This window comes from Amblyomma maculatum, chromosome 2 (genome assembly GCF_055883805.1).
Source record: "Amblyomma maculatum isolate TAMU_Amacu chromosome 2, ASM5588380v1, whole genome shotgun sequence".
NCBI lineage: Eukaryota > Metazoa > Arthropoda > Arachnida > Ixodida > Ixodidae > Amblyomma > Amblyomma maculatum.
This window is the reverse complement of record NC_139345.1, coordinates 96,561,592-96,618,088: the sequence shown is the minus strand read 5'-3', so window position 1 is coordinate 96,618,088 and position 56,497 is coordinate 96,561,592. Positions and strand designations below refer to the sequence as shown.

The window sequence follows — 56,497 nt, the reverse complement described above, 5'->3', positions numbered from 1 at the left end:
TGGACACAGTAAACCACACCGTAAGGGAAGGGAGAAAGGTGGGAATGAAAGTGGAAAGAGAGAAAGAGGAGCCGTAGTGGAAGGTATACGGAGTAATTTCGACCACTTGGGGATATTTAACGTGCATTGACATCGCACAGCACACGGACGCCACTTCGTTTCGCCTCCATCGAAACGCAGCCGCCGGCGTTCGGGATCGAACCCGGGTACTCCGGCACAGCAGTTGGACGTCTCACCACTACACCACCGCGGCGGGGCGCACCCTTATCGTCCATATTTGTTTTGAGCAGTTTCTTCGTAATAGAAGCAATTTCAGTGCTTTTCAGCTGTCTGCACCCTTATGTCATATACTTGATTTCAGCGTGCTTTTTGCAATAAAAGCAATTTCGGTGCTTTTCAATGGCATAATTAAACTCCAATCTAAAGTGGGAGCAGAACGTTGTCCGTTCTACGGTAAAGACGCCGATATCACGCTGCAAATGTATTTGCTTCCTTGCAGGAGAATTTTCGAGATGCAACATTAATAAGCTAGAAGAGGTGCGCTTTTTCTTGTCTTAAGTAGGCACAGCTGTAATGTTGTTGGTTGGCAGTGCTTTTTTATCTGAAACCGCAGTTAATGAATTGGCCCTTTTAGAAGATTATGCAACGCCGGCGCCTATGCACGTTTTGCGGTGAACGGTAATTACCGCTATCGCGTTAACACCCGTTTCTCCCAAGGACGCCGGATCGAATCCCGGCCTCGGCGGCCGCTATTCTATGGAGGCGAAAAGCAAGGCGCCCGTGTGCTGTGCGATGTCAGTGCACGTTAAAGAACCCCAGGTGGTCGAAATTTCCGGAGTCCTCCACTACGGCGTCTCTAATAATAATAATAATAATAATAATAATAATAATAATAATAATAATAATAATAATAATAATAATAATAATAATAATAATAATAATAATAATAATAAATTGGTCGGCGGCCGCTTTTCGATGGAGACGAAAAGCAAGGTGCCCGTGTGCTGTGCGATGTCAGTGCACGTTAAAGAACCCCAGGTGGTCGAAATTTCCGGATTCCTCCACTACGGCGTCTCTCATAGCCTGAGTCGCTTTGGGACGTTAAACCCCACAAACCAACCACAAACCAACCAATAATAAATTGGTTCACAGGAAGGGAAAGGCGCAGTATCTGTCACACTTGCTATGTGGACAACCGCGCCGTAAGGGAAGGGATGAAGGTGGGAGTGAAAGTGGAAAGAGAGAAAGGGGGAGCCGTAATGGAGGGCTGCGGAATAATTACGACCACCTGGGAATCATTAACGTGCACTGACATCGCACAGCACACGGACGCCACTTCGTTTCGCCTCCATCGAAACGCAACCGCCGTGATCGGGATCGAACCCGCGGGAACTCCGGACAGTAGTCGGGCGTCCTATCACTGCACCATCCTGGCGGGGCATTTCTCTCATAGCCTGAGTCGCTTTTTGACGTTAAACTTCACAAACCAAACCAAACCAACCATTGCTTGCAGACGTCTCAGAGCGGGCCTGTACCGACGATCGACCTTCTGTTGGACTGGCGTACTGCTGCGTAGCTTGGAGCACACTGGGAAAACAATTTTACTTTGACCTACTCTTTCGCTTGTCGGGGATCAAAAAGCGCAGACGTGGCATTTGCTGGTAACTTTTAATTGTTATGTAATATTCTGGGTGGAAAACTCGTAACTTTTGTTCGTATTGAAGTGTGCTTTGTCGGCTCAAGTAATTCAATGTCGGTGCATGGTAAGGAACATGAGGATGCCCAAGTTATACAAGATCTCAATTAATGCGCCTCTAGTATGTCATTGTCAATGTGCACCTGCGTTAATTTTTGCCTCATATATATGCCTCACGTTCAAACTCGGTGCGTTACGTAGAACGTGTTCGACTGAGACTGTCTGTTGAGTGATTGGGGTTCTCTCCCCTGATGGGGTTCTCTCCCAGAGAGACGCCGTAGGGGAGGTAGTGGAGGACTCCGGAAATTTCGACCACCTGGGGTTCTTTAACGTGCACTGACATCGCGCAGCACACGGACACCACTCCGTTTCGCCTCCATCGAAACGCAGCCGCCGAGGTCGGGCTCGAACCCGGGTACTCCGTTACAGTAGTCGGGCGTCTTTTCTAGAGAGAGAGAGAGGAGATGCCGGCGCGTTGTCGGTGTGAAGCCTGGATGAGTTAAGCCTCCACCCTGCAGGAGACTGGAGTATTAGCAATATATAGCTGCCAACCACTTTTCCACCACATGCACACCGCCTAGCTGGGGACCCTAGAATAAAAGCATTATCGAGGGTAAACCAAACTGCGATCGCAGTTTTCTCGAATCAGGTTTTATTATCATGGTGTCAGATATTTTTTTTTTTTTAATTGGTTCACAGGAAGGGAAAGGCGCAGTAACTGTCACACTTGCTCTGTGGACACCCGAACCGCGCCGTAAGGGAAGGGAGGAAGGTGGGAATGAAAGTGGAAAGAGAGAAAGAGGAGCCGTAGTGGAGGGCTACGGAGTAATTTCGACCACCTGGGGATCTTTAACGTGCGCTGACATCGCACAGCACACGGACGCCACTTCGTTTCGCCTCCATCGAAACGCAGCCGCCGCGGTCGGGTTCGAACCCGGGAACTCCGGCACAGTAGTCGGGCGTCTTACCACTGCACCCTTACTGAGAAATCAATGACATGCTCTATCTCCTCGGGCGCATTTGATGTCTGTTGAAGTCAAGCCCCCGGACCAAGCAAGAAGCCTTCATAACCCGCCTTCCAATTTGCAACCCTAATCGAAAGCCGTCTCAATCCGCCGCCCTAACCCGACCACATTCACCCTCCACGTGATCCATCCCATCCCATCCACACAATCACACAGTACTACAGCATGCCCTCTTGAAACACCTTCCGCAACAAATCAAACTACGTTCACCCTCCACAAGGCCTCCACTTTCTAGTAGCCCAGGCCGTAGTGAAAAGTCGAAATAAGGCGAAATCGAATTCAAAGGCGCAGTGGAGCCATAAGCAACATCCTCCAACTACTGCTATTCACTGCGGGCCTGCCAATCTACAGCCATCCTCGAGACACATCTGCCAAACCTCGCACACGGGAAAAAATTGTCACATGTGCGAAGACTTGACTTTAATTAGGAACCAAAAAAACATAAATTTAGTCAACATTGAGTACGGATGCACCTACTTTTGCTGCATTCTCGCATCATATGTCCCGTGATCGTCCCGTATTGTTTTCATATTTAGATCCGTATAAGAGGTTGAATTACTGACAAGCTGCTTGCAGGTACTCTAATTCAACACACATTATCACTGCAATGTCCACTCAGTGTAACCTCGTACCTAGAATATGTCATACGGCAAGCAATAGTATGAGCACATTTTAATATTTACGAGCTAGAACAAAGGCCTTATTAGCTGTCGCTCAAGCGGCAAGCGGAGAGCTGAGGCGTAACTAATAATCCTGTCCTTATAGCTAACCGGGGCAGAAATTGCGCCTTTTTGCGACCGTGAAGAAGGTGCGGAACAAGTTGCGGTCGACGGGAAGACCTGGGGAAGGCCCGAGGTATAGCTTTTAATCAACGAGGCCTTCATAACGTTCGAATACATGGGAATCGACATTGCAGTCTTTTAAAAGCTGGATTATGAAAGGTTGACTCCGTTACGAATTTCAGCTACGCGATGGGCTAGTTATTTTAATTTCCGATATACATTGTGCACATGAGACATATACAACCACTTTTGAGGATTTCGAGCTATTATTTCATCGACGATATTTACAAAGAGAATGCTGTATAGTCTGCGAGGCTAACAAATTTATAGTTTAAATATATACATCAGCTGCAAACCGGCATTTACGGGTACATTTGTTTCAGTAGAAAGAGCAACACAAGACGGGGAGTAGACGGCAAAATAGCCACTAGATTGGCTCCAATGTGAACCTATAGCATAACCACATACATATCAGCCGTAAGCAGCAACGTAGCAGCTGCGGTTTTCAACAGGTACGTCGGCTCATATAGCATGAAGATTATTATCTCAGCGCGGAAAACGTCTCTTGCCACCGTCAAGGACCAACAACAGAGCCACCTGTCGCACAGAGCATGAAATCATGTACAGATTAGCCTACACATCGCCGCTATGCTTTATTTGATTGGTGGGATTTATGGATTTACGGTTATGGTACACCGCAGTGGAGAGCTCTGAATAATTTGATCACCTGCGGTTATTTGACGTTCACTGACATCGGACAAAATACACGGGCGCGTTTTGTTGCGCCTCTTTCGAAACGCGGCCGCCCCGTACGGTATCGAACCCGGGCTTTTAAGGCTCCTTAGCCGAGCGCCCTAACCAATGAGCCACCATGGCGGAGCCTATGTATCACCGTAATATTCATGTTATTATAAAAAAAATGGATAGCATCATTATGGTATGCGAATCTCGGCCAAGCACGTTTTCTTTCTTTTTTTTTTCTTTTTTTTACTTCGAGGTTTGTACGCAGCGTAATTTTTGTTCTTCTTAGCTGTCTAAAGTAGAATGCCTTAAGATTGATCATCGACAGACTTTTTTTCTTTTTTTTCATCTTGGGAATACGAAATATCAGCGATTGCTTTTGTGCGAGACATCTGTTTCTTCACGGCTCTCGTTCAAGATTTTAAAATTTACAAGGTGATGAGCACGAATACTCCAAGATATATATATATATATATATATATATATATATATATATATATATATATATATATATATAAAGAAAGACGCCATATATATATATATATATATATATATATATATATATATATATATATATATATATATATATATATATATATATATATATATATATATATATATATATATATATATATATATATATATATATATATATATGGCGTCTTTCTTTTAAAAGAATAGGTAGCCTGCAAGACCGAAGCCTTCGATCGCGGGGGATGGCGTGGTGCCTTGCCTGCGTGTGCAAGGCTCGAATTTATCACAAAGTTTTCGCTGATAGGGCCCCCTTGTCATACTAACCTCTCTATGAAAGAGCATATGTTAGTGCCTTCATCCGGGTGATTGTCTTAGTTCAGTTCTCTTATATATTTCAAACGAGTAACATATACGCGAGTGTGTTTCACTTCACTTTTGTCATTTTCATAAGGAGTGCCTTATTAGTATAGTCATTGGGCTAAACTGTTCCTCCCTTTCAACGGCATTCCAGGCCACAGATAACTGTGGCCTCTGTGACATGCGGCCACCTTATTGGCTCTTACTGGCCAACTATCTTTATGCCACCCTCTGCTGCGCGCTTGCCTTCTCTCGGAATTCATGGCATTACTGTAACGACTACCAGTTATTTTCCTTTCTCATTACGGGCCCTGTCAATGCTCATTCATTCTTTTTCATTTCAAATGGGATGTCATTACTCGCATTTGTTCCCCGACGCACTCATTTATATTGCCGTATCGTAATGTTGCACACGTCATTTTTCTTTCCGCAGCAAGCGGCACTTTTAAAGTGAAAGCTTTACTGGCCGTGCAGGAGCCAAGGTCATCGGTGGGCCAGATTTGACCTTCAAGCGGAGGAGTTGTTGTTGCGGCTGTAGGAAGAAGGAAAAGAAAATGCACGGGCCTGCTACTGGCTCTGTAGCTGAGCCACCTCCGTGAGCCATCTCCCCTCGTGAGAATGTGCCACGAGGGTGGTGCTTCAAGCACCCAGCGCAGCTCGCTTGACGATCGGTTAAGTATTGGGTTGCTGGTCCCGGTTTTGTCTTTCCCCTGTGCTTCTTTTGTTCTCTGTTGACTAAAGCACGCGGTGACATTGTCAATTTAAGGTAATGTCGACACAGTCCCCCGGCCAAGGGCGCTCCCCTTGGTCGGCTTCCCTCCTGACCGATGATCTGCCCTTGGAAGCTTTTCAGAGCTCCGGTGTCCGCAACATCCCTGTGGCACTCGTACCTAAGGATGGGGGCACCATTAAAATGAACAACCCAGGAGCTGTTTGAGCTGCCCTTCAGGAAATCACTTCCTTCTACGAAGGAATAGCCGAGGTGCGCCAATTTGGTCGCGGCGGGGTTCTTTGCCGTTCACCAGACCTGTCATGTATAAAGGACCTGCTAAAATACTCTTCTTTTGCATCTCATCAGGTAAGCAGTTTTATCCCTTCACACCTGGCCTGCACAAAAGGTCTAGTCCAAGGTGTAGATTCCTTATTAAGTCCACAAGAAACCCTTGACCTTCTTTCCGCGGCAGGCGTTGTTGCGGTCTATCGCTGTAGCCGGGAGGTCAATAATGTTCGTGTGCCGACAGAATCGGTTATTGCTACCTTTGCAGGCACAGTCTGTCCATCGGAGATTAAAGCGTGGCCTTTAATATTCAGGGTAGATCCCTTACCATCAAAGCCTCTGCAATGCAACAACTTCTGGCGTTATCGCCATACTGCAGGCGGTTGCAAATCCACTTTGTGGTGTTGCAAATGCGGTGATGCCCATAAAGCGCACTTATGCTCTGATCAAATTGTCAAATGTCTTTGCGGCGGACTTCACTCAGCAAATTCTTTGGAATGTCCTTCTAGAGCGCATGAAATGAAAATTCTGGAGATTATTGACCGCAAACGTTGCTCGAGACGTGAGGCAATTCTAGAAATTAAATACAGAGCTCATGGGTATGCAGGTGTGTCAGCCCGTTCAGGAGCATCATTAGATTCCACGATGTCTAAAACCATAATAACTGCTGTGGAAGCAACCATAACCAAAATGGTGGATAGGATTGTGACAACAGTCACAGAATGCATATCCAACGTTCTAGCAGCTCACACTTCTCAGACTGTGCAAACTGCTATGGTTTCTCCTACGGCACCTGGGCATTCACTATCAGTGCAGCACTCATTAGCTGCAATGCCTTGTTCGCAAAATGAGTCTCTTTCCGCATCACCTATGCAAAATTCCCACAAGTCAGACGAGGCTCATGATGCAGATATGGGAGAGACAAATACGCGAATTCTAAAACGCAGTGGATCCCCGTTGTCAAACCCATCATCACCTCCATACAAACAAAATCAAATAAGCAACAGCTAGGCTCTAAACCAAAGGAAAACATTTTGGCGCAGGCTGTTGCTGCTGCCCGGATTACATAACCATAGAAAAGTTAAAAGTTCTTCAGTGGAACTGTAGATCTCTTCTTTCAGCTACTACAGATTTAGTTTATCTTTCTTTAAAACATAATCCAGTAATAATCGTCTTGCAAGAAACTTGGCTTACAACTGAAAAACATTTTCACTTACAAAATTATCGATCATTCCGACAAGATCGGCAGTCAAGAGGTGGTGGGTTACTAATTCTAGTTTCTTCAAAATTTTGTCATAGGGCTAAGATTTCTTTTCAATATTCTACTTTAGATTCTGAATTATTGGCTCTAGATTTTGAAATTCCAGGGTTCAGTCCGTTTACATTAGCGAATGTTTATTTCCCTCATGGTGTTCAGGACACCAGATCTCTAGACCACCTACTAGTTAATTGTCAAAATTCGGTTATTTTGGCTGGAGATTTTAATTCGCACCATGTTTCGTGGGGTTACAAGACGGATCCCTGCGGCAAGCGTCTGTGGGATTGGCTTTCAGACAATAACCTTAACTGCATGAATTCTGGCTTACCAACTTTTGTACGTGCTCACAGTCAATCTGTGATAGATTTAACTTTTTCCAGCACTAGTGTTTCTATACTAAACTGGGCGACAATTGATGGTGGCACCTCTAGCGACCATATACCTATTGTTTTTGAGGTTAACTGCAGTTTAACTCCGCCGACATCTCAGTTGAGATCATACGTAAATTATAACCAGTTTCACTCATTTTTGATTTCGTCTCTTGAGTCAGTGGTTGAGGCTACGGAAGAGTTAAAATCGCAAACATTATGCCAGGCCTCCTGTCGTAAGAAGTGTGAATTCTTAGTACGTGCATCAAAAGGCAATACATCAACAAAATGGTGGAATGCAGATTGTTCGCGCGATTATAGAAGAAGAAAGGCTGCATGGAAGAAGCTCCTTCACAACCAGTGCCCCAAAAATTGGCATGATTATAAATTTTTTTGCAGCTACATTTAAACGCACAGTCGCACAAGCGAAAGATAATTATGATACTGAGTATTTCAATTACCTTTCACATCAAACTTGGTAAAATTAATAGAAAGGGTCGTACTCAAACGGGTTACCGAGTTTGTCGAACAAAAACAAATTCTTAGTCCCTGTCAAATCGGATTCCGAGCAAAATTTTCAATATGGAATGCACATACCGACCTTGAGAGTCGAATTCTTCTTGCGCGGCGCAAAAAAGTGCATGCTGCATTGGTGACTCTCGATATAGAGAAGGCTTATGATAGTGTAGAGCCCCGAATTTTATTGCACAGATTAGAATCTTTACGTTTTCCACAATACTTAATTGATTGGATATCTACATTCCTACAAAACAGACAATTTTACTGTTCATTGAATGGAGTGGATTCTGGCAAATATCAACAAACCAGAGGTGTCCCTCAAGGGGAAGTTCTCTCGCCCGTGCTCTTTAACATTTTAATGAGTTCAATTCCCACTCATCAGGAGGTTCGCACGTATGTCTATGCGGATGATATCGCATTCTTTACGCCTGCACCTGACATTCAATCCCTCAACAGGCGCCTGCAATCGTACCTAAGCTCCCTTAAAAATTGGTTATGTGACTTAAGATTTACATTAAACGTTAAAAAGTGCGCGTTCCTTGTTTTCCAAATTCAGGATCCGGTAAATATTTCTCTAACATTTAAGCAGGAAATGATTCCTCAAGTTAAGTCTTTGAAATATCTAGGGGTGATTTACGATGACCATCTGGCATGGAGGGATCACATTGGACATGTTGCAGCGTGCTGTGGGTATGTTGCGCAGGTTAAGCAATCCAAGGTCTGGGATGCGGCGAGACGCATTTTTAATGATTTATGTTATGTATGTCCGCCCAATTATAGAATTTGGATCTGTGTTATTTTCTGGTTCACCTGCTTACAAAATTCGTCCGCTTGTTCTTTTAGAGCGGGAAGCGCTTAGATTATGCCTTGGGCTAATCTAAGCGCTAATTTGTGGCTAATAATGTATTATACCTTGAAGCCCGAATACCACCGTTGTTAACTAGATTACAATTCTTGACTGCCCAGACGTATCTAAAAATATATGAATCACAATTCCACCGCTCCATATCAATTTTTTGTTGCGAGCCAGACTCCTTTTTTGGAGTCGGATGGCCTCGGTTTCATACCCCGCAGGTAATTCTAGTGCAAAATCTGTTACAACCTTTGCACGTAGTCCTTTCTAACATCCTTCCAACAAAAGTAAGTGCATCATCGGTTCAAATTGTCTATGATGACATTTTCCCAAATAATGCAAAACACTTATCAACTCAAATTTTAAATGGATTATTAGAAGATCATTTACAAAGTCTTCCCGTTAGCATAACGATAGCAACGGATGCTTCTCAATTTAATGAAAAAGCCGGCGTTGGAATATACTGTCCGCTTTTAGACTGGGCTTTTTCAGTCCGTCTTCCGGATTTTACTCCAATTTTCCAGGCGGAGTTGCTGGCGGTGGTGCTTGCTCTGCGCAAACTAGACCCAACATGCTCAACAGTGGCTGTAATTACAGACTCTTATTCCTTGTGCTTGTCGCTTTCTTCGAATATGGATTCGCCAATTTTAAACACCTTTATTTCATTGCTCCCCTCACATTTGAGCCTCATACATATAGTGTGGGTACCAGGACACAGCAATGTGACAGCCAATGAGGTTGCTGGCAGCTAAAGATTCTCTGAACGGCCCTGTATTGCCCATCCTCCCGGCAACAGCGTACATAACAGCAGCACGATTTCGGCGGCGTGCCTTATTAAGCACGCAGTCTGGATCTATTTTATCATCTGATGACCAACTGCATCTCAAGTATTCCTGGAATAGGAAATCATGTCAATCAAGGCAGACTGAGGTCTCTCTAACCAGGCTACGCTGTCGTATTCCGCCCCTAAATTTCTATATGCACAGGTCTGGTTTGGCGCTTTCTCCTGTCAGCGCATTCTGCGGGGAACCAGAAACAATAGATAATTTCTTGATATTTTGCCGCCGTTTTACCATGATGAGAAAGCGGTATTTAGAGAAGCCGTTACAACAGCTGGGTCTTAATTTGAGCAGCCAAATTTTATTATCGTTCGGTGCCACCATACTTGGGTACAGCCACAGGCATGTTTTTAACGCCATTCAAAACTTCTTAATAGAAACAAAACGTCTACCTTGCTAATATGCTTTGAAGTTTAAATCTGTACATATAAATCTTACTATTCTCCTACTGCGTGCGTTAGTATTTACTCTATTATATTTTGGTTTACCATATTTACATTTCCTTCTCTATTCCCTAGCATTTATTTTTTTTTTTATTTTTCTAATTTAATATCTCTGCACCCCAATTCTTGGCCGATCCCCCTGTGTGGGTATGTGCCATCACATTAGAGGAGAACAACAACAACCTCCGCTGCCTGATTTGATTTATTTATAGGAAGGGAAAGGCGCGGTAACTGTCTCACTTGTTTTCTGTGGACACCGCAACCGCGCCGTAAGGGAAGGGAGGATGGTGAGAGTGAAAGTGGAAAGAGAGAAAGAGGAGCCGTAGTGGAGGGCTACGGAGTAATTTCGACCACCTGGGGATCTTTAACGCGCGCTGACATCGCACAGCACACGGACGCCTCTTCTGGGGATTTTTAACGTGCGCTGACATCGCACAGCACACGGAAGCAACCTCCGCTGCCTCGCGCAGACAGAAGAGAATATAGAGAAGAAAGAAAAAGAAGAGGGAGAGAAAGACGCGCGCCGCAACAACAGCCGTCGTCCACCACCGAAGCGGTGGTGGGCGCAAATGTGGCAGAGGTTGCTATGCATGCGGCTCAGTGTCCGCGGAGAAAATGTGAAAGATGCTGTACCTTTCCTTTCCTGGCCAGCAATGTACCTTCAAGGAGCCAGAGGACAAAGTGTGGCTATGAGTATACTGCGCCGTCCGTTCTCTTTCAAAAAGGTGGTGTGACCTTGATTTGATTAAGTGTACGTGTCCACCATTCCGTGATGTCCACCCAACAGTATACTGCACCGCCTTCTCCCCAAACCTAACATAAAATAAAAATATGAAAACGTGACCTTGACCTGAATTAGCTCCAGATGTCCACCCAAATGTTTACTGCGTCTTCTTCTCCCTAAAGCCTAACTTACGCCCCACCGGAGTGGCGCAATGGTTAAGGTGCCCGACTACTGTGCTGTAGTACCCGGGTTTCGTACCTGACCACCGGCGGCTGCGTTTCGATGGACGCGAAACGGAGAGGCGTCCGCGCGTTGTGCGATATCAGTGTACGTTAAAGATCCCCATGGCCGAAATTACAGCCCTCCACTACATAACCTTTTTTTTCTTCCGCTTTCACTCCCACCTTCCTTTCTTCGTTCTCTTACAAAGTAGTTCAGGTGTCCACAGAAAAAGTTACAGATACGGAGCCTTTCATTGATAAACTAAAAAAGAAAAATATAGTTTGGTTTGGTTTGGTTTGGTTTGGTTTGTAAGGTTTAACGTCCCAAAGCGACTCAGGCTAAGAGAGACGCCATAGTGAAGGACTCAGGAAATTTGGAACACATGGAGTTCTTTAACGTGTACACTGACATCGCACAGCACACGGACGCCACTCCGTTTCTCCTCCATCAAAACGCCGCCCCCGGCCGTCGAGCTAAGAAAAATATATTTAAGAAAAAAAAAAAAAAACAAACTCGGATCGAGAGGCGGTCTTAAAGGCCTTACCGTGGTTACTCTAGTTGATTTCGCTCGTATATCACTAGGTTTAAGAAATGCTTAAACCCCCAGAATGTTTTTCGACTTAATTCCAGGCATTTTCGTCACATAGCTTCCACAGTTCTGCTCCATAGGTGAGTACTCGCAGAATGTATACATTGGTTGAATACTTTTTTCTTAAGGGGCACTGGTAAGATTTCTCAAAGTCAGAATGCTCGCTCAATGCAGTCTACGTCCCATTCTTATTTCATTCTCATGGTCGGGACTAGAGCACTGCACGAGCTGAATCTGAGGCCCGAGCCCGAACCAGGATCACGGCTTCAAGCCAGGGCTCGGCTCGGCCCGAAAAGCTCGGAGTGAAGCTCGGCCAGCCCGGGTCCAACCCTGTCCCGTTCTTAGAATAACGCAATGTTAAAGTGCTTACTGTGAGCAATCAGACTTCTTCTTCACAAATAATTAACTTACCGGAAAGTGTTGCACACACACTTGATAAGCTACTTTACATTCTCTCCAGATTTTTAATCAGTCACATTTTACGACCTACCATTCCTATATATTAAATCTGCCTCGCAGTCGGTGGAATTACTTCTTTTTATACACAACGAGGTCGCAGATTGAATTCATGTCGCAACAGGTCGCCTTTCAATAGAGATGAAGAGCAAATTTACTTTCAGGCCATGAAGGAGGCCGTAGTGGAGGGCTCCGAATCATTTCGACCAAAGCGCACTGGCACCACGCAATACATGGGTGCCATGCTCTCTGCCCCAATATAAACGTGGCCACTGCGGCCAAGATTAAATGCGGGTACCCAGGCACCCTGGCTCAGTACTAGATCGCCTTAACCACTGAGTCATCGTGGCATTTGGCCAACCCGGAGAGAATATATCGCCATCTACACTAGCCCATTCCGAAGTATAGATGCTGTTCCCATTCGCCGAGCAAAGATTTTCCAACTTCTGTCACCATCAAGTCTACATCATATATACTCACACTCATTCCCGAACCCTAAATGCCCTAAATGCCCTGCCAAAGGCACCGTTGAGCACCCACTCGTTCTGCATTCGACACGATCCAGAATAGAACACTTCGCGCCCTGGACGGGTACCGACCTGACTCCGTACAGGAGTGGACCGATCCGGAATTTCAACATCGAATCCACGGTCTCGCTTCGACTATTTCAAAGGAGAAGAACGACCTGATGCTTCGAACCGACCTTGGAACTATCCAGCTTCGAGGAAAGAGAAGAAAGCGGTTCTCCGCCCCCACCAAAGACAAAGCACAACATTTCTGCCGCTAGGTTACACCCATCTAATACAGAAATAAAGACGTGTTTAAAAAAGAAACAAGCCAATAAACTTATTTTTTTTTTCCCAGTGCGCCCCACGACTTCATTTCATCCATGGCATTACTGTAACGCCTCAAGTGTCCTTCCCTCTGCAATAGTCAGTTAAAAGCCGGACATCGATCCTCAGTGTATGGGCCTGGATCTTAAGCTCGAGCTTAAGATCCGGGCCTCGCTGTTGATGTATCGCGTGACAACATTAAATGATTTGCTCTTTATTGCAAACTGTGGTGTCCTTTAGAGACAGTCGAACGTTAATTGAGAATTCTTCGTAGTAATGTCTAGACTGATGCATTGTTATGCTTTGCGTGTCGAGATCCGAGATCATGTTTTGCAAATATTCGATCCCTGAGTTACTTAGCAGGGTAGTACCACCAGCAAATCCGGCACTGCTAAAGCCTTATCTGTTTACCTTTATCCTCAACTCTTCCCAATCCAGTTATCTGACTACGACTTCTGTATTATACACGCTTGAATATTCTGGAGAGACCGTGTTGGCCTGCCTGACACCCTCCCTGATTGTTATAGCTTATCAATTTCGCAAAGAGTAGATACACAGCGCAATATGAACAGGAAGAAACAAGTAAACGAACTCGGACAAGGCACTTCCATTTGCGCCGTGTGTCTACTCTTATCATGTACCAGCTAGGCCAACAGTCGATTAATCTGCACTTCCACAAAGCCTTTGTCCCCCGAGAAAATTCCATAAAAAGAGCATTTGGTCCAATATTACAGACAATTCTGGGAAGCGGGACCACTTTCATATCAATGGAAATATACCCAAGATAACCTTTACCGAAACCCGGAATATGTTTCTCATTGGATAGCTTCTGATCACCATCACTTAACTAGCTTGAGTGGATAACCTCTTTGAAACCCTCATCCTCGGTCGCCTTAAATAACACTTCGAATCTGATTTTTTTTTTTTCTCAAACAGACAAATAAGGTTTCGTCCACATTTTTCAGCTCAAGACATCTTTTTGGAGCTCTTCTGAAAAACACGCATCTCAAACACTCGCACCACACTTCACTGAACTTGTATATTCAAAAAGCCTTTGATAACACCAGCCAACACCACATACGGTGGTCACTCCGATAAAGCATGGATATTTTTATGAGGTAAATAAGGAAACAATAAAATTGTACATGTATGATATGTAACACTTTTCCATATAACCATTTGACATTCAATTCACGAATTCAGCCTCTTCGGGAGAGCATGAATGATGCGTGGGAAAAATTGGTTTGGTTGCTTATTGCAGTTATTTGTGGCCCAGACTGAAGTATTTTTCACTGTTCAAGGCTAAGGTACTAACTAGCCAAGTCATAATTCACTGACCTGAGAAATTAAGTATGAATTGACAAGTTGTAGATGTTCATGAAAACCAGCTGGATTTAGGAGATCAGATGACTAGTTGCAGGCGCTTATCAATGCCCCCGCAAAGAACATGTGGATCGAACGCACGAGAGAAGAGCGAATTTTCTCCTTGGAGACGCGTCTTGGAACGGTGAAAAAGAACCACTGTCACATGGAACTTTTAATTGCCGAAAGAAAGCTGCTTTACGTGAGCTCGCTGCAAACTCTTCTGCAAGCCATTTTTTTAAGACAACTTACAACTTCTAAATTTATACTTGCCCATCTGAAGCCAATACTAGAATGTTAACTAATAAGTCATTACTAATTATTAATAAGCTTTTGATAGCAAATAATCAGGCCACGAGAGTCTTAACAGCGTTCAGTTGATTTCACTGGTCTAGGACACGCAGTCTTTTTTAGCTTACATTTTTCTAGGTCACCCAGTATCATCATAATCATCATCATCATCATCAGCCTGACTATACCCACTGCAGGGCGAAGACCTCTCCCATACTTCTCCAATTAACCCGGTTCTGTGCTAGCTGCATCCACTTGACCCCTGCGAACTTCTTAACCTCATCCGCCTACCTAACTTTCTGCCGCCCCCTGCTACGCTTTCCTTCCCTTGGAATCCAGTTTGTTACCCTAAGCGACCATCGGTTATCCTCTCTTTGCACTACATGTCCTGCCCATGCCCATTTCTTCTTCTTAATTTCCACTAGAATGTCAGTAACTTGAGTTATTTCTTTGACACTCTGCACGCTTCCTATCTCTTAATGTTACCCATCTTTCGTTCCATAGCCCTCTGAGTTCTCCTCAACTTAAGTAGAACCCTCTTGGTTAGCCTCCACGTTTCAGCCCCATAGGTGAATACAGGTAAGATGCAACTGTTGTATACTGTCCTCTTGAGCGATATCGGTAAGCTGCTTGTCATAATCTGTGAGTGCTTGCCAAATGCGCTCCATCCCAATCTTATTCTTCTTGTTATTTCCTTTTCATGATCCGGATCTGCGGTTACTACCTGTCCTAAGTAGACATATAGGTAGACATATATAGACATATAGACACACAGGTCACCCGGTATAGGAGTTGCTTATATTCCGAGAATTTGTCATCTGACGGATGATGTAATATCATTCTTTCACCGCCTTTCTTAAAGCCAGCCTCGTCCTCTGGTTGACCGAAGTCTGTTCTCCATTTTTACGCCCGTATTAGCGATTGGCCTAAATATACAATCGACCGTAAATTGATCTGGGCCCGCATTCCGAGTTTGCGTCGTTATCGAAACTGTCGCTATCTCACGTGACCTCGAGTCATCTGATTGGTGGAAACGCCGGAACATGATGTTGCCACCTCTTCCGGTTCTGTAGTGGAAACACCCGGTTCCGGCGTTTAGGCCACTCAGATGACTCGGGGTCACGCGAGATAGCGACACTTCGATAACGAAGCAAACTAGGAAAATGGGCACAGTTCTGCATTTTTGAAATTGTTGATGACTACCTTTTATTGAATTAGGATGATGTTAGCGTTATTTCAAGATTACAGTGTGCTCGAGGTCGTTGCTCGCCTGCCTATTTAACCTATATGCAGAGTGCATCATGAGGAAGGCCGGTCTGGACGAGTCTTCAGCTGGAGTGAAGATTGCTGGAAAACGTATCAACAACCTTAGATATGCGGATGATACCACTTTGATGGCAGAAAGTGAAGTGGAACTCAAGAGACTTCTGATGCGCGTACAAGAAGAGAGTGAGAAGTTTGGGCTTAAACTGAACATTAAAAAGACAAAGATCATGGCGTCTTGCCCTATCAAGTCCTGGAGCATCAATGGACAAGAAGTGGAAGCTGTGACAGATTTTCTGTTCTTGGGCTCCAAGATTACCTCGGAAGGAGACTGCAGCCATGAAATTAGGAGACGCCTGCTTCTGGGAAAGAGAGCAATGGTTAGCCTTGACCGCCTAGTACAGAGCAGAGACATTATAGTCTGCCAACCAAGATCAGTATGACTCGTGCTATGGTCTTTCCAGTTGTGATGTATGGATGCGAGAGTTGGACTGTGAAAAAGGCTAACCGCCGAAGAATTGACGCGTTTGAATTGTGGTGCTGGCGAAGACTCTTGAGAGTTCCTTGGACTACCAGAAGATCAAATCAGTCGATATTGTCGACCATAAACCCTGACTGCTCATTGGAGGGTCAAATTCTAAAGTTAAAGCTCAGCTACTTTGGTCATCTGATGAGAAGGGAGGAGTCGCTGGAGAAAGATTTGATGTTGGGAAAGGTTGAGGGTCGCCGGAGAAGGGGTAGGCATCGAACGCGATGGTTAGATGGCATCCTCGAGGCACTGCAGATGAAGTTATGTGATGTTAGGAAGATAGTGAGAGACCGGAAAGCGTGGCGTGACATGGTCCATAGGGTCACGAAGAGTCGGACACGACTGAACGACTGAACTGACGAGGTCGTTGGCCTGAGGCGTTGCGTATATAGGTCGTAAAGTTTTTCTAGAACAATATCTGTCCATATTGCAACCGATATGCAGTTACTTGATCCTAATCAGTCAGTTGCCCCTTCGATATGGCTTGAAATGCTTTCATCTTCTCTCGTTACCAGCGAAATTTTCATTTCCTTCAAAGCACTGCCTCCGACATTAACATTCTGGTTATTTCGGCCATTGTATAGATCTGTGCAGAGCTCCTCGGATACATTAACTGATGAACCCATAATGGTAATGGCATTGCGCTTCTTATTCAATTATTCAGGCTTCGATCTATGCCAAGGATCCTGCGGAAGCGGAATCACTGGCAATAGCCGTCACCATAAAAACACAAGACCACCAAAAGAAGTCATCACACGTAGTGACGGACTCCCAACCAGCCTGCAAGGTCTAACTGCCCGGAAAACCTCACAGAAGAGCGTGTGCAATATTACGTTCCATCTCCCCGACGCACACAATTACATGGACACCTGGACACGAATGCCTAGAAGGAAATGAGGTAGCGAATGATCTAGCCCGAGCTCTCACAAACCGGGCGGATCCCCATCCCTACCCCACCCCTCTCCTAGGACCCTACGGCGACAGGCTGGAACACCTACGGTTAGAATAGAATAATTTTCTCACCACCACACAAATAACTTCCTTCCTCGGACGCTATAGACTGGAGAAAAATACAAACAAACACATTCCCTAATCTTCATATTTTAAATAAGATAAGCCCAACAAAATACACGAGTTACTGTCCTTGGTGCGGTGCAAGCCCCACACTCTGTCACATCTCTTGGGAATGCCAGGATAAACCTGACCCAACGTTACTAGTGCCATGCCCGACACACGAGCAGTGGGAGGCGGCCCTGACCAGCGACAACCTGGACCAGCAAGCCTAGATTATCCAGCTAGTCCGCAAGTCAGCTGCTGCCAGCGGAGCCCTGGACTAGGGGCACCGACCACCCAGCTCCTGCGAATTCTTACTGATTATTATGCTCATTAAAAGTTTTCTCTCTCTCCCTCCTTATGACCGTCTGTCTTTCGGCTGTCGCTAGTTTTCTCTAGACCGCTTTTATGCACCGGAGTCCTTTGAAGTGCGCTCATTTCACCCTATATTATACTTCATTAGCTTACGCTCATGTATTAACCTTGACAGTTCTGGCCTAATGGACAGAGGCGGGATAGTTGGTGACTAGTATTGAATGCACCTTGAAACCGGGACCTGTCTGTCCTGTTGGTTTGTTCCTCGTTCCTTGTCTTTTTTCAAGATGCATTTAATACAGTTCTGGCAAGGGCTTAGTGCTTTCATGCTTTGGCATTCCTTAATGACATCTTTCGTCTCCCGAGAGAGCTTGCCATTTTCATGTCTGGCTATCCTACTCCACGCCTTTGTTACGCACTTTATAATGTTATTTTAAAAACTGTCCGTCATCGCTTGAGGAACACAAAAGAGCGTCGTCCTCCATTAATACGGAATTAGTTCTGCAGCGATATTCAGAATTCTTCAACTTTCCCTCTTAGTAATAAACAGTTTATTCGTTCTGATTTCCTCCGTTCTCTGTTCTAACATAGGCTCCTTCGAGACATTGGCGCACTTTGATCACTATATCCATCTCACCTTGCCGTGCATCGCGATATCCAGCGATGCCAAAATGTAAATTAAATGCAATAAGTAAGTACGACAAACACTATAGCCCAGTGTTACCAGTACGGGTCGAAACCCGGATGCTTAGGAAAAATCGCATTGAACAATTCAAAGAAAAATGATAAAGCGCAACGGTTAAGAGGAAGGAAGAGAGCAGAGTGGATCAGGGAACAAACGTGAATTAATGATATCCTGGTCAAAATCGAAAATTGACCATGGGTAGGGAGTGTTGGGCAAAGACTACATTATCGATGGCCGCTTTGGACAAGGAGGTGGATTCCAAGAGAAAACACGGTGTAGCAGGTGTCAGTGGAGTGTCAGGTTAGCGAACGATATTGGGAACGATATTGGGAACGATATTGGGAACGATACTGGGAAAGGAGCTTGTATAGCCGCGGTTAATTTGCAGTGGTATCGGAAGGGCCTTTTTTTTCTGCAGTGAACGTAGTTAGGGTGGTGACGACGAACTACTGGATACGCTCTACTGTGGTTTCTCAGTGGTTACGGCACTGAACTATACTGAACCCGAGGAGGCGGGATCAAATCCTGGCCGCGGCGGCCGCTTTCCCAGATGAAGAACAAAAAGTCCGTGCGATGTTAGGGCATGTAAGAGAACCCCAGCGGGTCTAAATTTTCGGAGATCTCTAATACGGCGTTTCTCATATAGCGTGAGTCACTCTGGGACGTAAAGGCCTGTAACCCGAAATATGGGTATAACAAATTATTGTTTCCTTATTAAAGTCGGTGATAGTCACACAACGGCGCTGGTAAACTTTGGCCACCTTGTAAAAAACTAAAGCAAGCACCTTTCTGTGGGATCAACTTTCTCTTTGCATTTTTGCCCAGTATTTCAAGCTTCATGGAATGTTCAGGCACTAGCGTAGTTTCGCAAGCCCTTAGGCACATGGGGTCACTTCTGGATAGTAAGGGAGACAAAGTTCGTCTTGCTATGACGGCTTGCGGACACTAATGATCGCACTATATAGGACTGCTTTGGGGGCAGTGCCCGACTTCATCGTGTATTCGCTCTAGGTTCGTCCCGTTGCCACCAGTAGCGGTGAAAATTTTAGGTCTCACGGGCTATGGATGGCATCACATTTTTGCTCATCTCCAAGCGCATTCAACAATCTCGCAAAACAAGACGTAAAAGTTAAGGGTATTAAGCAAAAACGCCATTTCGGAACTATATCTTTAGAGCACTTATATGACAAGTTACAAAACAGTGCCGAAATTCTAACTTTTGTTTTTGAACTTTATTATTTATATATTCCGAAACTCGAATGAACACTGTATGCTAGTAGAGCCCTTTCACGGTTATGTCTGGGATGTCATAGCTTTAAATTCCTGTAACGCAATTTTTTTTCTCCTGCCCCATTTTTTCCACGCCACACGTCTCCATGGCGAAAATAATGTACGAATGTACATTAACAGTGTTGAGACGTAGTTTGGTGAGCGCTCTAGCTGTGCAGATCATCCTGCAGTTATTCAGGAATGCGACCCGTATGAATGGCGCGTATAGCCTGTATTGAATCAGTGTATATGGTATATCCTTGAGGGGGTACTTACGCGAGGTCTTGAATACTAGCGACTATTGGCAGGGTATCGATAGTCGCTGTAGGAGGAGGATCTATGTAAGGACCAAGGGTATGTGTCACTACATAGCTACAGCTCTCAATTGTGTAAGCAGCCGCTCCGACGTTAGTTCGGGATGCATCTGTGTCCCACTGTCACTGTCACACTGAGGTGGATTCCTGGTCACGCTGGAATCCCAGGCAATGAGGTAGTGCATCGCCTCACCCGCGAACTTCAACACCTGACGCCTGGGATTTCCTGGCCTTATCCACCCACGTGGGACCCACTACTCTTCACTACAAAAATGAAAATAACATTCACTATGACAACATTAGAGAAACTCTTCGTACACTTCCTCTTCCTGATAAATCACTCACTACCACGCAAATACGCATTCTTGGACGCATACTACTCCTGCCAGATCGTTGCTATACCGATTCAGACATTCCTCCGCATGCCCAAATTGTTCCAAACACTATGCAAACTTAGAACATTGCATGTTTTCATGCCCTGTCGCAATTCATTCACCCCCCTTTCCACACCCTCCTCCCCCAAGGTGGCGGGCTTGGTTAGCATCTGACCAGCTGAATGATCAGTTGGCCTTGGTGACCCTGGCCCAGGACATCCTTGACGCTTAGTAATGCGTTGAATAAAGTTGTTTCCTCCTCCTCCTGTGCATTAACTAATTTGAAATTTCGGACAAATTTCGCTCCAGCTCTGGTCCTCCTAACGGTTCGTACGTCCGAGATGAGGCTTCGAAGAGGAGGGGAGCGCGCGCATCCCTGCCCTTCCCCAAGCGGCAGCCCGCGTGACGCGAACCAATGCACAAAGCAAAAAGGAGGGGACCTGGTCGGACGAGTTCTGGCCGCCGCGCCTCCCAGTTGGGCAACTCCGCGTGGGTACGATGGGTGTGTGGCGAGTGGGCTTCCGGTAACCGAGACCGTGCTCGTGCGTGCTGTTGTAGTGGCTGCGACAGGTGATTCGAAGAGGATGCCGCCGCCATGCTACGAAACGTGAGTGTCTGCGAGAACAACTGTTACAGCGTTTAGTTCTATTCGTGCTTTCCGACAACGCTGTCACCGTGAGAAACGCTTTGCCTTGGTGATCACGGACTCGGCAAGGTTGCCCCTGTGTCCACCGTTTACCTGTCGCCATACTCCCGTCGGTACCTATACACCACGAGATGGCGTCCGCCTCAGCAAGGAATTCGACTTGAACCCTTTAATGTCCTATCACTACCGTTAGCTCCAAACTGCAACGTACATGTGTTTACTTGCTTGAATCATGCAGTGCGCATTGGACGAACGCGGATGACGTCACTGCAACAGCGGTGCCACGATGAATATCTCGTCGCGGTTTTTGGATCAGGTCTGGTCGGTCCTTGACTTATGCATGCATCACGAAATAGCAACTTCGGGGACATACGTGATGCCTTGCAGGAAAACGGTTCGTATCGCTATTTGGGCCGATGAAACGAATGCTGTTCCAGAGTTTTATCTCGGGCTACGCTTGCTGCGTGTCTTTTTAAGCCCCGAAGCGAGAACCCCAGTCTTGCACGCAACGAATAAGCTTGAAAACATGTGCCCTTGTTTTCTAACCTTATAAGAGGCAGTGCTTAAAGTCTGGCTCTATCGGAGAGGGGTCTCTATTGGTTCGAGCACAGGTGGAAAGGAAAATAACGGTGGAGAGAGAAAGCGGCTGGTGGCCTGCCTCCCATATCGTTTTATACAAACATAAGGGGAGAAATCATTTTCTTCCTTCTCCGGTTTTAGAAATTAAGTTAATGTCTTTTAAAACTTGCTGAGGAAATGCCGAAACAACAGAGAAGGAATTAAATTCTCTGACAACCACTGACAAGAAAAAAAAGATGACAGCCTGCTTTGTATACATGCAGTCCTTATGGAATATATCGGAGCGGAGGGGTCTCATACCCCTTTTATATGCTGGCGGGGGGGGGGGGGGGGGGGGGTCTCAGACCCCCCTGGCTTTAAGCCCTGATAAGAGGATTATTAGGCAGCCCTACGCAGCCGCAAGGTTTCTTACTTTTCATTTCAACAGTCTGCTGCGTAGTGGCGTTGCATCGTCTGTGTTTCCTTTGGTTATCTGTGCACTTACCTCTGCCACCTGGAGCTGTATTTTGAGCTTATTCTTTTGCTTAATTCTCATTGTTGTCATCCGCCCCGTTTCGCTTCACCAGGAAGACGCTGCCAAGGAAAAAGAAAATTTAATGTTACAGAAAGCCTCTGGTTCGAAACGGCTTCAGCTGCTCGGTATGTCACAAGAGAGAGAAACAGTAAACGGAGACAGTGTATCGCGTTTTAAATAATGCTGCTAGGTCTTCCTCCTAACGCAAGCGACAAGAGGCACGTAGGGGCACAATCATCACTTATAGCGCGCATAACCCTGGTTGGTCCTGGTCGCTCTTGCCTTCGCAGTGCTTCAAATATAGCTTCTGAGACAAAGTGCAGTAGATGTTCATGGTCTCACATTCTGTGCTGGCATATTATTATCTTTTTTTTTTTTTTTTTGCGCCTCGTCACTTTATTTGTCTGCGCTTCTCACAGCACCCCAGGGTAAGAAACAAGTCTTCCGACTGCGAATCAGAAGCAGCTGCACCGACATCCCAGTTCATGTAAAGAGGAAGTTCTGAAGTACGAATAATCGCGCTTTTCCCGAGTAAAAGTAACGCTATACCATTTCTTTGTGAGTGGATGCAAAGTTTAGGCACGTTTTATTGTGTCAACTGACAGTAACGTCACAAAAGAAAGAAAAATTCCTCTTTCTTTTTTTATTATTTTTTTTTACGAGTATGGTCTAAAGTAAGAGGCTCATGTTTGACACGTGAGGCATACGTCCCTGTTATGGTTCGCGTCGAAGGTACTCTCCCTTTGAGTGCAATAAACGTGATAAAGCCATTGTATCTGGTACTGAAAGAAGTTCAGCCAAACCTTATTCCACGGATAAATACATCTGCTATTTCAGCGTGGACGTTTTCTTTTAACAAACTGGAAATGATTTATCATACCGCAATGAACCAGGTTGCCGCAATAACTCGAAACAGACCTCGTCGTTGGTAAGCGCCGAAATTGAGACCATTCGACTACAAGACTGGTGTGATGCATGTACACCTATGGGCCCCTTTTCTTTCCGCGCACCATTTATTAGTGCGACGAAGAAGAATGTGTAAGTGCGGCACAGAACAACAAGGATTCTGCCTAAGGGGTGAGGAGAGATGGTGGACGGCTTGCTTGGTATACATGTGCAGCAACATAGAAAAACGATCGACATAGCGTACAAGATAAAAAAACGTGCAAAGAGTGTGCAGCGAGATGGTACCTCAGAAGTCTTCACGTTGGATTCACTCATTTTTTTTTTTTTTTAACGCGACAGCGTTAAAAGATCCCTTCTCCAGAAATCGCCAAGACTCTTATTTGAGCTACAGGACTAGCGTGTGTCCCGTCCACCTTCTGTGTGCACCCCTTCCTTGTGTTCTATAATAGCCACCATGATTCTTCAGGAAATCCGCCGTCGGCGTTATGAGCGAAACATTAGGACCATGCCTCTGGTGACATGGTCGGTCACTGATTGGCCGGCGGGTTGTGTGACGTCACGAGACCACGTGACATGACCAGCTTGGGCAGCCCCTTTGAGGTAGGAGGGTTAAATGGGGCTTTCTATCTGTGCCGAGTGGCCTTGTACATAATTTGGTAACATACGGCTATACTATATACTAAAGTGCATGTATGAGGTAACGAGGCAAAAATTAACGGATCAGGGATTAAGCGATTAGCGAAGCGCGTGTTCGCGAATGAAGATCCGCAAGAAAAGCCGCATACTATTACCACTGTCTATAGTTACACCTTTAAAGGTGGAGCTTGCCCCGCAATTTATTTTCCGTTTTTCCTGATTTACTCACTTTTACGCGAAGTGCTCGTTCGGTCGAAAATCCGTCGCGGTAACCCAAGTTGGGAAAGACGATGTCAGAGAAAATACGACCATGATTTCGTGTCCAAATGGTGACGCAAACATTCTTGTGCAGCCTTCAGGGTGATGCCGTATACAATTTCACTTCACATTTAGCCTCCATCTTCTATAGCCAAGTTGAATGTACTAGTTTGCGATAAGCATTCGAACCGATGGCATACGCACCTGAGGTGAGTGTGCACTGAGACGTGAGGACAGATACTGCGCTTTCTTCCAAAACCAACTTAAACGAAACACATATAAATGTATTCGTGGAACGAAAAAGCAGTGTTAAGTGTGGATATAAGGCGCCTCGCGTCTACTCTTGTGGAGAAGCTTGAGCGTCCTGGAGGCTGGGACGTTATTTAGTTTTGCACTACGACGGGCTACCCGTCGTGAACTGCTAAATCAATACTATTCTAGAGTCTAGTTGCCCCATAATTCAGAAAAAAAAATTAATGAATGCGCTCAAGCGACGACAGCAGAGGCGAAGAAACAACAGACAAGTTGCAGATTTAAAAAGCTCGAACGGCAGGGACAAGGAAAGGCATGGCATGCGCTGTGCATACAGACATTTCTATAGCATTAGTGACTTAATTCCTTGGCTCCCATTATTCGCAATGTTTAAATCTGCAATACATCGACTCGCCCAGATATATCTCTCCATCCACAAACGAAAAGGTAGGGTGTAACTTCCAACTTTAACATCGTAAAGGAAGCCTGCGCAGTGAGGAAATGATGGCCGTATGACAAAACCTTCTATGATTCTGCCACACATCCCCTGCGAATCCGATGCGTATATGTCTGGCATGAAAGTTTTTTCTTTTTTTATTAAAGAAGAAAGTTTCCTCACTGTCCTATCGCTTGTAATCACCTCTGTCGTTGTCACTTAAGAGCAAATCTACGAATGAAATAACACCTGAATGAATGAAATACGAATGAGTACGAATGAAATAACACCTGTGTGGCTGCAGAAGTACGCCCGTATCACCGAGAAAAGAAATATAAAAATTACAACAAAACGTTAAAATATGGGGAAAGCAGGTAAAGAAAAGGAAACTGCATGCGCCGAAAAAGATGAAACAGGATTATTGCAGTCAGTGCAGTGAAATTTGTTTTCCCGGATGGAAACCCTTACGTCGGGGTCTCGCTACATGCGTCCGAGACTGCTTCCGCATACGCGCTTCTTGATATGATCTCGCCTGTAGCGGTGCGTTTCCGCAGTGTACTTATCGCTTTCTGAATTCCGTCTCTGATCCCTTCAGCTATAGCTGGACTAAGTAGTTTTTGTTCGTTCTTTTTTGTCCTTTGTTTGCTTGTTTCCTTGTTTTGTTTGATTGTTTGTTTATGAGTTCTCCCTCTGCAACTTTTTTAAGCAAAGCGCATTTTTTAACTGTAGGTGCTTAGCTCCTGACAGCCAGCAGTCATTGTAGTCAAGCGGTCGAGGACAAATTAAGCAGCCCCTCTGGCTGCTAATAAAACGCGTGCACTTCTATCTGTTGTGTTTCTATGGAAGCGTACAATGATTGATTGCAGTGAATCAACGATTGCACTTTAAGAAAATAATTCACTAGATTTGTGCAGCATCCAAGAGTTCCCGCTCACGGACAAGATCGAACTCAAATGGAGACATTTTTTTACTTTCGAAACAGTATTGTCAATGCGAGACGAAACCGCCCCAACTGTAGACTGCTAAACCGAACTCAGTGAGCCTAACGGTGCGTCTATCCTCTATAACCAGAAAAATCACTTCAGTGTCAATCTAAGGAGACAGAACTTTCCTCCGCTAGAAGAAAAACCGGCGAGCAATGCGCAGTTCTAGTAGCATCGAATGGAGAGAAAGATAGCAGAAAGTACTCGCAATAATGTCTACGGGCACTCGCCTCCCTGTCGGTCCACGCCAAAGGGAAGAGAGCAGGGACAGTATAAATGGCGGCTGGGCTTAGAACGGCTGGCAACGTTAAGTTTGTGAACCGTAGTAGAAGGAATGTTAAGGTTAAAACGTAGGGTGACTGACCAGTGCTGACCTCGCGCGTCAGCTTGGTCGCACAACGAGTAACCAACGCTCCCTTATGCGCCCGCTTTTCGACCTATTAACAATGAAGAATTCAGTTAGGTGCCTCGACCTACTTGCGTTCCCCGCGGCCTCCTCAGTAAAAGCGCGACCGTCACAAAAGCAAAGCGCTCGTCTAATGTAGTCCACGCTATGTGGTCAGGTGGCAGGGGAGGTGTGTCATTAGGTGCAACGTGCTTTTCTCACCTGATGACAGCAGTGACGGCCCACTTCAAAGCGCCGTTGATGACTAGTACCCCTCCTCAATTCACCGCGCTGTTTTCTTTTGTTGCTGTTGTTTTCACGAGTTTGCCGTCAGACGGTTTAATTCAGCCGCCGTGGCAAGCGTAGCACGGCGCATTGGCTTCCTGGCCGTGGGCGCGCTATAACGCGTTCACATGCACACGCAAGCCGCTGTGCAGCGAACGTGCCCTCGAACACGGATGGCTGGTCAGTGAACTGCGCGCGCCGGGCGTATAGGAAGCACTGTTCCGTGCACTGCGCATCACCCCCCACCAGGTATTACAAAAGCGAAGAAGTGGCGAAACCCACAACAATGGCCGCGTCGCCGCTTATCTGCACGCAGCCATGCGTGACCCTTCCGAAGCGCAGTGCATCTGAAAGGCCCGTCGAGGGCCTCACGGACCGAATGCAATGGCCGTGGCAAAATGGTCGCTGCGTTGTGTGGGAAGAGCGACCCGGCAGTCCAAATAGAGGTCGCAGACGCTAAGTGTTTCATCTTTGAACGGCGATTTCTCTGTCGAAGCCGCCGTTGTTTTAAAACAAGACAAAATGCTTCACGCTCGGGCTAATTAGCCACTATGGAGGGATACACTGTGCGACGGAGCGGTGTTAATGACGACGGACACTTCGACAAAACGCGAACTTCGTTGTTGCCTCTTGTGCCTGAGAGCACACGGCCAGGGCGGTGCTGAAAGAGGTGCGGAGAAGCGGGAAGAAGCAAAGTTCGGGACTGAGTTGTCATGCTTCTCGTGTGCGACCAAACTAAAAAGATTAGCCGAGCACAACTAGCGTTAGAATAGGGTTATCCGCTTTCCGGAATGCAAACGAAAATGAGGCAGGTCGCACGAGAACTCTACTCCAAGTTGATAGGACAAGCGAAAACAGTGGCACCTTGTCGCGATAATGACTGCAAGGAAAATGGCGCACTAGGCACAGCTTCCCTCAAATAGCGTTGTAAGGTTTATAATATAAGTGTATATCACAACACAGGAGAAAGATTAAATCGGTCTACTATCTATCATAGTTAGCCATGTGACACGACAGCCGGTGACTTTGAAGCCACACAATGGTTATTCGATGATTGCACAATGTAAAAGAGGGAAGTGGTTCAAGGAAGCTTCCAGCAATTGCCTAGAACGCTAACAACTCCTTTTCTTTCTTTTTTTTTTTTTTAAGCGAGAACCTCAAAATGAAATCCTTGGTAATTCTGTTCTACTGAAGTTAATCCTTGAAAATGGCAGTCTAGTGTATTGCCGAAGTAAAGATAGGCGGTCGTTCGACTTGCTTTTGTTTAACGAGCAGTCTAATTCTCTAGCATTACTATCACTCTCTACACACACCGCACTTTCTCGCGTTTATTCGGAACAGTAGGAAGCCTATAGCTGCAGCAGCATAATCTGGGCCGGCTTGCACGATAAAGTCCGAGCTAAGTCCAGACTTAAATGGTGTCTTTAGAAAGACCAAGCTTATTTAAGACGGCTCGTGTTCCGAACGTCGAACGCTTCGGGTTATGTTCACCAGAGTGGCTTCTCAGAACGGCCTCAGCAACCACTTGGGGCATTTTTCCTCGTAACACAATCTTAAGCCGCAAAAAGTAATGGCACGGATTTTACACAACGCAAAATTGACGGAATGTGTACATCTTACACCAGGGACAGTGCCAGCGCATCCCTGTATTTCCCTAATTTCTCTACTTAGACACCTGGCGTCCTTGTGTCTTAACCAAGACACTAGAGTCGTGATCATACAAGCGACTTATTCAAGTCAGGACTGAAGCCCAGTCTTGACTCCAGTCTTAAGCGGCCATGCTAGTGGCCTATTCTTAAGACTCCAGTTAAGTCTGGACTTAGCTAAGACAGTCTTAAGATTGTTTTGTGCAAGCGGGCCCTGGTCGCAACGCAGTGGATCCCACAGGACGTTGTTACGAAGCATGCCAATTGGTACACGTGTCTTTCAATGATTATAATTGAAATTATACTTCCCCCGCGTAGTTGCAAACGAGTGCGACATACTTTCACAAAATTAATAGCTGGGACACATACGCTCAGCCTCATATTGGCCCGACACGATAGCGGCATCCCAGTAGATCGCAGGTTACGCAGGTCAACCTTCACTGTTCTCGCGCTTCACCTTTTGGGGCAGCGGCGTACATCAGATCGTGGGGTGTTCAGGTGGTCACAGCATGCTGGCGCCCCTGTACCACGTCAAGCAAAGAGACACCAACCAATATGCACGTTGTTACTCACTCAGTTACTTTCGTAATTAGAACATATATATATAGACACGTGCAAATTAGCATACGCCCTGTAAGATACCACTGTGCTTGAAAGGCCACACGACACGCATATAAATCCCCCGTCTGTGCCGAAGTCGTATACAAGCATGCTATTGTGCCTAGACAGCGTGCGTGGCTTACGACAAAGTTTGACGAGGGTGTTGTTGCGGCCTAGTTGGTTTAGCATTGCTTGAAAGGTAATAGCAGAAACACAGGACAAGCGAGGAACTAACAACACAGTCGCTGGCATAACTGAAGTTTATTCGAAAGGTGTACCCACATTAAGCTGTCTCGAGGCAAGCTGCCAGCTAAGTTAACTTCAGGGGCGGTTTAAACGGCCAATAAGTGATAAAATATTAAAAGCTCAAAAAGTTTCAACGAGAAACGGTGCCTGTAGGAATAGTGACATCATGAAAAAATGAAGACGATGCACTTGAAGGATGATAATGGGCAAGGGGTGAAAAATAAAAAGCAAAATGAGGGTGGATGCAAGGGCCGTGAAGATCATGCGGTACGTGAATGATTACCTTGGCCTATTCAAAACGGTCGAAGACAACCAGCTCGCAGCACCGGAGGGCATCATGGGCCTATTTAGGTCGAATTTTACAGGTCTCTATTTAACCTCACAGCTTCTGGCAAACAACGCAATCAGGTTCCTGGATATGGCCCCCAGAACCACACCAGATCACATCTGTTGGAGATACGTGCCACACTCTATGAAGATCTTTCTGCCCCTCTCTTCAGCGCAATCGAAACTATAGTGAAACGCATCATTGACATATCAGCTCTAAGGACCGCGCTTCAACGATAATGCTTTCACTGCGTCCCGACCAGCTTTCAGGCGCAAGTTCCCCATGTCATTCCTCATTAACTGGGCATAATTGTTACTGCGAGAGCTTCGCCATTCCCATCGCGGTAAAAGCAGCCAGGGTCTGTCAAAAACAGTGGTAATTACGTACATGAAGCAAACCATGGACTCAAGAAGGTAACCGGGAAACACAGAATACGTATAGCTTTTCCGGCGCCCAACTGATTAGGAGGCCTCTGCAAGAGTCAACCAAGATGATCTGCCGAAAAGCGCGTGCAAGGTTAAGCACAATACGCCGTATTTAACACCATGTGTGAATTCGATTGTTTACGACATGCCGCTACCGTGTAGTGCATCCTATATTGGACAAACAGGGGAGAGAGAGAATCAACTTTATTCATACAAAGTAATTATGCGGGTGGTTCACCCAGGTCCGGGAAACCATTGACGAATACGACCCTCCAGGCCTGACCGATCAGCTGGCGCTGAAGGGAGAGCTCTGTGTTAGCCAGCTTCGCCTCCCAATGCTCATGGCTACTTTTCTGTGGACCGTATAATTTAAATTATTCAACTGCGCATCAGTCCGCACGTCCAACCCCACTCACGCAGAGAAGGCAGCTATTGCACTAGCGCTAGCTACCAACGCAAACGCTATTGTACTCACAGACTCCCAAAATTCGTGCAGGCATATTACCGGCGGACTAATCCATCAATCATGTCTGACACTATTAGCAAAACATCCTCCTAATCGGACCTCAATCATATGGTTTCCGGGACACACGGAACACACGGGAGGGAGTGACGCCGCCCACCGGCACGCCCGAGCTCTCTTACACCGGGATCCCCCCTTAGCCGACGAGGAAAAAGAGCATATTACACAGCCCATAATCAGATTTGCTGAACCCTTGCAGGCCTACAGACAGGCCAGACAGACATACCTCACACCTCACAAAACTATAGACAAGGCGGAAGACCATACCCTCCGCCGGCTACAGACACCCTCGTTACACCATTTAAACTCCACCAATGGTACCCCTCACTTTACACACCAGAGTGCCCACACTGTAGAGAAATAGCTACGGCTTTTCACATGGTGTGGGCATGCCAATTAAATTCCTTATCGATAAACTTCCTAATCCCAATTTGGAGTAGTGGGAGGCCATTCTGCACAGCTAGGACCCCGACCAACAACGAGGACTGGTTCGCAGGGCCCACGCTGCGGCGTATAGGCCACTGGACTGCCGGAATAGGCGGACCACCCACAACTCCAAGAATTCACATGCACTCAATGAAGTTTACAATCAATCAATCTGAATCAATCAATCAATCAAGTTGTTTGGGGCAGTTTCAAAGCATGTGGGGGATGTCGGACATCTCTCCGCAGGCCGGACATGCATTTGTGGGGTATTGCGCGGGCCAAATCTTATTGTGTCGGGTTAGGTTTGGTAGTGTGCGGGCTTGAATTTTTCGCCATATAGTGGCTTCCTGACGAGTGAGGTCTTTGTGGGGATCTGCGTATGTTCTGCGACAAAGTCGATGGTATAGTTTATTATTTCGCTGTATGTTAGTGGAGTGAAGGTTCGGAGGTGGACGGCTACGGGGCTCGGAATGTATGACCTCGAGCTATCCCGTCAGCCGCCTCATTGCCCTCTGTACCTTCGTGTGCAGGGATCCATAGAATACTGTTGCTGGTGTGTGTACCAGGAATGTGATTTTTCATGATGTGAGCGGCCTCTTGGCAGAGTTCCCCATTGAGGTGCGCCTTGTAGGCTTTCTGCGAGTCGCTCAAGATTGTACTCATTTGCTCGGTGGTGTGAGCGTGCTTGATGGCAAGCGCGATTGCGACTTCCTCAGCGTCCGCTATGCTTCGGCTTTGGACCGTGACGTTGGCTATCTCGTCTCCGAGGTTGGTTTTGACGGTTGCTACTGCAGCCGCCCGACCTTGGTAGGGGCTGGGGTCAGTATACAGAATGTTTGTTTTGCGTCGTATGACATTTTGTTGAATTTGCTTGGCTCGGGCCTTTCGTCGTTCACCGTGGTGTAGGGGGTCCATGTTGGTTGGAATTGGGAGGACATGGTACTCACCGCAGGTGGCCAAGGGTAGCCTGATGAGGTGTGTCAACGTTTTCTATGTGGTGGTGACGTCCCAGCCGCTGAAGGGTACTGATGCCTGTACAGCTGAGACACAGGCGGCGTTCTTGAGCAGTTATGATGGCTTCCTTGTACTCCGCGTAGGTACCGAAGGCGCCCATGGCATGGATGGCATCGGTTGGCGCAGAGTTCGGAAGACCGAGCGCTATTTTATAAGCCTTGCCGATTTGGGCTTCTATTTTCTCCTCTTCCGTCCTGGTCGTATCGTGGAAGGGTAGGCTGTATGTTCACCGTGGAATGATGAGGGCTGTCACCACGCGTAATGCGTCCCGCTTCTTAAGACCGCCCTGCCTGTTGGTAATGCGGCGCGAATCATCCCGCAGATTTGGTCTTTCGCGCGGGTGGGCTCTCTGATGGTTTATTGGCGTTCCCCATGGCTCTGGATCCAGATGCCAAGTATGCGGATAGTCTGGACCTCTCGGAGTTCCTGGTCTTGCAGGTGAAGGCTGATTTGTTCCTTTTTGAAGGCCTTTTTTGTGGACGCGGATGTATTCTGATTTTTCCGGGGAGCAGCTCATCCCGCAGCGTTGAGAAAAGTCCTGTGGATGGTGTCCATGGCTTGAGGTCGATCAGCGAGCATGCGCTTGAGGGGATTATGGCAACGTTGAATAGCAGGGGCGAGATTATCGAACCCTGCGGGGTGCCTTTGGGCGGGGAGGGCCGTTCATCAGACTTCAGCCCGCCCACGCTGATGGTGGCTGTTCGGTCAGTGAGGAAGTTTCGCACGTAGCAGAACATTTTTTTTTTGTCCGCATCGCAGGTCTCCTGCGCTGCTGAGGATAGCCTCGTGACGGATGTTATCAAAGGCTCCTTTGATGTCTTCGGCTAGGATAATTCCTTCATTTTTGGATCAGATGTGGTCTAAGATTTCCTCCTTGAGCTGGAGCATGATGCATCAACGAGCGTCTGATAGAACACTCGAATTCACTCAAGACCTGCACAGGCAGCAACTTGCCCGGTCACTTTAAGATGTGCTCTTGCATGCCAGTCCATGGCAAGACAATAATATTGAAAAGCTGTTACGGAAAGCGCACACGGCAGACGCATGAGGTTTACCTGATTCAAAACTGTGGCGACACGTGTGTCAGCAGTCCATCCATCAACCTATTAACCAAAGCACAGTGTGTTGCGTATCTGAAAAAGTAATCTCGTCTCCCTTGGGACACCTTTCGCATAAAGTGCAAGCCACGTTCTTCTTTTTTACCCAACCACATGCCCATTACCTGCAACTTGTTTGAATTTTCTCCCTCTTTCCACATCGTTCATTACCGTTTTATCGCTTTTAAGCTTTATCCGGTCCTTCACACCGCTCCTGACGTTGACTCATCTGACAATTACTAGCCTCGAGAGAAACTCAATGTCCACCTTTCGAACAAATTTCGGTTGCAAGTCTGCGCTTGTGTTGTTCGTTCCTCACTTTGTCTCGTGTTTACGCGCTGTTCCCTTTTAAGCAATGTAGGTTTCAGACACGACTGAAATTTACGAAAAGTTGTTTTTTAACGTGAAACCAAATTACCGTAAAAAGTTAGGTCTTGTGAGGCATGCACCGGCTTTTATTTCACACTGGAAATCCTGTTTCGAATTATTGTCCTTCCAGGCATCTACGCGGGACTTAGGTTTGTCGACAAGAAGCGTGAGGTAGGTTTCTCGGCATAGGCGGGGCGCGGCTTTCTCGACAATGCTGATGCCGCTTTTTGTGCTGAATAGGGAGCTTGCATGAAGCTATGCATGCTGGGTAATCCGCCATGATGTTGTCGCTGGCAGCAGACGGCGGGCAGCGCAGCCAGGCTGAATTGAGCAAGTGCCTGGTCGTTTTCGACGGTCCACCGAGCAAACACGCGGCTTTTCGTGCGCTGACCTTAATGTGCGTGCAGTTGTCGGCAGATTCCCGAAGAACGTACGCGTCGACGCTGTGCCCGAAAAGTCGTGCGCGCTATGGAGAAATGCAAAGCAGTGCGACGCGGACCTGTTCAAGGTACTACGCCTCTTCAAGCGCGAACAACTGACTGCACTATGCGTCAGGACATGGCCCCATCAAATATATGACCCGCGAGCCCTTAGGAAATCGTCGTATGAAGCCTTTGAGCCGTTCTGTGGGCACACAACTTTATGTGTACTGCCAGCGGCTGATGCACACTTTTCGCTGATGATTATGACGTGACAGTTCTGCGCCGAGACAGCCACATTCTAAAAGAAGGACATTGCAGACATGGCACCCTAATTCTTCAGTGGAACAGAGAGTACACAAGTAATGGTTGAAGTTAATAGGATAGTGCCCGTCATTTTTCTTATGTGTTTTCCTCTCAATATGTTCCTTAGATGATTAAGGCGATAAGCCTTACTAAGCTGTGCCGTGTCCGCAAAATTTGTCATCCAAATGTGTCGCCGGATATGACGTCACCGCCTGGTACTGTCGTATTGAGTCAGTGGTCATTAATAGTAATGATTAATAACAAATGATAATGATTACTATTGACAAAGGTTAATTAGTGATATGCAATTAGTGATATGCCAATTAATGATAATGTAATTAGTGATACGTAGCTAGTGATAGGTAGTAGAAACGTCCCGGCAGCGCTATACTTTCGCATTCTCCCAATGCAGTTTCTGCAGTGACCTCTAAGTTTTTTACATTATATGATTTTTGAATGAAATGAACTACTTTTTACTCAAAAAGCATAGCGCACCTCTATATGACCTGTACCTCTTACGCCCATTCCTCATGTAATGTCCCTTGCATGCCGGCCTTTCAAAGCAAACAAAAACGTCTACTGCAGGATGATCTCGATCTGAGCTAGTTGGCTCATATCAAAGGTGGAACTATATAGCCTAACAGACCCTCCCCCCCCCCCCTCACACACACACGCAAAAGAATACAACAGGACAGGAGGCTGGTTCACCACAACCGCAACAAGTAGCCTCGTGTACGGTTGTCTGCCTTATGTGTGTTTTTTCTGTTAGGCTGTAGTTCCACTTTATATACCTATACTTAGGTCAAGCGTTTTTGGGAGTGCAAAGGTCGCCCGTTCTTCGAACTGGTTTACTGTGTTCCAGGGAACGACAAGCGACGGAAGATGACGGCGACGACTAGGCACGAAGGGGCACAGACTCGTCGAGTGCAGCTTCCTGAACGGGGGGAGTCAATGGGCGGGCACTGACGAGACCCTGCAGAGACTCGTCGATGCGCCTGGTGCGGCCTCCCTGCGGCCGGCGGCTGCGGCGCTGTCCGGCGCTGCTGGCCGCCGCGCTTACTTCCGTTGCGTTGCTTCTGGTCGCGTCCCGGCACGGCGCCCTGTGGAGCGGCGGCGAGGAAGAGCAGGACCCGGACGTGCGCCAGTGGATCCGCAGGGACGCACGTCAGAAGGAGTACATCAACCGACGGGGCATCCACGTCATCGTGGGGCACTACATGGGCAAGGGACTGCCTTGGGAAGCCACGCCAAACCTCACGGATGGTATGCGCGCAGAGTGCCACTCTGGCCTCGAACTCAAACGCGTCTGCAGCTATGCCGAACCCGTTAGTTAGCTACGACGCGATGGTGCGATTGATAGTAATGCATTTGGCTAGTACACGCGGCTATTCGGTGCTTTCGTCACTCATATGCACCAACCACGACTTACAGGCTCAACAAGCCTTAGTTGGGCGCGCTCGGGCGGCAGCAACCGCCACTGGGGTCCCAAATTAGGGACCTCCACCTAGTGCTTGTTAGGACCGGTCCACGGGCTGATTCAAACAAACCTCATGGCCCTTGTATAACCAATATATGTTTTTACCACCACCACCACCCACGCTAAACGTCTTGCCAATGTGCGAATGCTATATATAATGCTTCTTGTTCCGGTAACGATAGCCAGCTAAAGTCCTAATATAACAGCTGATAAGAAAAAAAAGCGAATTCTATTGTAAAACGTTCATATGTACAGAGAAAGTGTACATCAGTACGCGATGTTGCGCAACAAAGCGCGAGACACTTGACTGGAACCGTACGAGTACGACGCGCTAGTCATTGCTGATGAACTTCACAATATAAAAAAGTGTGCGCGTTGTGCTTGAACCACAGCGTTCTAACTCAGGTGACGATGAAAAGCTACTTATAGTACAGCAGCGTTTTCATTGATAACTCAAATTTTTGCACGAGGAGATTTTACATTTGCGCACGCAGTAAAATGATGCGCACATTCATAGCCGAACTTGTACGATTCTGATATAGCCCGCTGCAAAATAGCAGACTCTTAGTGGCCAGTCACGCATCCGTGCATACGATGAGCTTTCAGAATTCATTCAGTGATTTGCAGGTGCCAGCTGTAGCTTCAGCTTCCATGGCAACGTGCAGGACACGAAGTGCTTGCGCCTGTTCTCTCTCGTGGGGTGCCTTGTCAAGTGCGTATGTGACACCCCTTTCTTTCTTTCATTGTTTTGTTTTTTTTCTGGCGCAGAGATACTCAATGCCAACGACTTCGCCCCAGAAAAGAATGCCGGCGCTGAGGGGCAGGCGGTGATGGTGCTCCCCCATGAGCAAGCGCGCAGCAAGATGCTCTTCCATGTGAATAAGTTCAACCTTCTAGTCAGCGACAGGATCCCCCTTAACAGGTCTCTACCGGACGCCAGGAAAGAGAGGTACTGGACGTCATATGCGCCGCGTTCCATAAACGATGCACCTATTACTCATGGCAAACTCGGATATCCGATAAAACTTCGGTTGGGCCTAGTTGGTTCATGATTTTCTACGAAACTGAAGAGCGTAAACAGAAGACAATCCACAGAGAAGAGAACACAAGGACATGCGCTGTCCTTGTGTTCTCCTCTGTGGATTGTCTTCTGTTTGCGCTCTTCAGTTCCGTAGAAAATCGGATATCCGAGCGCGACATGTCCACTAACGGACAATCGGCGCTGAGTGAGAGTTAATAAGTTAATAACAGGCGCATTGCATAAACTCGAAACGCTCAAAGACAAATTCATACCGCGATTTGTTCGTATAGTCATTGTCGTATATTGACCTTCTGATAGCCTTGCGTCACTTTACATTCTAAAACGCCTGTCGACGTTTGCGATTCTTTTTCTTATAGGTGTATGTCATCGTTAATATATATTCGTGAGTGCAGTCCGAATGTACGCAACTTGCCCAGAAGTCCGTAGTTTGCACTGTTTTGCTGTTGATCACAAGTCATCTCTGAAGCAAAGAATAGGCACCTTTTGATACCCCTGTGGGCTGTGTAAGATAAGCAAAACCTTGACGAAGTGTGGTACGCGGGGAAAAATCTGAGACAGCATTTTCAGCTGGGTTCGCCTGCGCTGTTGGGGGCCTATTGACGGGACAGCGTTGAAGGCCTCGCTGTACAGAAAATCGGGCGGTGTCTGCGTTGCAAGTGATGCGAGCGAAAATTCTTGGACATGGATCTGGCAGGCTGTAGTTGGCAGGTAACTCGGCCTGATACTGACTGGTTGGATAGTTGTATGACGTCACAAGTCCGCATGACATGGCAGATGCTGCCAACTCAGGCTTCTCAAGTCGGATGGGAGGGTCGGATGGACATAGAATCTTTCAGGAGTCTTGAGGGCGGAGTTAGACACGACGCTACCCTTAGGCTATGCAGGCATGTTTTCGTACAACTTTATATAATGTCGGGTGTCATTTCACATCCTGTGGCAGCTCCCCTGGTGGTACAAACTACGGGCCCAGTATTGGTGCTCTGTTGACAATACGCTGGTTCTATGTCGGGCCGGCCATTGCTAACACAGTGCCAACATAGGGAAAATGGCGTTTGCTTTCTAGGTTACGACTGCATGGCCATTGAGTGCGTGTGAGATAATGGAGGCACGGTTAAGGGGTTAGCGATTCAGCAAGTAACAGGTTGCTTGCCCCCGAAAGAGGATCCGATAAAGAACCCAAATACCGCGGGAGACATTAACGCTATTATCTAATAGCCTTAAAGGCGGAGCACGTGTCCCCCCCCCCCCCCCCCCAAATTTTGACTGCTATATTTCAGACAGCCTAGAACTGTAAGTCAGCTTAATTATTTCGTTCCATTGGGTCAGGAAAGGAAGGCTGTTCTTCAAGACGCACTTAATCATGTACTTAAAACAAACCTTAGATTCCTGCCGTTACACATCACAACGAGTGTCGGCATGCGGTGCGCCTTCGCCGGTAAAACATACGAGCATACTCTTAGTTAATCCATTAGTTGGAGTCTTGCTGGAGCGCACCTCGACATCTCCCACGGACTGCGCAGCTGCAAGAAACTGTCGTACAACGTGAGCGAGCTGCCGGACACGTCCATTATCATCGTGTTTCACAACGAGGCTTGGTCGACGCTGCTCAGGACGGTGCACTCAGCCATCGACCGCTCCCCGCGGAGGCTGCTGCGCGAGGTGTTGCTCGTCGACGATGCCAGCGAGAGAAGTGAGTAGGCTGCGCTTCCGACAATAGAGCAAGGACATAAAACGGAGAGGTTAACCAGACTAGGCTTCGATTTGCTGCCTTATACACACGGGGATAATAAAAAGGAACAAAAAGATGGGAAGGTAAGCGGCAAACGAGAAATTAAAGAAAGGGCATATCGGGCTCATTATGACGCCGACTAGAAGCGACCTCTGGAACCTATAGGAGTCTCAACAGTTGCGTTATCTTTGGACGCATCCCAGGTATCTGCTCGAACAGTATATAATGATCCGACCGGCTAGCCAAATTGGCAGGCTCGGATATCTGTACGAGCATTCAGGAGCTTTGAGCTTAGAACAGGGTGGAAAAGTGTGTGGGATAACATGGCGAACGAAATATACTATAACAGTTGAAGTTCTGGCTCATGCGCCGCTGATTCCGAACCGTGCCGCGGCGCGCAGCGTTCCTGAAGGAGCCGCTGGACCAGTACGTGGCCCGCTTGCCGGTGCCCACGCGCGTCCTGCGATCCGTGAATCGGACGGGTCTCATCAGGGCTCGACTGCTGGGTGCCGCCCACGCCAAAGGACAGGTGCTCACCTTCCTGGACGCCCACTGCGAGTGCACCAAGGGCTGGCTCGAGCCGCTGCTGGCCAGGATAGCCGAGGACAGGTATGCGCGCACCACGCTCTGTCTCTACTGAACACAGCGGCTTCACACAGCGGCACTCAATAGAGTAACGCTCTTGTCAATGGTGTACTCCCCTGATGGGGCTGGGATAGGTGGGTCACCGCCGCTTGCGGCGAGGGCTGGCCTGCCACAGAAAGTTTATCTGCTGTAGGCCGTTATTGCACCCGCCACCATTTCGGTATTGGACGACGGCTGTTGTTGCTGCGCGCGTCTTTCTCTCCCCCTTCCTTTTCTTTCTTCTCTATTTTCTCTTCTGTCTGCACGAGGCAGCGGAGGTGGCTCAGCTACAGAGCAAGTAGCAGGCCCGTGCGTTTTCTTTTCCTTCTTCCTACAGCCACAACAACACTCAATAGAGTTTCCTGCAGGCCATCAAACAGAGCAACGAGAACCGACGCGTATGTGGCGCCTTGATGGCTAAGGAAAGCATTCTGCCGTAGTTAATATTACGCGATACGTATACATGAGCTCGTTCAGTCGAAAACCCGTCGCCGTACCCCATGCAGTTTCGGCTTGGGTGTTGTCGGGAGTGTCGAACGTGGTAGGAAAAATGAAGGTCTGTAGTCGATCGGTAAGTGCTGCGAATTGGATGGGAAGTGTGTCGGTTGATTAGTGGTTAATACTAAAGTTATATTTAATTGATTAATTATTGACAATTAAAACTAACAAAAATTGATATTTGAAAAAAAAAATGAAACAAATAAAAGGTAAAATCAACAAAACAAGACAAAAAATTAGAGCAGATTACACTATCGTGTACGTAAGACTGATAACACTGCTGACAAAGCGATGCTGTTTGCGTTTCGTTCGACTAAGTTATCCGTGATTATACTTCGAGACTCGTTATTTCTATATGTTTTTATTGCAAGGGTACGCCTACTGATGGCGCAAGGTACAGTCCCCGTCCCCATCATGCCTACGGCTGGTCTCGAGGCACGCGCGCGACGCTGCATTCAGTCCGGTCGTGTCATGCCGTCGCATTTCGCGGCGGTAGCGGTAGGGGAGGTGGATCACGGCAGCAGTGTATACGCGCCCGTTCAACCGTAAGACATTACATTGTCTTTCTGTCGTGTTAAAGACTAACTTCTGCTTTTTTGCAAGTATATAAGTATTTTCAATGGTAACTACTTCCGAGTTTAGTGTTATTAGCCAAGGGTTTCTTGTGATGAAATCGGTGAAAGTACGCACCATTTGCTGAGCAAGTCGTAGTTGGTAGATTCCGGCTGTGATCCTGAAGAGCTTTTAGTTAATTTTACGCACCATGTCACGCGTAGACGTTGGACACAGCGCCTCTAAGAGCTCAGAGTTTTCGGCTGACGCGCACACTTGCTGGCCTAACACCAAGCGTCGGCACTCAACGGGCGGAACTGCAGCAGAATATACGCCTGCTTAACTATTTCTACTCAAGATACAAGGTGGCTTCAGTGAATAAACTGTGTTTTTCTTGGTATTCACATTACAACATGGCATGTCTTTCACGGGAATATAAAAGCGGAACTCTTTTCGTCTGCAAGCTATAACCGCGGGCAAAGGCACTTCTCGCAATCCTGATCGGGTGTCGTCTGCCAGCAATCGCAGCTACTCGCGCACTCATTTCCTTCGAGACAAGCAATTTGGTCTAGATATAGTCTCGGAGGACACGTAACGGTGCTGTAGGCTGCGATCAACCTTCAAGAGATGGCACTGACTACCGCCCGCGTAGAAGGAGAGAGTAGGAAAGGGATTGGCAGGACGTTTATTGCCATAGAGTTCCTTACACTAATCACGCCACTTCCATCATTACAGACATGACCGGATGTGACGTCATCACGACGTCACATCCAGTCATGGCCAATTACGTCACCGGATAATGACGTCACAACCTCGTGGTATGCCGCGGAATCTCGCGACGAAGTATGACACTTCTCGTTGCCGGATGGACAGGGTCATGGCTGCGAGTATGAGCCATTAAAGGCTTTCGCCCTAAAGGTAAATAACTATTCACCAGAACCTTTTACATAACTTTGCTAATCTCACCCTGCCTCTTAGCTTAATTTCGATCCTATGGCGGATTTATTTCTTCGTCCACTACCGCTAGGGATAAGTGTGGCCGCACGCATCCGTGTGCCAAGATATTCGTATTCGCTATGTAAGTGCGAACAGTGGCTTTCGTTCGATAATGCTTGTCTCTATCACGTGGTGTTATGGGTGCATAACTGCATGGGAGAGATGATACTTGTAGTTTTGCCCTGATAGAAGGCCCTAGCAATAGCGGTTCAGGCAAGTGCTGTTTGTTGCTGGATGTTGAAGCGTTGCAGCAGCGATATTATACGGTTCGAAGTCTGCCTGAGGATCTTTAAGATAGCGCTAGGTGCATCGTTTTCATCGAATCTAGAGTATGTAACGTTGCGAAATATTCATGACGGGTCTCTCAAGAGACCCCATTCATGTTGCATATCGCGTAAGCGCAACAGCGAAAATGCACGGTTGTGGAATGCCAGGGCAGTCTTTGCTGTTATTTGGAGCGCCCAGAGCGAAGAATGAGCTTCACATGATGGCTCGACGGCTGGTCCGCTTAATCATAAATTAGCATAGAAACCTTTCTAAGTTATTGTACGTGCGCATTTGGCAAGTGTGACGGAATCTCTGTATACTGAAGGAACCCACAGACGGAGTATGGTGCCTGGAGCGTCTTGATCTTTCTCTGCGCAGGAAGCGAGTCGTGTGCCCTGTAATCGACATCATCAATGACGAGACTTTCGCGTACGTGCGTAGCTTCGAGATGCACTGGGGAGCATTCAACTGGGAGATGCATTTCCGATGGTTTCCCGTTGGCAAGAGAGAGCTCAAACGGAGAAAAGGAAACTCGACGATGCCTTTCAGGTAAGCGTATAGACCAACGAAGTTTCCTTAGAATGCGAAGAAAATAAATAATCGAAAAGTGTGCTCCACTCTTCGAACTGCAATCTTCTGTTTCTACCAGGGGCGCATATGAGAAGCACGTCGCGTTAATTTTCATTTTACGTAGGCCGGTTTTCGCAAGACTTCACGAGGAAACTGGTGCGCATGAATAAATAATCTTGCCTTTGAACTAACCACGCATTCGCTTTTTTCTCCTGGCTTGTGGGTTTATTAAATAATTCGGAATGTTTACACATTTTAAACTTCGTGGATTCACATCCATGCATAATACAACTTCTCGAAGGACGACCGAACTATGCATATATACACAAGATGCATGCACGTCCCACACAGCAATAGAACATGTTTTATTATCCTCAGCAGATGATGAGCCAGCTAAACAAAGAGTGTCATTTAGAATAAGAAACCTGAAACTTTGCTTCTGTTCGTTATTGTCTATCTTACCTTATTTAACGCGATAGATAATTCTCTACCAGATTCATTTATTTCCCTGGTGTGCGTTTCCCATATCCAAGCAGACCTGCCCGATTATCATATGCAAGAAACGTGTCTTTTATATACATAGTGCTGGTTTCATAAGCAATCTACGGAATGACAATAAATATTTAATGACATAAGGGAAAAATCTGTAAAGACACATGAGGAAAAGAAAGAAAGTTCAGGAACGAGTGGCCGTTTTTGTAGCACAACTCATTCCTTGCCGCAGCAAAACAAACTATCTAAGGGCGGTGCGCGTAAAACCACTTATTCGGCAATAAATTTAAAACATTTTCTTTATTCCACCAAATCAGAGTGTAGCAATAGTGCCATCCATTTTAGTGACAGAGTGATAATTATTACCTGTATCGTTTAATTGCGATTAAAATATGGAAATAATTTAGGAAAATCACGCAGAAATTTCCGAGGATATTAAATATATTCAACCTGAAAATGAAGGACAGAGAGAGAGAGAGAAAGAGAGAGAAGGCAGAGAGGTTAACCAGGAAAGCTTCTGGCTTGCTACCCTGCACTGGGGAAGGGTAATGAGGAGTTTAAAGGAGAAAGATAGAAGAGAATGATAGGAAAGGTAAGGCGGAGAGGAGCACAGTCCCAGTTTCTCAATTAAGTTTGTGTCTCTCATAAAACACATAAGTGCTTTGAAGGCTTTGCCGTTAGACGCCTTCTGTGGCCATGGGCCGAGGATTTTCTCCTCTGTGAAAGGACGGCTGTCAAGATGGTCCAGAGCCGAACGCAGCGCATATCTTTCGCTTGAAAAAGCAGGGCACTCGCAAAGGAGATGCTGTGTGGTCTCTTCGCAGCCGCATCTTTCACAGTTAGGGCTATCCGCCATTCTCATCACATAAGCGTATTTTTTGGTGAATGCAACACCGAGCCACATACGGCACATCAGTGTTGTTTCGCGCCGTCCTTTGTTAGGGGGAACACGAAGGCGCAGCCCAGGGTCTAGTTCCCTGAGGCGTCGATTGGAACATTCTCCTTTGTTCCAGGCTGAAAGCGTTAGCTCCGCCGCTAAGGAACGAAGTCGACAAGCTGCGTCAACTCTAGATATAGGAATGTTCACTGTAGTTCCGTCGTTGTGTGCAGGACGGGCAACTTGGTCTGCCTGGTGGTTTCCCCACCTATCTATTCCGGGAGTAAAAAAGAAAACGGGTGCACCATTGCCTGCCTTGAAGCAAATGACGTTGGGTCACCTGTATTCTATGCACAATAATCGTGAACACGTCTACACCGATGGCTCAGTTGCTTCAACAAGCTCCGCGGGGTCCGTAGTTATATCGTCGAGGTCCATCGTGCTGAGGATCAAGACGACGTACCCCACCTCTTCAACTGGTGCGGAACTGGCTGCCTTACGTGCAGCTATTGAATGCATCGGCCAGGAACTTCCAGGTGTCTGGTCCATTTTTACGGACTCAAAAGCAGCGCTTCAAGGCGTTCAAGCTGCGCTACGTCGTGGATCACATGAACAACTAACTGCAGAGATCCGCGTGCTATACCACGACGCTACATCAAAAGGTCATGATATAATTTTCCAGTGGCTACCTGGACATTGCGAAAATGAAGGACAAAAATTTATAATGCACGTTGTGTGCGCAATTGTGTCAGAAACAAGCATTTAAAGTTATGAAACGCTTAAGACTATAAACTTACTGGTCATTATAAAAATAAAACATCAGTTGCTCAAGCGAAGCCTTTTGGCCTGCTAAGCAGTGAACTGCCAAGATTGACCCAAGGCCGTCTTGAAGAAAACTCGATCCACTACACTGCTGGTGGCATGAAAGATTCCGGAACATGCCTGGGGCCACTCAGAGGAGCTAGGCTCTGAAATGCAGCGAACCCCTTCGGCAACGGTCTGGTCCAGGCGGAGCCGTCATCTCTGTGTAATATACTTAATGGCGGTTATCTTTTCACTCGCAGCCGTCACTTGTAGTCGATGTCGCGGAATCGCGAACGCACCGTTGTAATCAGTGCGTAAAGTCTGGCTCCTTAGGAAGGCGGTCTCTACTGATTCGAGCGCAAGTGGAAAGAAAAATGAGAGAGCGAGACAGAGCGTGAGAGAGAGAGAGAGATCGGCTGGTGGCCTGTTTTGCACATCGTTTTATACAAAGGGAAGAAATCTTTTTTCTTTTCTCCATCTCAAGTTTTAGAAAACATGTTAATGATACTTATTAAAACTCACTGAAAACTGTCGAAATGATATTAAAAAAGATTTTCCCATTTCCACTGGCAAGAACAAAAATGGTTGCCTGCTTTTTATTCATGCAATCCTTATACATTCAAGCGCGGGGGGTCTAATAACCCTCTTAAATATTAGCGGGGGTCGCAGACCCCCTGAGACCCCCTTGACATTAAGGCCGTGGTTGTAACCGAGCAAGATAGATGCGAGATGAGGACACGAAGCTTCGACTGCATGCTCGCCTTTCATAACTTCATGGATTCATGCTGACGGTTTTCTTCCTCGTACAATTGGACCCCGAATTCGGAACGAAGTATACTGAGTTTGCAATACACGGGATGGCGTTACTTGTCTAGAAGCGGCCCAAATTGAACGAACTAAACCATTTCGCACCGTCGTTTAAATTAAACGGTTTGAACGAACGCGGCTAGGAGAGAGTTAAAATTTGTTCATATTATGATGTTTTCATCTGCTAACAAGCATACACCCAGCGAGCCTTACGATGCTTGGAGATGACGGCCGAGCGGCTCGATTTCTTCGTTATATACTGTTGCGTTTTGTTGTTGTTTGTTCCAGGACTCCCGTGATGGCGGGAGGTCTGTTCTCCATCGAGCGAGACTACTTCTATGAAATGGGCACGTACGACGACCAGATGGACATTTGGGGCGGCGAGAACATGGAAATCTCCTTCCGGGTTCGTAATACATCCACGTTTGTTACATCTGTGCTGGCGCCGCGAAATGACGACAGGAGAGAGACCGACACACTGGGGAGATTCGAAGCGCTGAGCACGGGTCGAGCCGTCACCATCAAATTTGCCAAGGCCGGTTCACCACCTTCTTACCCAGCAGCAAAATGTCATAACTGCGAATGGGCGATAAAGAAACTGAGCGCACGGGTATGAACAAAGTGGCGAGGGGAAGCCACGTGACTTGTCTCAGATCCGCACTCGCAGCTTCCTTTGCTGGCCCTTTATTGCCCATCCACAGTCCTGAGGCTGCTGGGGTGCGCTGACCTTGTCAATTAAGATCCCGTTGGTGACGGTCCAGCGGGTCCTTCAGGGCTTCGCCAGGATGTCAGCAAAAGTCTGCCATTTTCCTAAAGACGCTATGCATGACACCAGATAACCTAAATGCACACGAATTCATATAAGCATGCAAGACCCAATCTAATGAAAGCGGGGTATACGAAAGTACTGTGCAAAGCAGGGTAAGAGGGGAGTAAGTGACAAAACAAATGGAAAGGTGGGTCTGCAAGCCCGTTGTGTAGAGACACGATACTGAAAGCAAAACTACCTTGTCCCAACATTTGCAGTGAAAGAAAAAGGCATTGATTTTTGTCAGGTTCAAGTCGGCGCGATTTTTATATATTCTCGAGAGCGTCTGAATGCAGCAGACGCATTCAGCGAAGCCTCAATTTATATTTCCATACAGCACATGAACTAGTCGGCGACTTTCAAGGGATATACTATAAGAGGGACATGAGTAGCACGCAAACGGCAACCAAAAGACGCAACTTTCGTATCGACCGGTAGTTCCTGGCCCAACTCGTGGCTGTGAAAGTTTGACTTGAGATCTATTAGGTGTGCTAGAGAAATAAGGTGGTTTTTCGCTCATCGTCCTTGTATAGTCCAATATCGCCAGACGCGCTTTCCACAGACTTTTGTCCCCTAGAGTGCAATGTATGCGGTATTAGAAATTGAATGAATGTTGCCTATGACCGAACTGTTTCTGCCATTTGTAGCTGTGGAAGGTACTCGCTGGCCACTTGTCCTATGGTCATTGGAGTGTCCATGTTCGCATCTCCTCTTCGCGCATGCGCAGGTCTGGCAGTGTGGCGGCTCCGTCGAGGTGGTGCCTTGCTCTCACGTGGGCCACCTGTTCCGGCGCACGTCTCCCTACACGTTTCCCAAGCCGGGAGGCGTGGGTAAGGTGCTCTTCGCCAACCTTGCAAGGGTCGCCGCCGTCTGGATGGATGAGTGGGCAAACTTCTACTTCAACATCAACCGCGGTGAGCGCCCACCCTTCATGACACCATGGCACCTATATAACGGAGTCATGGCAGTCCAGTTTTTAAAAAATAGATTGCGAACGCTGAGGAAATTTTGAAAAATGAAATGCTGTTGTCGATACAGCTTAACCATAGACCTGTATGCGGTGCTCGGGAGAAACGAAAGTTAGCTGCAGCAGCCATTGCGAACGTTCCGTGCTGTCAGTCTGAATGGCGCGCAGTCGCAGCCGCATTCAAGTAGGGGCTAGCGTCCGTTATAGTTGAACGCCTCTGGGGTTTCGCGTACTTTATTCTCGGGATGGAAAAAGCGTTCAGATTTAGGCTGCTTTTCTTAAAGTGCATAGCAGCTGTCTGGTAGCGTTTGATGCTTCGTAAAGCTGTACCACGGCGCGCTTCCCGACCAGTATGATTTCTAATTGATCAGTGCTGATTAACTGATTAGATTAACGCGATCTGAACAGCCTTCAATGTGAACGTTTTATGTAGAAATTCATTTAACTAGGTCACTGATAGCAGCACAGCAGCAGGCTTATTCGGGCTATAATTCACTTTATACCTTTAGCTGGCATTACGAGGATGCCATCTAAGGATGCCAGTGCAACACTGGATCTATTTCAATTATTCAATATGGATTTTCCTTTAAAAAAAACTGTGAAAAATAATTGCGTGTGGTCTGAGGAGGCGGATTCTGCGGCAAAGCAGGCTTTATTTGCGCGCTGAAGATGTTTTTAACAAAGGATTAATGAAATCAAAGTCCCCCATCAATTTATTTATTTTCATTTTATGGTACAACATCATATTGCAAAATTTAAATCGACAAAGTTTGAAGGCGAGTTCTGATTTTACAATCTCAGAATCGACTCAGTGGTTCAAGATATTATGTTTAAATTTAGATGTAGAAGTAAACTAAATTTTCATATAATTTATAATGCTGAAAGTTTAGACGTTGTTTACCCAATGACACCACATTCAACTGCGTTATGTGATGAATGTGCAACGTAGGAAAATCAAATGAGGAATTTAAAGTAACGTATCTCCAAGCACGATGCCGGTTCAGAAATAAAAGCTGGGCTCGCCTGTCAAGTTGGGGGCCTTAATTTCTGCAATTGAATATTGCTCTCTAAAACAATATTACAAGAGGTGATTATTCATTCGTCTATTAACTGGATATTATCACGTAAATAACCGTCGGCTTGCTGTACGGTCCATGTGCATAGACCACGATGCCGTATAGGAGATGATTCTCCTTTTTTTTTTTTTTTCTGTCAAAGTATTTGTGCCTTAAAATTTTTGAGACACTTCGGTGCTGTATATGTGGAGGCGTGCTATACAGCCAGGATGACATTATGTACGTTATAGAGCTTAAAAATAATATGATTAATTATTTTAGATTGTCTGATTAACTTCTGAAATTTCACTTTAAAATGAAATAATATATTGCGTAATTTAAGGGCGTCAAAATCAAAGGTAAGTGTTCTTTATAAATTTTCTTAATCGGTGATGTGACTCGGAATATCGAACTGAAAAACGTGCATCTGAAAGCTCTTCTAGTTGGCTTTCACGCATTTCACATTTATAAAGCATCGTTACTGCGCGTGACAAGTATCATACCGAATTCTTCTACATCGCTAATTACACAAACAGAGTTTGTATTTGACATATAAAAAATGCAAATGCACCATTTCAGAAATTTACAATGCACGAAAACCAACTCACCGAGTTTTGAAAGGCGTATTTTTTGTCGTTCGAATATTTCGAGCCACACTGCCGGTTTCAAAAATAAATAAAATAAGATTTCACCTGAGACGTTGCCGATTTCCTCTTTCACAATATAATTGTGCCCCATAAGAGAAAAAAAAATTTACTTGTTAATTTTTGTTAAATAATTGTTTAAGCTCTATGATACGGATATTCTCGTCTTGTTGTACAGCCTACCTGCACAGACCTACTGAGCAATCTCTCATAGTTATCAAAATAGAAATCTGTAACTTCGTAAGAAAAATAAAATCACCTATATTTCGCAGCTTTTGAAAGAACATTCTACCGAATAATTCGGAACAGTAAGCATAGTAAACATTTGCAACAGATTTTCCACTTACTCATTCGTTTGTTAGAGCTGTCAGATTTCCACAGCGTTAGTTCCAGGTTATGGTTGTAGCGTAGGATGTTTCTAAACATGTTAACGAGTAATAAGTACAAATGATACTGTTCGAGATTACAATCCCTGAATTATCCTTGTTTACAAAATGTGCACTTGGGTACATCTTTTAAAAACTCCTCAGTATGTGGACGAGAGAATTAGGCGCAAAAAAAAAAAAAGAAACCTATTTTCTTTGCAGAGATGAAAAAGAGCTACACACCCCAGGACGTGGCAGAACGCAAGAAGCTCCGGGAGAGGCTGCAATGCAAGAGCTTTCAGTGGTACCTCGAAAACGTATGGCCGGAAAATTTCCTGCCCAGCGACAACAGATTTTTCGGAAAGGTGCGGAGAAAACAAAATTTCACTTTAAAAATGCTTCGAGGCTAGTGATTTTACAAAGGGGACTAAGGTGCGCGAGCTAGAATCGAAGACAATGGCCGGCATTACTATATACTCAGTACAGAAGTTCTTCGCTGTGTGACTTTGCAACCGCGACCATATCCGAAATAAGGTCATGCATATTAGAGCGATCTATGAAGTCTATGCGAAGGTTTAGGGACAGCGCAACAAACAGAACGGCCTCAGAGCAAGGACACCTCGTGCGCCCTATAGTATATGGCAGCGCCATCCTTTCGTTCCGGCTTAATTTCACGGCTCTTTCCCACAATGCGGCGCTCACACTATGTCGCATTAAAATGCAGATGGCTGAATCCAAACAGTTAGAGGCCTGTTTTGGTATGTTAACGGATTGCAATGAAAAAGATAATGCTTTCATCGAAAACAGAGCTCTCAAAAGCTAGCAGCGGTCAATCAGTGAATTATAAAGTGTCACCGGCATCGGCCATTTTCGCGAGCATAGTGCAGTAAAGAAATGGTGCGGACTCATGAGGCCAGACTGTAGCACCATTCATCCTCAGGTGATGATTACGGGGTCTCCTTCTGTCTTGACAACAAGAGTTTTGATCAAGAGGCGGAAAATTGTTAAATGGCCACGGTACACCCTTCGATCGAAATTATTTTATTCCCCGGTGACTGTGAGGCTTCGTCCCCGGAACGCAAACCAGGAAACATTTTTTTGTAAACAGTAATTAGTAGTGGAGTCACTACCACTGTAATTAGCCGACTCTGCCGTGTTTCTCTCCTCCCGTTCCCTCGCAGAGGGTTTTCCGCCACCTGCCTGACCGTCTAGCCTACGTCATGCCCCCTCCTCAGGCCATAATCTCCTTCCTTCCTCCTCCGCGTTTGGCGGGGGGTGTTGTGTCTGTAGGAAGGCTTTGGGGATACGTAGCACACAGAACAGCCCTGGAGCAGCGACACGGCGTGCATGACAACGAAACGAGACAGAGAGATTTGATTCAAAAGATGTTTGGTTTGGGCTAGTTGATAGCAATTACTTTAAAAACAGCACAGACATAGACAAGGATGACACAGCGCCTGTCCCGTCTACTTTCTGTGTCGTCTGTGTCTATATTTGAGCCATGTTTTCAAGAAAAGGCCAGAGAGAAGCGCGCAGCAAGCGGCTCACATAATTAGGGGTCTCCGCCCACCCTTCCTCCGTCAGTCAGAGAGACGGAACAGTGGATGCCGTCTTGGGTCCTGACATCCCCGTCCAGTACAGGCGGCCAGAGAGCAGGGAAACTGGCTTTCGAAGGGGAGCATGAGGGAGCTTTGATTTGTATCCTGTAGTATGAAAATTAGAATGGGCTATCCTCGGCGTCCCTTTAAGGAATCACGTTTTAATGTACCTTGTAAACAATATTCTGTTTTGGTTTGGTTTTTGGGGTTTAACGTCCCAAAGCGACTCAGGCTATGAGAGACGCCGTAGTGGAGGACTCCGGAAATTTCGACCACCTGGGGTTCTTTAACGTGCACTGACATCGCACAGCACACGGGCGCCTAGCTTTTCGCCTCCATCGAAAAGCGGCCGCCGAGGCCGGGATTCGATCCCGCGTCCTTGGGGCACAGTAGTCGAGCGCCCTAACCACTGCGCCACCCCGGCGGGGTAAACAATATTCTGGTGGTGTGCTGATGTAAGTGACAGATGTAGATGCTGAGGTTAAGCTTATGCCTTCGGTCTTAACGCCTGTTTCTTCTGCACAGGTGCGGAACAAGAAAAGCGGGAAATGCTTCGTGCGTCCAAACTCGAAGAGCTACCACCAGCCTGTTGGGAAAGTAGTGCTGGAAGAATGCTCGCTCACTCATTACCCCATGCAGGTGCGGACGTTATAGACACCTTTCGTAGATGTAATATTTAGAGAAGCTCTGTTCGTGCGGTTTAGGCAAGAATAGACGTAACAGAGTGCTTAAAGGTAAATTTAGGTCATGCGTTGGGGAACAAAATTTTGTGAAAGTGGAAAATCTCGCAAATTATTGCGCTTCTGAGATACTTTTTTTCACGCGTTGCACGTCCAATATTTACCCTTCCAGTGGTTAAAGCGGCGTCTGTACGTGCACGTATTGATTATTTTTTTCAGTACTTTGTGTTCTCTGAAGAAGGGTTTATCATGACGGACGAAGCCATCTGCCTCGACTCCCCTGAGTCCCAGGCTAATACCAACGTGGTCATGATAGCCTGCAACAATCTGTCCAGGCAGAAGTGGCGCTATGACCCCAAGGTGAGCGCAACGTGTTTGAAGTGAGCCACACATGCGGATATCTCTTTTTTTCTGAATAGGCCATTGTACCCTGGTTTGAAACTGCGGGAGCGTAATAATAATGCATATCACCAGCCGCATGTCTCTCTGCTTCTGAGCGATACTCACTTAGATCACAGCTGCCGCATAGCAGAGGCAGGGACATGATTGCAGCTATATATCCCGATCGACACCCCGCAGTTTAAATGGCTCAATGCGGCTATAGAGCTTGCCCTTAGAGGATATAAAGCTATGCAACGAATGTTTTTTTCGATTAAGCGAAACGAAAATGGCGCTGTTTTAAATGAAGAAAACATGGTTGTTGTTCCCGTCGGTAAAATGCCGATGGGAATCGCGAGCTGACACCGGACCAACCACATGCCCAAAGTGTTCCACACCAGCTGCAGAAGTGGATGTTCGCCACCTGTTATGGACTTGTGCAGGGACAAGGGAATCAAGGACACAGATTCTGCGCGAAGTGGGTCTAACCACAACAAGGGAAGAGGACTTTTCTAAATGGCTCACCGACAACGCTAAGAGCGGGAGCCTGCTCCGGTTCCTCACGGAAAACCATTTACATGAGTTTATATAATATGCCTTATGGCAAGTTTGCGTTAAAAAAAAAAAAAAAAAAAACTACAGACTAACCTGCTGGACCTTCTCTACTCCCGCTGCTTTTTCAATGTCACATTGTTCGCAGTCTGCCCAGTCGTTACATACTACGCGAATGAGAAATAATTTTGAGGCTTCTTGGAATGAGGTAGTTGTGTTTCATATACGTAAGTTGTGAGCACTAACGAATTCGAAAAGTTGGTTTCGGAGCTACTAGCAAGTAGCCCCCTCCACTTCATAGCAGCATTTCACAACTCAAATGAATGGAGTGGCCCTTCGTGTTCAGTTCTAACAGGAACGTACAACTCTCAATTCGAGGAGAACTTGTTCGTCAGCTGCTTCAAGCTTTTGAAGCGAAAACTTCACCATGCCATGTAAAGCCAAGGTCCCTGTGCCGAGTGCAGGCCACAAGTGTTCATGCGTGGAGTCTTCTTCTTCTTCTACTTCTTCTGATGCTTCTTCTTCTGTTTCTTCTGATGCTGATGCGGTCATTCCCCTTTGTATCGGGGGATCACAAAGTTTTGGATCAGGCCAGGAGAAACGGGTAGAAAAAATTGAGGAGTGCTTCTTCTTCTTCTGCTTCTGATTCTTCTCCTCCTGCTTCTTCTGCTTCCTCTTCTTCTTCTTCTTGCTCCATTTGACCGGCTTCTCCTTTCTAAATAAAGAGCTTTACCACGTATAGCCATTAGTAATGAAACTTTCGCTTACAAACTAGGTTGAATCAAGCTGAATCATCAGTAACTTTTCAGCCAGGCGGCGAGTAGAAGTCGTGGAACGAACTGTGATGTGTTCTATACTGAGCTCCAAACGTGTGGCTCTGCCAAGCTGCAATTTAATCTACAGCAGGCAAGCGCCTGAATCCAGATGGGCCCACCAGTTTTATGCGAGCAACTTGAGCTCAAATTCGCATAAGACATCGCCATCAACCTTTCTTTCTTCTATTGCGGATAGTGACAAAGTACGCTTCGTATCCCACAGACCGAGCAAATTGTGCACAAAATGACCAAGCTGTGCCTGGACCTGCCCGCTCGACGCGGCCCCCAGGGCGTCCGCCTGCAGGAATGTCACGGAGGACGGAGCCAGAAGTGGATCATGGAGTCTGTCGACTGGAAGACTCTAACCCTCTAGGTAGAAGCCTTGCGAACTCTCTAGATGAAGTGAGCGCAAATGGAGGGAATCTCTGCTTTGGCGCCCTTTCTTTTTTCCTTTCTTTCCGTCAAAAAGCACTCTGCCTTCTCCATCTTCTTATAATTTAACATTTCTGCATTCTACGCGACAACACTGTACATAATGCAATAGTTACTAATGCCGCGTTCAAATACTTTTTTTTTTTTTTCGAATATTCAGCGTCGCTCCACGTGACGACGCCAATGACATCAGAGTGCCATGTACATACACATCTGGTGATGCACAAGAAAAGATCCCCCTTTTCCACATGCAGGGTTGTTAACTTAAGTTCGTATTTATATCTGTGTAAATAAAATTATTCTTGTTACTGTCAATTGTTCCTTTCTCTGAAGCCGATCGAGAAGCATGAAGGCGGAGCAGAACGGTGTGTATATACATAACACAACAACGAAAAGAATTCAGAAACTGGCCGTTTAGTAACCACCAACGATGACTTTACCCGCACTCTTTGAGCTAAGTTCAATGTCGCGCCGTTACCCTTCCTGCTAGAGAAAAATTATCTTGGACACGTGGCGACTTCATCAGCGTAAGCGTGCCTTTTATTTTGTGCGTACGCATTACTACAAATGCGTCACGGAGAAACGTTAACGGTATGCAAGTTGCATGGTGGAAATAACTTTCTGTGCGATCATGTAAATCAAGTCGATTAAGAGCACAGAAACATGAGAGGGCAGGCAATTCTCCATTCCTGGAATGAATTCCAGTTGGCTGACTAGCGAGGCAACAAACAAAATTTTTTTTTCCCCGCGAATCCACATCCCTAATGACTGCACGTGACAATTTTACGGCTATCAACGCTGTCTATAAAGTAACATCATGGTTGGCTAAACGTGGACGAATGCAGAGCAGCAGGCAGGAAAACATTTTCGTTTCAGCGCTGACTGGCATCATATTAGCCGATAATCGGTACGGCCGAAACGCCCATTGTTAGTTTCTAAGCGAACTTTGAGGGGCCTGATGAGCAGGATGTATTCAGCCGTAAAAACGGGCTGCTATTGTGCCTGAGCCCACGACGTGGTTGGCTGCAACTACAATTTCGTAAAAGCGGCACCTGCGTGCCAGAACGGCGTGAGTTTTGCTACCGTGTTTGCATTGACGTCGACGAGCTAAGCCCGCCTTTTCTGGTTTTTCATTTCATCGCAGTGCCTTTTTATTTCATTGTAGCGTATCTTTCTTCGTGCGACAGCGTTAAGAAAAGAGAGAAAAAGATTTTGTAACAATGCAAAAACCCTGCTCCTGTTGCAGAAAATTCGGCGACCGTCCGGCGACCGCCTGAAACAATTTCTATAAGAACCTTAAAGCGAAAACCTAAACCTAATCGAACGTTCTGTTTATGTGCTGCTGAACTGCAACTGATGATGTGCTGTTGATGGTCCACATGTTGCCCTCACCGAGCCGCTGCTAGAGCTTCATTCACAGCCGTCTCCTCCCAGTGGCGGTAACGACGAGCGGAATTTCGAGCCTTTCGCCCTGGCATAATTTTCAGCCTTCCCCGCCGTGCATTGTCATTCATAGGGATATGAAATAAACCTTTAAGCCCACGTGGGTAACGCATATAGGTACCTTTCACCTTGAGCAATCCAAATTTGTAGCCAACAAATTGGGAGGACGCTCAAGCTCTTAATTATGCATAAAACACCTGGCGCAATCACCGATTGAAAGCGTGCCATTAAAATCTCCCGCGTCCCGCGCGATTGGCAATAGCTCACATGCCAGCCGATGTGAGATGTTACGTCACGCGAAGGAGCCGGACGGACGGACGGACGGACGGGCAGGTGGGTGGGTTGACGGCGGGACAGACAGACGGACAGACTTATGGAGGATGAATGGCGTCGCCACGGCCGCGTGATCGCCGTACCGCGTGACTAGCCGTATACAGAGAGCGGAAACTGCTCTCGCTCTCTAGTTGTTTCGCCGTTCTTAGCAGCGCCATGCATGGAGCGGTCTGGCCCTACTACAAAAACGATCTATACAGACGCCAGGCTGCGTCTGAATGCCCGGCTGACATTGCTCGATGTGCGAGACCTCTGCGAAAGCAACGGGCTAAACGAAAAGAGACACCTGAAAGAAGGAAGTTCGTTTGGCCAAACAACGAAACTATAATCAAGAACGCCGTGCTAGGCTGAGTGCTCCGGCATCTGCGAGAGTAGCCAGTGAGATTCACCATGTGTTGCTAAGTGTGTCCATTCTAAACAGAGCTCACTCGTATCATTAGGTATAGCAGAGTTAAACCGGGCTAATTTTAATTTAGCTTCGCTAACGCCGAACATATCGGCGACCGAAAATGACGCTCAGTCTCCTGCCACCCTTCAACTCAGCGCACGCTGGCGCGCACGAAATAATGAAGAAAACAGCTCACGATGGTGACCCACCACACACCGTCCCACCCGCTTCAGTTGGGAGCGTCTATAGTGAGTGGTCGCATCCAGCAAGCACAGTTCAATCAATTAATTTGTTTTAAAAAAAGGTGACCGGAGGAAAAGCTGCTTTGTTTTGCAGCTTGATAAAGTTCCAGCCACCCGCTGCAGTAATTACTTGCACAGCAAAAACAGTTTCATAGAAATTAGTGACGGCCCAGTTCTGTAGAACAGTCAGCTAATGGTATAGTTAACAATGCGAGTAATCAATAAACCAGACACTAAAGTCACAAACAATCGAAGGCGAAAGACTGTGAGTTGCATAACGTCTTCCTCCCATAGCCTGGCCCAAGGGCGGCTGGAGACGGGGTCTCAACACGGGTGAACCCTCACCTAAGGGTCCGTTTGAGTAAGCAGAGGGGACTTCAGAGGCCGGTTTGTTGAAGAGGGACCGGCCTGCCTGGTGACATTAATCTGTCCCGAAAAAACTACAGCAGTTTTTTTTTATGAATGCATGGACTTTTGGCTGGGCGTTGGAAGGGGTTGCGTCCTCCTGCAATTGAGCAGAGTGCAGCCTGAACTATGAACTACAACCTACAGCAAATTGAAGCAGCAAAATGTAGGTTCACTAAATGAACACTTTATACTATGTACGACTTATAAGTAACGAAAAACGCACATTTAAACAAGGTTTATGTGTTCGAAAACACAGTAAGTTTTCAAACTGAATCCACGAATATATCTCACGTTGCTGCTTATAATGTTGTTCAGAGAGAGCTGCTAGAATTCCCTCTACTACCATTTAACACGAAGCTATACTGCAAGAGTGCGGCAGATCGGAGAGCAACCACAGAAACTCTCCAGTCGTGGTTTTCAGTGGTTCCCCAATTCCTTTGTGGAACATTCTTTTCATTTGAGATTAGTTAGAGATTCAATTCACTAGGTTTTGGTTCAAGAATGCTGGTGTCCTCGCCTGCAATAAAGGGTGAGATGAGAGGAAGCTTCCCCTTTATTAAAAATTAATAGACCATTAATCACCGGAAAGAATTTCTCGTGGGTTCATAATTGATGCATTGATTTTAATATTACACAAGAATGGCCGCGTTTGGGCGAGTTGGTTTAACATATTGGTCGTGAAAGCGCTAAGGAGGACTAAGACAAAGTACTGACACACGATGCTTATCTCCAACTGCCTACTTC

At 46.5% G+C, this 56,497-nt stretch overlaps 1 protein-coding gene across 1 annotated transcript; it reads left to right on the top strand.

The window, feature by feature from the left end:
* Positions 1–21,122: 21,122 nt before the first annotated feature.
* Positions 21,123–53,271, top strand: LOC146199323 (polypeptide N-acetylgalactosaminyltransferase 1-like). The gene is made up of 12 exons (XM_084592754.1): positions 21,123–21,238; positions 34,773–35,173; positions 36,156–36,336; positions 37,950–38,119; positions 38,560–38,767; positions 41,474–41,644; positions 44,934–45,051; positions 46,181–46,367; positions 48,707–48,849; positions 50,608–50,721; positions 50,982–51,122; positions 52,731–53,271. Exons 2-12 carry the CDS (start codon positions 34,900–34,902, stop codon positions 52,878–52,880), a joined length of 1,857 nt encoding a protein of 618 aa, XP_084448880.1. The 5' UTR covers positions 21,123–21,238; positions 34,773–34,899; the 3' UTR covers positions 52,881–53,271.
* The last annotated feature ends 3,226 nt before the right edge of the window (positions 53,272–56,497 follow it).

Coding starts and splice junctions, on each gene's coding strand:
- LOC146199323 (XM_084592754.1), top strand. CDS start 34,900: ATGCGCCTGGTGCGGCCTCCCTGCGGCCGGCGGCTGCGGCGCTGTCCG. Junction 38,120..38,559: donor CGACGATGCCAGCGAGAGAA/GTGAGTAGGCTG, acceptor CGCGGCGCGCAG/CGTTCCTGAAGGAGCCGCTG. Junction 48,850..50,607: donor ACAACAGATTTTTCGGAAAG/GTGCGGAGAAAA, acceptor TCTTCTGCACAG/GTGCGGAACAAGAAAAGCGG.